The sequence below is a fragment of the Mixophyes fleayi genome, chromosome 1 (assembly GCF_038048845.1).
Source record: "Mixophyes fleayi isolate aMixFle1 chromosome 1, aMixFle1.hap1, whole genome shotgun sequence".
In the NCBI taxonomy this organism is placed as follows: Eukaryota; Metazoa; Chordata; class Amphibia; order Anura; family Limnodynastidae; genus Mixophyes; species Mixophyes fleayi.
This window is the reverse complement of record NC_134402.1, coordinates 198,783,008-198,855,096: the sequence shown is the minus strand read 5'-3', so window position 1 is coordinate 198,855,096 and position 72,089 is coordinate 198,783,008. Positions and strand designations below refer to the sequence as shown.

At 43.3% G+C, this 72,089-nt stretch overlaps 1 long non-coding RNA gene and 1 pseudogene across 1 annotated transcript; one reads left to right on the top strand and one right to left on the bottom strand.

The window, feature by feature from the left end:
• Nucleotides 1-41,512: 41,512 nt before the first annotated feature.
• Nucleotides 41,513-42,204, bottom strand: LOC142105372 (inactive Rho GTPase-activating protein 11B pseudogene; annotated as a pseudogene).
• An 8,377-nt stretch (nucleotides 42,205-50,581) lies between these two features.
• Nucleotides 50,582-53,132, top strand: LOC142106971 (uncharacterized). Its single transcript, XR_012679829.1, has 3 exons — nucleotides 50,582-51,887; nucleotides 52,465-52,561; nucleotides 52,923-53,132. It is a non-coding gene; the product is annotated as an uncharacterized LOC142106971 (long non-coding RNA).
• Nucleotides 53,133-72,089: the final 18,957 nt, after the last annotated feature.

Here is a 72,089-nt window from a genome sequence, read left to right as displayed (position 1 = left end):
CAGGACCTTATGTCCCACACACACACACCAAACTATAAGTGTATTGTTGCTCACCACAGCAGAGTGTCTCAGGAGGCAACTCACCTCCTAAATAGGTCTGAGACATTGGTTGCATATCCCAACTGCCTTATCACAGGCAACTCACAGCATCTCTTGATCAGTCTGTTTCAAAGTACACAATTCAGGAAGCCTGGGACACATACCTCTCCCATTTAGCCTTCTTCCAGTGACTCTGTCACATACCCCATCCCTTTGTTTCAACCTATGGGTGGAACACTTGTAACCCTAAATGCTCCTCTAATTTTTCCCACAAACGTTTTAGCTTTATGCTGCAAACTGAGTGCAAGGGTATTGGTTACAGATCTTTTCCAACCCAAAGGAACAACGGTTAGTGGGGAAACTGGGGTAGTTGCCAGCGGACTTTTACATTTAGGCATGGAAACATGGCATTGACACTCAGGGCAGGATGACCACCAATCAAAGACATCTTTTCGAACCCCTGGCCAGAAGAACTGCAGTCAAATTTTATGTAAGGTTTTTCCTACCCCCTGATGCTTGGCAGTTGTGGAACCATGAGCCCAGTCCAGCACTGCTCTTCTATTTAGTTTAGGAACTACAAACCGCTCCAAAATGTATTTTTCTCTTTTAAATAACTGACACAATAACTCCTGGGTTATTGCCATGTAGGGGTACGACAATCTATTAGCAGGTTCTACAGGCTTCCCATTAACAATTCTCACACTTTCTTTGGTCCTTACCAGGGTGGGATCTGTTAACTGCTTTAAGGCAAGAACATTTTTCCTTACTTTAACCCCAGGGACACAGTCAACAGGTTCAACCATATTTCCCCCTTCAAAAGGAGGTACACAATCCTGTACTCTACTGCTGCCTTGTCATTCCTGACTCACCAACCATATTGGATAGAGGAAACACATTTGACTTTGGGAACCCTCCTGCTACCACTGTATCAGTAATATTATCACGCAGGGCTGGTCTATTTATTTGTTAAACCAACTGGGTCTCCCATAGCTTCCAGAAGTGGGAAAAGTCTCCCCCCAATATTGCGTCAAATTTCAAACCAGGAACTAGACCCACAGTGACTACCCCAAAACCATACTGTGTTTTTGTGTTTACATCCGTGGTAACAGAATGCTGTGTATCCCCGTGTATGCAGGTTACCACAACATTTCTTTTTTGACATTTTAAGGGGCTCACTAACTCTGCTTTCACAAGGGAAATCGCGTACTGTCAGAATCTAGCAGAGCCTTTACCTTTTTACCTTCTCTGGTGACTTCACACATCAATTTGTCAGCTTGTTTGTCCGCGTTACAGGCTAGCTGGATATATAAAGACCTTCTATGAGGTACATAAGCATTATTACATTGCATAGATTCAAAGGAACGTGAACAGTTAGCAGCAATATGGCCTAAGCCACCACATCTAAAACAGGTAAACATATTTCTGTCATATCTTTTATGAAGCCGGAACCTTCTTGGCACAACTGGCCAATCTTCAGGTTCTGAGCCTTAAGTCTCTGTACATTTCAGTTCATTCCATCGCCCAGCACCCTTTTCCCCTGGAACAGTCTTACCAGAATCCACTGGAGATCGCTGTTTCCGAACTAGAGGCTGGCGGGGTGTATATTTCACTTCTTTTGTTGCTACATACTTTGTCTTCACCACTTTCAGTGGAGCCATAGACGAGGACAGGAACTCAGCTTCCTGGCGTGGCTGACTTTTCAGCCCACTTAACTGATGCAAATGCAAGTCAGTAATATTTGCGGTCTGCGGCACCTTTCGAAGCATGTTATTAATTTTCTGAGTTCTTGTGAGTTGAGACTCCGGTAAAATCTTGGACAATCCTGGATCACTTAGCTGTTTTATTTTTCCTGAAACCCGAGTGGAAGGTGTCTCAAAGCCATAGGCAACCTCTCCCAGTTATCCTTAACAGTTTTTATTCTGCTGACATTGTCTTGAATAGTTTTAGTAGCGTACTGTAGTTCTTTTTGAACTGTGGACAACTTTGCTAGAATTTTTGGGGTTTGCTCCCGTTGACCTTTATCTTCATTTCCTTTTCCACTTATTGACTCTTGTTGGTCTGCCAGGGCAGATATCTCTGTTTCAGCCTTGTCATGGGAATCTCTTAACTCTTGTACTTCTGTTTGAAAAGGTCGCTCTTCTAATGGTGCTGTCTGAGTTAGGAGGGTTTCGGCAACCAGCTTATCATGCTGAATCTTTAATTCTTCATATTGAGTTTTATATTGCTTTCCAACATTTCCAACCTGGGATATGATCTTAATTTTCTCTTGTATATCTGTGACTTTGGCATCAAGTTCTTTCTCCAGATTTTCCTTCTCATTCCTCAGTTTTACTGATTCTCATTTTGTACTCTGACATTGACCTTTATTTGTATGGGCTGCATTTACCCTTGCAATATCATTTTTTAACTTTCTATTCTCTTCAGTGAGCTGCTTTATTTGGGCCCTCATATTTTTTACACCTTCCTCAAGAAACTTCTTTTCCTCCAGCAACGTTTCTCTTTTCTTGCCGAGTTTGGAGTTAGATTCTTGCAACAGTAACATATTTGCTTCAAGCTTCTGTATCTTAGCTTGAAGATGCTGTATTTCACCATTCATTTTTTCACTCCCCAGTTGCTTCCTGATCACAGCTAGCTCAGCTTTAGCTTTCTCCAACTCTGTGGTTAGTGCTGCAGAAGCGGTATGTGGTTTTCCCGCAGCCTGGCATTTTCTGATAGGAAAGAGCTGTTTGCCTCCTCTTCACATTTCTGTGACACATCTGTCAACTGCTTCTCCCGTTGTATGATCCTTAAATGCATATCCTTCATATCTTTTCATGCCCCTGGTGAGAAGTCCCTCCTTTAGTGTCTTTTCCTGCACCAGTAATTGATGAAATAGCCTGTGGTTAATTCACTCTTATACTGTTAAGCTAAGTATAATCCTGATCTTATATAAGTGGATCCAAGTTAGAGGATTCCCTCATTGGAAGATGCTTAATAGAGAGTTACTTCTGAGCCACATCACAGAGCAGCCTGATTATGTAAAGGATATAATGTATCCAAACACTGCAGCTGTCTTTACTCTGTATATTTCTTTAATAAATGAGATGGTCCGTAGTTCGCCCACTGTAAGTACTGAGGGACTAGATATTGTCCCAATCTAATCTTATCAGATCAAAGTATATAGAGGGTTCCCTCACTGATAGATATGTTATATAGCGTTACTGTTAGGCAAAATCGTGAAAATAGTTTGTTAAACTAGTCCGTAATTCCTCGTTTAGATAAGTAAATATATAAGGGATTGTTTCACTAGATTTAGTGGAGCCAGCTCATACACGACTGCCTGTTCTAAAGAGTCCATTTTAAATCTAACCAGCGCCCATAATAAATGTCTAATAATAGCAAAGAAGAGTCAGCGCGTGTAACGCCAATGCGCATTTCGCTAGACTTAGCTTTTTCAAGGCAACCAGACCCTATGTTCCAATAGGGTATTTATAGTATAAGAGCCGCCTACTTGCTCACGTCATGTTATTTGGTCACTATGGTAACACAGGACATCCCTTAGTATCGGCATGTTCTAAATCTCTTTATCATAAGAAAAGGGTTGTGTAATTTAATTATCCTGTAATTAGAATACCATTGTTCTTTGCGGTAAGTATGGACCAAGGTATCATTAACATAGACAAGTAATTGTAATGATCTGCTTACAGCTTGCTGCTTTGCCTGGCAGCTCCTGCCTCCTGGACTTTTGGACTTTATTATTTGTTCTTTTTGTGTGTTGCAGCAGTACCTTCATTCACCAGAGGTGCTGCTATTGTGCCCTACTTGTTTGTATCAGGGGTTAACCTGCCCTGTAATTATTCCTTGCACCTGGGTGTGTCCCTTCTTAAACCTGTCACTCCCAGCATACATGGCTGGTTATTGTTGTCCCATCCTGTGATGGCATATCCTTGTTGCAACCTGTGGATTCTTCCTCCTGCCTTGCTCCTCTGGTTCATGCCTGCTTGGAACCTGTTCATACTTCCTGCTTCCCTGCATTAGCTGCTTACCTGCTGGTTTCTGAACATTCGTATCATTTCCTGCATCAGCTTGCACCTGGTATTTACTACTGCTCTCAATTACCTGCTATTTATACTTTTCTGCAAATAAACAGAGTGTTTTCACCATATTCGTGACTCCTAGCTGTACTCCTGTTTGTGACCGTGACAGTATAACCAGCCCACAAAACAGCTTTGGAGTCAGGTGAAAGTTTTGTTTTATTCTGGGACCTTTTTCCTGCAATCAAGTTTTCCTTTGTTTTTTGCAACATGTCTGTTTCACCAATCATGGAATTACCACTGCTACAAACTTTACAGATGGACATTATATTGCTACGTTCTCAGCTTGCTAGATTTTCCTCTTTACTTGTGGACCCGCTCAGGAGACTGTCAGATTCTGCCTCTCTTAATTCAGAAGCTGCCGAGCTGTCTCAATCCACCTTCTCTGCTGATGAACCTGTGCAAACAGCACCTCTTAAAAGTAGTTATACAAATTTGCTGTTTTCTATGAACTATGGGGTAACAAATTCCCAGTACACAGGTGGTCCACGCCCCCATCTGACCGAAGAGGAACGGCGGTGCCGGATAACATACAAGTTGTGTCTCTACTGTGCCAGCAATGCACATTTCGTGCAGGACTGTCCTGTCCGTAGACCACGTCAGCTTACTGAACCATCTCCTGTTATTTCCTCTCCGCATTCCAAAATTATTTATGCTCCACCATTTCTGTTCTCTGGGAAGAGACCCAATCTGCCAGCTCCAGCCGCCTGTCCTGAGGCTTCAACCTCTGTCTCCTGTGCCGAGGTGCCAGCCTCTGTCTCCTGTGCCGAGGTGCCAGCCTCTGTCTCCTGTGCCGAGGTGCCAGCCTCTGTCTCCTGTGCCGAGGTGCCAGCCTCTGTCTCCTGTGCCGAGGTGCCAGCCTCTGTCTCCTGTGCCGAGGTGCCAGCCTCTGTCTCCTGTGCCGAGGTGCCAGCCTCTGTCTCCTTTGCCGAGGTCACATCATCTGCCTCCAGCTCTGAGGTCACATCATCTGCCTCCAGCTCTGAGGTCACATCATCTGCCTCCAGCTCTGAGGTCACATCATCTGCCTCCAGCTCAAAAGGTCACATCATCTGCCTCCAGGTCTGAGGACACATCACCTGCCTCCAGCTCTGAGGTCACATCATCTGCCTCCAGCTCTGAGGTCACATCATCTGCCTCCAGCTCTGAGGTCACATCATCTGCCTCCAGCTCTGAGGTCACATCATCTGCCTCCAGCTTGGAGCCTGCTGCCACTGTGTCCGGTCCTGAGCCTGCTGACACTGTGTCTGGTCCTGAGCCTGCTGCCACTGTGTCCGGTCCTGAGTCTCCTGCTACTGTGTCCGGTCCTGAGTCTCCTGCCACTGTGTCTGGTCCTGAGCCTGCTGACACTGTGTCTGGTCCTGAGCCTGCTGCCACTGTGTCCGGTCCTGAGTCTCCTGCCACTGTGTCCGGTCCTGAGTCTCCTGCCACTGTGTCTGGTCCTGAGCCTGCTGCCACTGTGTCCGGTCCTGAGTCTCCTGCTACTGTGTCCGGTCCTGAGTCTCCTGTCACTGTGTCCGGTCCTGAGTCTCCTGCCACTGTGTCTGGTCCTGAGTCTCCTGCCACTGTGTCCGGTCCTGAGTCTCCTGCCACTGTGTCCGGTCCCGAGTCTCCTGCCACTGTGTCCGGTCCCGAGTCTCCTGCCACTGTGTCCGGTCCCGAGTCTCCTGCCACTATGTCCGGTCCCGAGTCTCCTTCCACTGTGTCCGGTCCCGAGTCTTCAGCCGCTGTCTCTGTTCCTGAGCTTCAGCCTGCTCCAGAGGGGGCGCTGCCCTTAAAGACTCTTCCAGAGGGGGCGCTGCCCTTAAAGACTCTTCCAGAGGGGGCGCTGCCCTTAAAGACTCCTCCAGAGAGGGCGCTGCCATTAAAGTCTTCTCCAGAGGGGGCGCTGCCCTTACAGTCTTCTCCAGAGGGGGCGCTGCCCTTCCAGTCTGCTCCAGAGGGGGCGCTGCCCTTCCAGTCTGCTCCAGAGGGGACGCTGCCCTTCCAGTCTGCTCCAGAGGGGGCGCTGCCCTTCCAGTCTGCTCCAGAGGGGGCGCTGCCCTTAAAGACTTCTTCAGAGGGGGCGCTGCCCTTACAGTTTCCTGCCTCTGTCTCCGGTTCCGAGTCTTCAGCCTCTGTCTCCAGTTCAGAGTCTTCAGCCTCTGTCTACAGTTCCGAGACAGCTCCAGCTCTGAGGTCACATCATCTGCCTCCAGCTTGGAGCCTGCTGCCACTGTGTCCGGTCCTGAGCCTGCTGCCACTGTGTCCGGTCCTGAGCCTGCTGCCACTGTGTCCGGTCCCGAGTCTCCTGCCACTGTGTCCGGTCCCGAGTCTCCTGCCACTGTGTCCGGTCCCGAGTCTCCTGCCACTGTGTCCAGTCCCGAGTCTCCTGCCACTGTGTCCGGTCCCGAGTTTCCTGCCTCTGTCTCCGGTTCCGAGTCTTCAGCCGCTGTCTCTGTTCCTGAGCTTCAGCCTGCTCCAGAGGGGGCGCTGCCCTTAAAGACTCTTCCAGAGGGGGCGCTGCCCTTAAAGACTCCTTCAGAGAGGGCGCTGCCATTAAAGTCTTCTCCAGAGGGGGCGCTGCCCTTACAGTCTTCTCCAGAGGGGGCACTGCCCTTCCAGTCTGCTCCAGAGGGGGCGCTGCCCTTCCAGTCTGCTCCAGAGGGGGCGCTGCCCTTCCAGTCTGCTCCAGAGGGGGCGCTGCCCTTCCAGTCTGCTCCAGAGGGGCGCTGCCCTTAAAGACTTCTTCAGAGGGGGTGCTGCCCTTACAGTCCGCTCCAGAGGGGGGCGCTGCCCTTACAGCCCGCTTCAGAGGGGGTCCTGTCCCTCCAGGCCACTCCAGAGTTGCCAGTCCATGCGGTCCAGCCCAAGTTGCCAGTCCATGCGGTCCATCCCGAGTTGCCAGTCCATGCGGTCCAGCCCGAGTTGCCAGTCCATGTGGTCCAGCCCGAGTTGCCAGTCCATGCGGTTCAGCCCGAGTTGCCAGTCCATGCGGTCCAGCCCGAGTTGCCAGTCCATGCGGTTCAGCCCGAGTTCCCACTTGGTGCTGTCTGCTCCGAGGCTTCTCAAAGTGCTGTCTGCCCTCAGGCTTCTCAAAGTGCTGTCTGCCCTCAGGCTTCTCAAAGTGCTGTCTGCCCTCAGACTTCTCAAAGGGCTGTCCCCTCCGAGGTTTCTCACAGCGCTGTCCCTTCCGAGGCTTCTTACAGCGCTGTCCCCTCCAAGTGTGCCGCCCAGTCCGGGCCTGCTGCCAAGCCTTCTGCCCAGTCCGGGCCTGCTGCCAAGCCTGCTGCCCAGTCCGGGCCTGCTGCCAAGCCTGCCGCCCATTCCGGGTCTCCTGTCAAGCCTGCTGCCAAGCCTGCCGCCCATTCCAGGTCTAATGTCAAGCCTGCCGCCCAGTCCGGGCCTGCCGCCAAGTCTGCCACCCAGTCCGGTTCTGCTGCCAAGTCTGCCGCCCAGTCCGGGCCTGGTGCCAAGTCTGAACTACCACCTACCTTCAATCGGGATATACAGCAATTTAATGCTCTGATTAAATTTTTTATATCCTATTTACCATCAGTACCTGACCTCCTAGATAACCAACAGAAGCAAGTATATTACCTGTTATTCAACTTTACAGGAAAAGCTTTGGAATGGGCCAGCCCCTTTATTGAGATCAGAGATCCCCTCCTTTCTGATTTACAGCTTTTTTGTGAGGCAGTGTTCGAAGAATTTTCTCCAACACTTGTCAGCCGTACGCCCTGCATGTCTTCTGTGCCAACTTCGTTGTCTCCAATTGCCCAACCCTTGAGGCTACCTGCATGTGCTATTCAGTTTGAGCAATCCTGTGTCCCTAAAAAGAAAGCAAAGAAAAAGAAAGGTAAAAAGAAGAGAGGTGAGACTTTGGGATTCCTGCATGCCTTGGACATGGTTCCCGTACCTTCGTTGTCCATGGATGAGGATTTCTCCACTACATGCCCGATAGTGGACTATGACTCTGACACTTTCAAACACTTTTGGTAATGTGGGCGTCTGGAATCCGCCCTTAAGGGAGGGGGTACTGTAACAATCTGCTTACAGCTTACTGCTTTGCCTGGCAGCTCCTGCCTCCTGGACTTTTGGACTTTATTATTTGTTCTTTTTGTGTGTTGCAGCAGTACCTTCATTCTCCAGAGGTGCTGCTATTGTGCCCTACTTGTTTGTATCAGGGGTTAACCTGCCCTGTAATTATTCCTTGCACCTGGGTGTGTCCCTTCTTAAACCTGTCACTCCCAGCATACATGGCTGGTTATTGTTGTCCCATCCTGTGATGGCATATCCTTGTTGCAACCTGTGGATTCCTTCTCCTGCCTTGCTCCTCTGGTTCATGCCTGCTTGGAACCTGTTCATACTTCCTGCTTCCCTGCATTAGCTGCTTACCTGCTGGTTTCTGAACATTCGTATCATTTCCTGCATCAGCTTGCACCTGGTATTTACTACTGCTCTCAATTACCTGCTATTTATACTTCTCTGCAAATAAACAGAGTGTTTTCACCATATTCGTGACTCCTAGCTGTACTCCTGTTTGTGACCGTGACAGTAATTAGCTTAATAATGATAGTATAAACACATACAGTATCAAGACACATTAGCCACATAAAGAATGAAGTAATTACGTTATCATAAGAGAAGAGTGGCATAATTAAATTATCTTGTAGTAACAACATGTCATTGTCCTTAGTAGTGAATATAATGCAAAGTATCATTAACATAACAATGTAGTTTGTTTATGGCAATAGTCTTGCAGGACTAGTCAGTATCAAGACACATAAAATAAAATAAAAATAAGGCAAAATAATAATATCACTGAAGTCATAAAGAATGCAATGGCATATAGATCACATAAGAAATTACATTACATGTAGAAACAGGTCCCTAAATACTGTACACACAAATATAAATAGAAATGGATACAGTTTGAAATAATCAGAGGATGAAAAGTATGTCATCTATAAAGTAGAAATAAAGACATATAGGGGGGTATTCAATTGTTCGGCTTGACGGCCGAAAAACTCGCTTTCTAAAACTATTACCGTTAATACGGTAAAATTGCGTTTAAAAACCGTTCATACGGTGATTTACTCGCTGAAATTCAACGAGTAATTACCGTATTAACGGTAATAGTTTTAGAGCGCGAGTTTTTCGGCCGTGAAGCCGAACAATTGAATACCCCCCATAGAACAACATCCTTAAAGTGAAAAAATGAATCAGATGTTATTAGAAGACTCATAAATAAAGGTATAAGATGCCTAGAGGGGACATTTTATCGGAAAATATCCATTGTAAATTAAGAGCTATAAAGCGATAAGGTAAGTGTTATTGAATGTGTGAAGTGAAAAAAGAAAAAAAAAAAAAAGTTAAAACTAAACTTATTAGAGTGAACAATACTTAAAGAGATTGAAATTAAAATAACAGCCTCAACAGAATATCTCTCATTTGGGAGATATAGATAAAATTCAAAAGGGGAGCATCATCCATGCTCCAAATGATACACATGGTGTGTAGTAGAAATATGATGATGTTGTGATTTAGATCATCCCCAAAAGCATATAAAAATAATAAATTATAAAAATACTGAAAAGTTGTTATGGTCGTTAAGCCCTTTAGGAGCCAGGCTGTCCATCAAAAAAATCTTTCTGGTTTCCTTTTTTAATAGTTCTAAGTTGAGGTCACCCCCTCTTAGACCCATATAGATTTGTTCCATAGTAAATGCCTGAAGTCCAAGTGGTTTTCCATTGTGACATTTTGTAAAATGTCTCACTACTGTTGTCATTTGTTTTAGATTTTGTGTGTCCCTCTCTGCCCGTCTGATGTTTCCTACATGTTCAAGCACCCTTCTTTTCAGAGGTCTGCTGGTCATGCCAATATAACGTAAATTGCATGGGCAAATAAGGCAATAAATCACGTTTGGAGAGTCACAATTAAGGAATTCATTGATCTTCCAAGTTTTAGAGTAGCGATCTTTATATTCCTTAGTTTGGACCATATATTGGCATGCCAGGCATTTATCACATTTATGGAATCCTATGGGTCTATTAGAAATTTTGGGTAGTGGTGGTAAGGCACTATGTACAAAACTATCCCTCAGATTTCTTGAGTGGCGCCATGTAATAGATACTCTATCTCCCAAAATTTTATCAAGATCGTCGTCCGATTTGAGTACTGCTCAATGTTTTTGGAAAATCTCTCCAATTTGTCTCCATTCAGTACAAAATGAACCTATGAGACGAATCATTGGATTCTGAGTCCTGTTCTTGGAGGATGGATAGATAAGATCCTTTCTATTTCTTTTATTGACCGCTATTTCAGCCTTGTGTATAACACGTTTGCTATATCCTCTAGCAACTAAAAAATAAAAACAGACTATAGAGCTTCTGCTTCGTATAATAACCACTTTGATCCTTTGATTGGCCAACTTTCCCAGTATTGTTACTATGTACTGAACACATAGTTCTGCTATTTATAAACTTGATCTTAATAGAGTCTTTTTTCTATTTTATTATACAGTAAACCAGTGTCTAACTTTATTCTGATCGACTCAACCAACTAGGAACACTAACCCTTCCATTATATAATAATTGTAAGCTGTTTTGGTTGATCAATAATAATCAAGCACCCATTAATAATTTATAGCTTATTTTTGGAGGGTCAGCGCGTTCTGGCAGTATTTCTGCTAGTTTTACCAGTTATTGTATATTTTTGGTCATCCATTCCATTCCATGTTTTTAATATTTCACTACTCTTATCATTATATCACTATGTATCATTATTTTAATGCATATTAATAAACTTTGGATATATTTTATATTATTTCAAATCATCCTTCGAGTGCCCCTTAAACACATTCTTGTTCTTTGCTTATGTCTGCTAATTTTTGGCTTAGTTGAGGAATGGTCTCCTCGCAGGCTCTCTTGGTTTTTCCCGAGACTTTTCTTTCGCTTTATTAGAGCTCATGTTTTTACAGAGGGTTTCAACGTCTTGTTTGTGGGACTCCTATAGTTGCCTGCCAGACTCCTCAAAGACTAACTGTTGTTGCCTGAGGGCTGATTGCTGGGCCATAGCAGTTTGTAGTAAGTTTTTAAGCATGTCCTCCTTTTCAGGGCATCACAGCCTTTTCCCAGAGTTCAAACAAATGTGCATCTACCCCTTTATTAGACATAACTGCAGCATCTTGTAATAGCGGATGCCTAATGGCTGTCTGCTGGGCCGTAACAGTTTGTAGTAAGTTTTTATCAGAAACACCCTCCTCTTTTAACCTAGCACAATGATGAGGGTCATAAACTACCACCACACAAACATGCTACAAATTCTGATTTTTATCTCTCTCCATATTGACACTTTGACACACCTGTATGCACTCTTTTTGGGTTCAGACAGCAGGCTTCTGCTTTTTCTTGCCCATTGTAGCTTGAGAAGCAGCCAATTTTATCTTTATACGGACAAAGCACTTTATTTATAGAAGGAGCACCTCACTTGACTTAAGATGTGTGAAACTACAACACCCAGCATATGTCTCAAACTTTTCCTTTGCAGTGCAAAAAATTTTTTTTGTTTTTTTCCCTTTTACTTCTGCTCAATAATTTTGCAGACACATTTGCATGCTTCTTGATGCTTCAACACAGAAATATCCACTTTACACTGACAAAGATTCTCAATAAACTTTTCTCTTTAAAGTCTCTTGCTCTTTGCTTATGCACAGAACCAGGCCACACCCAACTTGTGCTTTGCAGAAACACACATTCCTTAGTGTTAAATATGATTTTTTGTTAAGGCCCCATAAAGCCTTTGTTCAGCCATTTATTGTAACTTGCATAGAAATATTATTTGCTGAAAGAGATTATTCATTTTTCTGCTGATATGCAGTTTTACAAGATGTAAGCCCATGGCCTTGAGGTTAAGCTGACATAGAGAACTCCTGAAGAAGGTATCAAGATATGAGAACAATAAGTAGCTTCATGTTCAACTCGTAGTGTGGGAGCTGTGCCCTTGATTTTGGACATGGCCCAGGAGATAATCCTCCAGCTCCCCTTGAGATACGAATAATAGACTCATCTGTCCTTAGAAGGGGGAGAAAGTTAACACCTCAAGAATACCTGAGATAGTTAATTAGCAGCGGTTCCCATAGACTTTGTATGCTTATGACATAGGATTCATTTATTCAGTAGGCTATAAAAATTTGTATCTTTGTATCTGAGAATATTCCTTGTATACAGAAGTTTGTCTGAGTCAATCCTGTCCAGCTGATTGAAGCGCTGATTGAAGCGCTTCCAGATATACTTGACACCACAGGCAAACTTCGATCAGAATTTTAGATCTCACAACTTGGAGGTCGCCACAGAGATTCGCTGTCCAGCAGGCTATAAGACAGACAACGGAGGTTTCCCAGGACATTGAACCCCAACATCCGCAGTCAGTAGATTTCTACTCGTTGATCTTCCTATTCTGAGTCACCTCATGTCTGTCTGAGGCAGCTGACACTTGAATTTGTGAGTCTCAAGTATCATCTGATTAATATAATACAGTACTAATCCAATTTGTTTACTGTAATTGTATTGTTGATTAGATTTTTGAAAGATGAGTGAATTTTGAGTGCATGTGTTTGTGCCTATTGTATGATGTATAAAGGATAAAAATGGAATAGAGGGAATTAGAGAGTTACTGTTCTGAACATTGAGTGAACATTTTAGACACCATCCCCAGAGATATATCAAAGAAGGGAGATTCTGTAATCTGCCCAAAGTGTAGAAGAATTCCAAAAGACCTTCATCCCAGATACTGTCAAAGAAGCTATACAAGAATACAAGCGATTTGCAGTAGTAACTGCAATTTTATTTTCACTTCCCTCACTTTGTATCTATTTTAATATTTTCGCTAGTTGTATCCAGATACTTCAATTTTAATGAATACTAATAAAATATGTAATTTTTAACACTCCATACCCCGGAGCAGTGGCGGATCCATGGGGGGGGGGGCGATCGGGTGCACCCTCTATCTAAAATAGATTAATTTAGGAACTAATTAATGTTCAGTTATACAGGGGTTATTGATCATAGATATCATTGACAAACTTAGTGCGGTGATCTTTGTAACACATAAAGAAGCTATTTTGCAAGGACATCCAATACAAGGAGTCCACAGAACGGGACGTCCACTGCAAGGACAACCCACAGAAACTAGATAAGAGTCCCGATTTGGACTCAACAGAATACTGTCAATATGGGAAATATAGATAGTAAACAGATATATGACAGCAGCTCCCTCATAGATATGATGCACAAAGATTTTAGAGAAATGGGGGAGTAGAAGGTCTGCAGGGAATTTTTCAAGAAAGCAGGGATAGCCAAAGAAGGAATTGATATGTGTTGATGGAGAAACAAAGGTGTTGCAAGTGGTAATGTGACAAGAACAAAGGGGTATTGAGATCAAACCCCAAGAGATTGTTTGAGGTGGCACAGAAAAGTTAAGAGATCTGGAAAGTCGCAATATATGTGGATATGCTAAATGTATCACAAGCTAAATGATATAATGACTAAAATAATGAAGCAAGTAGGCTGTATATTATAAATATATGTTTGATGCTGCACAGCTGAAAGAGTGAAATGTGCCCTCCCTTATTCTGTGTAAAAGATTTCAGCGTGTTGAGATAAGAAGCATTCTGTTTTTTGTTATCTGACAATGTATGTAAAATTGATAAAATATGTTGAGTGCTGAGTCATAATAACATGCTGAAGCTAACTTGTATTTAGTATAATGCTGGGACTTGTAGTTCCACAGCAGTAGGCTGGAAGATATCAGCTAATTTTTCTCTCTCTCTGTATGCTCCGTCTTACTGCGTGTGAGGGAGATCCATGATAAGTTCACGCTGTTTGTTCTCTGTCTTAGTGCTCTGTAAGGGAGATGTGTTATTTAGTTTAAATCACAATGTTTGTCTGTCTTGTCCGTTTTTAAAAGATACATGTTTCAAGGTTGAAAAAGTTGTACATTTGTAAATAATGTAGATAATTGTAAGATTTTGAAGAGATGCAAAAGAAGTTTTAAAATCTTTGGTCCGTCACTGCACAAATCAGTGGACGGACAAGATTGTAAATAATCTAGATCGTGTCAGAAGAAAACTGGCTGAGGTCCAACAAGCCGTTTCTGTATTTGAACAAAATAATTTTGTTTCTGAAGTTGAGAAAAATAACTTTCTCTTTAATGAAGTTGAGAATTGTGGGAGTGAGCTTTTACATGCAGATATTACAAGCTGTTTTTATCTGTGTGAAAATGGTGCTGATGAATGTTCTCAGAAATAAGGAGGGTTTGCTATGCCTTTAAAGAAATGTTCCGAGATAAAATGTTGCCTGTGAGCGAGACTTAAGTGAATATATTTGTACTTTCAACTTGGAAATCACAGAATCTGTAAATATGTGTGAATATTTGGTGATGGGAGATTTTGTTGAGAAAATGTTGAGTGATTTGCAGACACAATGTGAGGTGTCTAACGAGAGTACTCTGATTTATTAGAGGAACAGTGTTGTTTTTAAAATGGCTGAATGCTTAAAAAGTTTTCCAGGAGCTGTTGGTGATGAATGATTGTATCTTCCTGGATTTCAATTGAGTCATTCAAGGGGGCTGTACTAGGTGATGATGAGAAAGGAGTGGCTTTGACATACTCTGTTTGTGATATAGGGGACTGCCCCTTTGAGAAAATCATTTTTTCATGGCATGGAACGCATAGCATCTTATTAGCAGCTGTTAACTGCAAAAAAAATGTTTACTGGTTACCTGATAACAGTGTACAAGCATGTTACAGTTATAGTAATTCCTAGTGAATAAATGTTAATCTCTATGCAAAGTTTTTGTTTTTTCTTCACAGAAGGTCTCCAGCTACGAAGACTCTTTCAATCCTGATTGAATTTATCCAACTTCTAATGAATATGCAATGTAATGTCAAATTATGGCAGATAGCAAAAAGTTTTTATTTTTATCCTCATTACAGTTTTGAGTCAATCAGTGTTGTAAAGACATTCACTGCCCTTATTTACTATGTTATTATCGTCATATACTGTAAATAATTCTTTGTATCGTGGGTATGGTAATGCATTGATGGAAATTTAATATTTGCACAGAAATAAAAAAGATTTAAGACTTTAAGAGCTATTATCTGTGCTCCTGCATTAGCACTTTTGAATGATAGCAAGCCATTTACACTCTCCTCTGAGCAGAACCAAATGTTTGACCAATTTTAAGATGAAGTAATTTCAGCGCCAGCACTGGCTTTGCCAGATTATGACATTATTTCCCATTATTTTGTAATGAAGTCAGTGCACATGTACAAGGGGTACTGACACAAGTACATGGTCGCTAGCTAACGTCACTTGCATACTACTCTGCACAATTAGATCCAGTACTACCAGCAGCACCCAACTGCGTAAAAGCAATAAGCTGCAGCTGCTTTAGTGCTTGAAGAGAGTATAGATATTGTGTTAGGACACCCGGTTACCGGCCAGATCTACTAAATATGAAGATATATAGCACAATGGACATTCCCTTCTATTGTGAAATAAGTGACATATAACACTTGCCGAGCGACTGCGTATTTTCTTCCTCCCTTTCCTTTTTTCCTTCCCTAAGAAATCCATAGTCAGTAGACAAAAAAGGAAGCACAAGAGGCCCCAGAGCCTCTCATGTTCACAGATATATGTTAAGATCTTCAGACAAGGGGAGTCTGAGTAAAATGCATTTTACAAGTTATTTAAAGGCCCCAGAACCTCTCATGTTCATTGATATTAGCAGGAGGAATATAGATTACACGTTATGTTCCTTTGGTGTAGGCTGTAGATGTGTACTAGTCTAGAAAGGAAAGCCAGGTCTGGAAGAACCAGACTCATGCCAATAGTAATGTAGAGATCATTATACATAATTAGAAAAATTCTAATATGAAAGTTTAACCCAACCAAATAAAGAAAAGAGCAACCCATGACTGTAGGGGTTTACACCCAACACAGAAATGTATTTGTGAGTATTGTGGCCCAACATATTATTACATTTACACAAGACAATAGGTTAATATTGGACTACCTGACAGCTTAGTCTAGAGGGTACTGCCTGACCCTAAATATTCAAATTGAAGCCCAGGGTTGCACCTTTTTAACTAATGACACAAACAGGGCCGTCGAGAGGGGGAGGGGTGGGTACTAATTACCCGGGCCCGGGCATGTTAAAGGGCCCGGCCGGGGCCCTTGCGCCAACAATTTTTTTTATTTATTTTTTTCAAAACTAATTTTTTTTCCTTTTTCTTTTTTTTTTTGCTGCGGGGGGGCTCGGTCATTGGTGGGGGAGCAGGGTATTTTAAAAAAAAAACCATACTCACGTGATCGCGGCGCCGGCGTCCCTCCTCTCTGCTGCTCTGTGCTCTATTCAGACTGTCTGAATGCCGGGTGGGATGTCATCATGTCACGCCCAGCATTCAGTCAGTCTGGAGCAATGGAGCACAGAGTAGCAGGGAAGACCAAGAAAGAAGAGAGAAGAAAAGGTAAGTGAAGGGAGGAAAACGGGGGGAAAGGAGGGGGGGCAGAGGGGTTAAAAAAATTAGGGGGGGGCGCAGAGGAGTTAAAAAATGGGGGGGAGGGGCAGCATAGCACAGAGGGTTTAAAAAATGAGGGGGGCACGGAGGGGTTAAAAAACGGGGGGGGGGCAGCATGACACAGAGGGTTAAAAAATGAGGGGGGGCACAGAGAGGTTTAAACGAGGGGGGGACACAGAGAAGTTAAAAAATGAGAGGGGGCATAGAGGGGTTAAAAAACGAGAGGGGGCACAGAGGGGTTAAGAAACGAGGGGGGGCATGGCACAGAGGGATTAAATCACGAGGGGGGGCATGGCACAGAGGGGTTAAAAAACAGGGGGGCAGCATGGTACAGTGGGGTTAAAAAACAGGGGTCAGCATGGCATAGAGGGGTTAAAAAATGAGAGGGCATCATGGTACAGAGGGGTTAAAAAACAGGAGGGCAGCATGGCACAGTGGGGTTAAAAAACAGGGGTCAGCATGGCACAGTGGGGTTAAAAAACAGGGGTCAGCATGGCACAGTGGGGTTAAAAAGGGGGGGAGGCATGGCACAGTGGGATTGAAAAAGGGGGGGAGCAGCCTAGTATAGTGTGATGAAGGGGAGCCAGGTGAAGGGGGCAAAAGCAGCATGGAGGGCGCAGTGTGATCATAAGGCATGGCAATGATGAGGGGGCACATTATTGTAATATTAGAGCTGGAGGAAAGCCTAATTATTAATTGTGGGTGGTATTGATTTAACGCCAGGGTTGTTTGGAATTATCTAAATGTAGCCATTTTTTTCCAAATAGGGCCCCCAGCATTCCAGGATCCAGACAACCCGCAACTAAAGAAACATGCAGCCACAGGTGGTGAAAGTGAGAAGAACAGGTAGGAGAGAGCAGGACAGTATGTGAGATGTTGTGATTCTAGTAGGGACAATGGCAATTTTTGGTGATTGTTGTGCCAAATGTAAGGTGCAGGCCAAGACTGAACTCTTTGTGTACACTGCATTCTCTCTATACTACTCTGTGGTGCTATATGTCCTGAAAGTCAGGAGTGCTCGGACATATGTGACGCTCTGGCGAATTGAGAGCCTAGTGATTTTGATGTGTGAGCCACGCCCCAATGGCGCATTTGCCATGCCCCCAAATGCATGATCACACCTCCGTTTTTTTTTATTTTTAGCATACTCGACTATATGTAGGGCCCCAGGAATTTGTTGTATCAGTGCCCTGAATTCCTCTTGGCAGCCCTGGACACAGATGATCCAGAGAAAATAATTGATGAACACAAAAAAATAAGACATGAAATATAACTTATAGGATAGTTTTCATGGTTGTACCTGGTCGATTGGGTCAAGGGTTTAGGAGGATCGGTATCAGGTCTTATACATGTTGTACTTCAAGGACTGTTACTAATCGCAGGAGCACACGCAGGGGGGGTTTCTGGATCTCCAGAAACCGCTCCCCTCCGCTATAGTAGTGCCCCTACATAGCGGCACTGTACTATATAGCAGCCGCGGCGCTGGCAAAGAAGCGTTTGCGGCGGTGGATAACACAAGCTCCTTAGGGAAGCCTATCCTTATGAAATAGCACTGCTAACTCCCAGTAACATTACACTTAAGCAGTGCACAATGTTGAATCCTGCTGCCTTATTTCAGCAAGTTTCAAAAGATGGGAGAAGTACCTGTATATATCAGGGTTCCCCTAGGGATTTGGGGGACTCCCACCTCAGCTTGAACAGGAAGAAAAAAAAAATGCAAACACAAATTTTTTCTGAATATTTTCTGAACATGATTGTATAGAACTAATGAAACAAGAATCTCTGGTTTTATCTGACATTAAAGATAAACCATAACCAGATGCAGACATTACTCTTTTTGTAGATGGTTCATGCTATTACATAGATCCTGTCCCTTATACAGGGTGTGCTGTAACCACACACACAGAAATGGTGATTCAACAGACTCTACTGAGACACATGTCAGCAAAAGAAGCTGAACTAAAGGCCCTGACACTTGCATGCATATATGCAGAAGGACAGTCAGAAAGAGTAAATATTTACACTGATTCAAGTTATGCGTTTGTAATTGCGCATGATTATGGCCCTATATAGAAAAGTAGGGACCTTATGGGTTCAGCAAGCAAACCAGTCAATATGCTGAACATACCAGGGCACTGTGCACCACATTCCAGCTGTCCTCCAAACTGATTGAAGGTGAAGGCACACACACAGAGACACTACCCCCGAAGCTAAGGGAAATAGACTGGTAGACCAGGCCACACGAGAAGCCGCCATTGCCCCAGTACCCCAAGGGGAGTCTATTTACATGGTGACCCCTGACCCCAAGTTTGACCGAACCACACTCCAAATTATGCAGAGACAAGCAACAGAGAATGAGAAAAAGACTTGGGCAAAACATGGAGCACTCAAGGAGAGTGGTGTAAAGGTCAGCGTTTGTTTCTTTACCCCATTATGGCCAATATAGCACACGGGATAGTGCATCTGGGGAAAGATGCTATGGTTGTACTCACTAACAGATTATGGATAGCACCAGGGTTTGCCCAAGCAGCACAGTCGTTAGTGGCAGGATGCCTAATCTGTACACAAAATAACCCGGGTAAGTCTGTCCCAACTCCATGGAAAACCACACCCCAGACACAGTATTCCTATAAGAGGATACAGATAGACTTTATACAACTTCCCAAATGCTCGGGCTTTGAGAATGTGCTAGTCTGTGTCGACTTCTTTAGGCACTGGCTGGAGGCATGGCTGTATAGGAAAGCAAATGCTAAAGCATTAGCGAAGAAAATTACGAGTGAGGTAATCTGCTGATATGGGGTACCAGAAGTCATTGTAAGTGACAGAGGGATACACTTTACGAGGCAAGGATTCCAGGAACTCAGTAAAAGACATGGGAATCATATCTGCCCTTACAGACCCCAAATTTCGGAATGTGTGGAGTGCCTTAATGGTACTCTGAAATTGAAAATGCAGAAAATAATGAATGAAACAGGTCTGCCATGGATCTCATGTTTACCTGCACTCAGTAAAAAACACTCCTAGGAAAGACACAGGTTTAACACCAACTGGTAAATGTATCAAGCTGAGAGTTTTCCTGCGGGTTTGAAAAGCCAATCAGATTCTAGCTATCATTTATTTAGTACATTCTACAAAATAACAGCTAGAATCTGATTGGTTGCTATAGGCAACATCTCCACTTTTCAAACCCACTGGAAAACTCTCAGCTTGATACATTTACCCCCACATGAGATACTGTTTGGCACAGCAAACAGAACAGGCTGTTATTTTCCATAGCGACTACAGCATGTACATAGTGATTTGTTGAACTATGTTGCTTTATTATAGAAACAACTAACTGAAATACATGGTCAAATGTTCTCATCCATTCCAGACCCTAAATTTTGATACAGGTACCAATAAACTGCAACCTGGGGACTGGGTGGTCGTGAGAAAGCACTTCAGAAGAAGTCTTGAACCCAGATACAAGGGTCCTTATCAAGTCCTGTTGACGGCTCCCATGGCAGTGAAAGTACAGGAAAATGACACCTGGATTTACGCATCACACTGCAAAGTTTTCAAATCAGGGAAGTCTTGTTCTGATAAATAGAAATGACTGTCTTATGGTATTGATATGTCTTGCCAGAATAATTGTGACTGAAGTAGGGATCAAGGCCTCCCTAACCCAGTGTAAAACAGACAGATAAGTGACAAATTGCCTATGCCACTGTGAGAAACATATGGGAAGGAGTGCTCAACAATTTGCACTCATAGGAGAGTAAACTCTGAAAATGCCTTTGTGCAGATGCATAACTTCATTGGTAAAGTTGTCAGGAATGATTCATGTTGGATATTGGGAATATTGGCATTAGTAGCAAACGGTTTTGCAATCCTGTTGATCGTATATGTGATAATGAAACTAAATATATGGCTGATTAAGAAGTTACTGACACTTGACTGTTGTCTCTCCAAAAAGGGAAAAACTGAAAATCCCGAACCTCTGATGATCACAGAAATTGCTGCTGAAACCAGACCTGACTATAAGCATCATGAATTAGGAAAGCCAAAGAACTGCACAGTTTGCAACAAGAAACTACTAAAGACTGAACGAAGAACATCCAAGGCCTGCAGAACTACTATAGACTCCTTAACTACCTACTAAGAAACCATCTTTTCTAGACATGGACATTTGCCAAATTGCATCTCCTCATAAATCAAGTTAGGACAGGGAGGCTCACAGGCTTATTACTAGTGGGGGATAAGTTGACAGCTCTCTAAGAGGAACAACTCTGTGTATGTGGCCTTCTACATGTGTATACGCACTTGCTTAATCGACAGTAAGAATGTGGTTCTACAGATAGGCTAGATAGGTAGGAGGAGAAAAGGCTGAAAATTTAATAAAAGATGGGAAATGTTAAATATGATTTTTTGCTAAGGCCTCATAAAGCCTTTGTTCAGCCATTTATTGTAACTTGCATAGAAATATTATTTGCTAAAAGAGATTATTCATTTTTCTGCTGATATGCAGTTTTACAAGATGTAAGCCCATGGCCTTGAGGTTAAGCTGACTTAGAGAACTCCTGAAGAAGGTATCAAGATATGAGAACAATAAGTAGCTTCATGTTCAGCTCGTAGTGTGGGAGCTGTGCCCTTGATGTTGGACATGGCACAGGAGATAAACCTCCAGCTCCCCTTGAGATAAGAATAATAGACTCATCTGTCCTTAGAAGGGGGAGAAAGTAAACACCTCAAGAATACTTGAGTTAATTAGCAGCGGTTCCTGTAGACTTTGTATGCTTATGACGTAGGATTCATTTATTCAGTAGGCTATAAAAACTTGTATCTTTGTATCAATAAATCAGATAATATTCCTTGTATACAGAACTTGGTCTGAGTCAATTCTCTCCAGCTGATTGAAGCGCTTTCAGATATACTTGACACCACAGGCAAACTTGGATCAGAATTTTAGATCTCACACTAGCATATACTTGGGTTTTCTTCCCAGTCTTAATGAACACACCTGCTTTCCTTCAATTAACAAAACTCAGTCTTTGCATTGCAGAAAAAATATCCTTTTTAATCTGTGCCAATAATCTGCTCATTTTCCTGAGACATCTTGTTGCTCTTTGTGGAAGCCCCTTGTACATTCAGATAAACCACATCAACTGTAATGCAATGGTTGCACCAATACATCTTTGTAAACACGGAGAATGGCTTCACAAACAACTTTGTTTTGACTCTGCTTTAGAGCAATTAACAGACTCAGTCCATGAAACACTTAATTTCTTTGCCTTTAATCTGTCTCTTACTGGTCTTTGCATGCACTTCTGCTTTTCCAACACAAATAGCCAATTTCCCAAATCATCATATATGCAGAAAATCTGTTTAAACACTATTTCACAGTAGGATTTATTACTCACATCTATTTGGTTCTCTGTTTCCCACTGTTGCTGTGCATAAACATTCCAATTTTTAGCTGCTTTTCTCCACATGACAAGACATGCGCGTATTTATCCACAGTGTCTGTCCCTGTTTAAACTTTCCAAGCGCACACACAGAGCTGGTTCCTGCAAGTATCTCCAAAACTGCTGCTATTCTTGATATGTGCAGATCTTTTGCAAGCCAATTCTCCACCATATGTAGTATAATCAGAGGAATAGGTACTATCTTCTTGGTGAACAGCAGCAGTAACCACACAAGTCCAGAGGTTTCAGGATAACAGCCACAGCCAGTTTATTCACCAGCTTGTAAACAAAATAAAATATAAACAAAATCCTAGATGTCTGGCTACTAGCGAATACATTTATTGAGGCCCTCTCTCCTGTGCAGGACCATATGTCCCACACACATAATCATCATCAACATAATTTATTTATATAGCGCCAACATGTTCCGTAGCGCAAAACCATACGTATATTGTTGCTCATCACAGCAGAGTTTCTCAGGAGGCAACTCATCTCCTCCCCAGGTCTGAGACACTGGTTGCATATTCCGGCTGCCTTATCACAGGCACCTCACAGGTGCATCTCTTGATCAGTCTATTTCAAAGTACACAATGCAGGAAGCCTGGGACACATACCTCTCCCATTTAGCCTCCTTCCAGTGACTCTGTCAGAATATATATATATATATATATATATATATATATATATATATATATATATATATTGTAACAAAGGGAGGCATTTATCTGACAAGATGCAGAGAAAGCATACCAGCAGAATAAAACATTGGCGCAGTTATGCACCTAGATTGAGGTTAAACCAGGTAAAGACGTATGTATAGTTAAAAGTTTGGTTAACTTACATGATTTGAAAGCTCCTTCCTCTCAGCAAACAGACAGGGTGTGTCTGTTAGTGCAAACAGAGCCAGTGATGGGCTTTTCCTCTTAAAGAGAAGGTGGGTGTGTCACCTGCCCATCAAGCTAAGGCTGGGGGAGGAGTATCATGTATAAAAGCTTGATTGTGTCATTTGTTCACTGAGACCAATGCTGGGGAAGCTGGCTGGTCTTGAGAGAGCTGGTCTATGTCTAGCTAGCGTTTAGGGTCTCCATAATACTGTGAAATTCATACGGTGTCAAATATATTTCAACCATCCTGACAATAAAGCTGCATAAAAAGAAGTTGTTCACGTGTGCTACAGCAGTAGCAGGCTCTTGCCACAATATATATATATATATATATATATGTTTACTCGTGCATGATACTCATGCATTCTAGTCAAATCAAGCTACTTAAGGTGTTAAAAAGGTTCTTGTCATCTTCATCGCCACACACACACGCCGCTAGGCTTTTATATATTAGATAATGCTAAGAATTTAGTAGGTCAGTGTAGTATATAACTCCGCCCAGCAGGTGGCGCTGCAGCTTGAGCACTCTGTCACCCGGTAGTTTTTTCCACACACACACACACACACACACACACACTAACACAGCATGTGTGTTCATGAGGTAAAATTACCTCACGAAAATGAATTTGAGCCCTCAACTCGTAAATTTAGCCTTTACTACCCCTCCCACGGGGGGAAGGGGGGATGATGGAAGTTAACTGACTTCACTATTATAATTTTTTTGTCAAATAATGTCAGTATACCAAATTTCAGGTCAATTGGATGAGCCCTTTCTGAGAAAATAGTTTTTTCCACACACACACACACTAACACACGCCGCTAGGCTTTTATATATTAGATAATGCTAAGAATTTAGTAGGTCAGTGTAGTATATAACTCTGCCCAGCAGGTGGCGCTGCAGCTTGAGCACTCTGTCACCCGGTAGTTTTTTCCACACACACACACACACACACTAACACAGCATGTGTGTTCATGAGGTAAAATTACCTCACGAAAATGAATTTGAGCCCTCAACTCGTAAATTTAGCCTTTACTACCCCTCCCACGGGGGGAAGGGGGGATGATGGAAGTTAACTGACTTCACTATTATAATTTTTTTGTCAAATAATGTCAGTATACCAAATTTCAGGTCAATTGGATGAGCCCTTTCTGAGAAAATAGTTTTTTCCACACACACACACACTAACACACGCCGCTAGGCTTTTATATATTAGATAATGCTAAGAATTTAGTAGGTCAGTGTAGTATATAACTCCGCCCAGCAGGTGGCGCTGCAGCTTGAGCACTCTGTCACCCGGTAGTTTTTTACCCACACACACTAACACACGCCGCTAGGCTTTTATATATTAGATATATATATATACACACACACATGTACTGTACACATATATACACATACATATAAATTAGGACACATATAGATACATACAATAGACACTGTATTTATACATAGATTAAAATTGTATTTATTATTTCTCCTAAGGTTTCATGTAATGCACCCTGTACTTCATTGTTCATTGTTGCAAAACCTAAAAATAAAGATTTTTCAGGTAGGTTTCTGTTAAAGCACTTTATAAATAAAACATTTTTTTTTATTTGTAACCACCCATGGTTTGTATTTTTGTCTTCAATGGTCAATAAAATAACATTTACCTTTCAACTGTCACAGTTGAAAGGTCCTGATTTTAGGGGTCCATCCTGATCAGCCAAGAGGTTTTCTTGGCAGGAGGGTCAGCTGGGACGTATTTACACACTTCACTTTACATACATACATACATGCTGTGTGAACCACATACATACATGAGTGGTGCACTCTTTATATATGGGAGAATGGGAGGGAGATGTAGGTGGTTGGAGGGAAGAGCAAGCAATGCACTACTTGGTGCTGACCACGTCCACATACAACTTACCACACCAAGACATCACTGGCCACACCTCCTGTGGGATGGCACTTCTCAAATAGGTCCTTTATAATTTTCAGCCCCAGGCCCATGTGGCCCTTAATCTGGTACTGGTCCCTGAGCCTATAGGAAAGTTACAAGTGTAACTGTGACTGAAATTCTTGTTATACAATTAACTCCCCTGCATCCTCTTATACATAAATAACTTCACAATGCCCTTTGGACAGCAGAGCATTCATTATTGAAATTCAGTGCTGCTATTGGCTGCGTGTGCACTTTATCCTAAGGCTTTTGGCGGTATTTTTTGATGTTTTTCTGTACTTGATTTCGGAACACAGCTCTATTTTTAATAAATTGCTTTTATGCTTTGGAACCACAGCCTGATCAGACATCCACTTATTTACCTTTAATATCAGGAAAAGTAGTTTCTTTGGATTTCCTAAATAAACTGCATCAATATGCAGTATATGTAATAAGGAGACTTTATCACCAGAATAGTCACAGACTCAAATGTTATCCCTTTATTTTATTCTCTGCATGCAGGGCCGTCGCCACCATTAGGCAGCCTTAGGCAGCTGCCTAGGGCGCCGGCCTCTGAGGGGCAGCATTGTGGCTGATTAGATAATGATTATTAAAAAAAATTAATAATTAGGTAAGTTTATGCAGGCGGCACGATTGCCCAGAGCAGATCGCCCACCCACAATATAGAGTTTCTGCAGACCTAAGCGGTGCTGCACTGTAGCAGCACCACATTTTCAGATCTGCCCAGCGCTTGTGAGAAGTGAAGACAGTGGAAAGAAGCAAGAAACAAGAGGTGGGCAAATTTATTAAAAATAAAAAACTAAGAAATCAGATATACATAAGTATTCACAGCCTTTGCTCAGTACTTTGTTGATGCACCTTTGGCAGCAATTACAGCCTCAAGTCTTTTTGAATATGATGCCACAAGCTTGGCACACCTATCTTTGTACAGTATCGCCCATTCCTCTTTGAAGCACCTCTCAAGCTCCATCCAATTGGATGGGAAGCGTCGGTGCACAGCCATTTTCAGATCTCTCCAGAGATGTTCAATTGGATTCAAGTCTGGGTTTTGGCTGGGCCACTCATGGACATTCACAGAGTTGTCCTGAAGTCACTCCTTTGATATGTTGGCTGTGTGCTTAGGGTCGTTGTCTTGCTGAAAGATGAACCATCGCCCCAGTCTGAGGTCAAGAGCGCTGTGGAGCAGGTTTTCATCCAGGTTGTCTCTGTACATTGCTGCATTCATATTCCCCTCTATCCTGACTAGTCTTCCAGTTCCTGCCACTGAAAAACATCCCCATAGCATGATGCTGCCACCACCATGCTTCAATGTAGGGATGGTATTGGTCTGGTGATAATAGGTGCCTGGTTTCCTCCAAACATGACTCCTGGCATTCACACCAAAGAGTTCAATCTTTGTCTCATCAGACCAGAGAATTTTGTTTCTCATGGTCTGAGAGTCATTCAGGTGCATTTTGGCAAACTTCAGGCAGCCTGCCATGTGCTTTTTACTAAGGAATGGCTTCCATCTGGCCACTCTAATATACAGGCCTGATTGCTGCAGAGATGGTTGTCCTTCTGGAAGGTTCTCCTCTCTCCACAGAGGAATGCTGTAGCTCTGACAGAGTGATCATCGGGTTCTTGGTCACCTCCCTAACTAAGGTCCCTTCTCCTCCGTTTGCTCAGTTTAGATGGCTGGCCAGTTCTAGGAAGAGTCCTGGTGGATCCGAACTTCTTTCATTTACAGATGATGGAGGCCACTGTGCTCATTGGGACCTTCAAAGAAGCAGATATTTTTCTGTACCCATCCTCAGTTTTGTGCCTTAAGACAATCCTGTCTCAGAGGTCTACAGACAATTCCTTTGACTTCATGCTTGGTTTGTGTTCTGACATGCACTGACAAGTGTGGGACCTTATATAGACAGGTGTGTACCTTTGCAAATCATGTCCAATCAACTGAATTTACCACAGGTGAACTCCAATTAAGCTGTAGGAACATCTCAAGGATGATCAGTGGAAACAGAATGCACCTGAGCTCAATATTGAGCGTCATTAGTTTTTTATTTTTAATAAATTTGCAAAAATCTCAAAAAAACTTTTTTCATGTTGTAATTATGGCGTATTGTGTGTAGAATTTTGAGGGAAAAAGGAATTTATTCCGTTTTGGAATGTGGAAAAAGTGAAGCGCTGTGAATACTTTCTGGATGCACTGTATGTATGTATGTATGTATGTATGTATGTATGTATGTATGTATGTATGTATGTATGTATGTTCTGACAGACAGTGGTGGTGTGCAGCATATATGTACCACCCCAAATGGCACTTACCTATAGTGGAAATGACAGCATTGGCAAAGTAACAGGAGCAGGAAAATTTCCTCTGGACCCGGGCTGATGAGGCTCAGACTGCATGATGACAAGCTCCATCTGACTGTAGTCCTCATAAGTGATGTTATACTTCGTTTCGAGACAGATCTTCTCTGCTTTAAACTTCTCTTCCTCTCTCATCTCATAATCCAACTCTGGGGCATCAAAGACAGTGGTCCCGACCAGAGAATAGGTGCTTCATGGCTGCCAGCAATCGGCTATGGAGGGGATCATGTCCCCCTTACTGTCTTTAACTTAGTTGTTGCTTGTCTGAATCCTGAAATTTTTAGTGACCTATTTGTAAAAAAAAAAAATATCTACATGAAATTTAGAAAACTCCAACCAGTCTTGGCGTTAAATTAATAGCACCTACGTTTAATAATTAAGTCTTCCTCCAGCCCCAACATTAAAATAATAGTACTCACATTTGATAAATAAACCTATTTCCCTCTCTCCAAACAGCCCCAGCAATAAATTAATGACAATTGCGGCCCCTTAGTCGAACGCACTTAAATGGAAAAAGTGTTTGCAACTGAACTTACACTTACCTTTTAGGGTTAACTTCAGTTGATAGATGTTGTGGGAGGGTCCTGGTTTCATATATGAGGCAGTACTTCCTGGTTGCTTCCCTCTTCATCACGAGATCCAGTGGGAGAGCCTGCAGAAGAGAGCTGGGATTAGTATCATCTGATATACTGTTCTTTCTCCTGCTATACCCTACTTTTATCTTCTCAGTCTTGTTTCCACTTGTGTATAACTTCCAGCGTTAATATATTCACTTATTTTTCTGATAGTCTGAATTTCCCTTCCCCTTTGTTTGCCTCCCTGTATTAACTTCCCGCTCCCTCCTTCCTCCATTCCTCCCCTTGCCCTGTTCCACTGTAGCGCCTTTTGCCCTGCCCCATTCCAGTCCATTTTACCCCCCTTAATTTTCTTGGCCCTGTTTCAGCCTTTTTGATTATGCCCCAGCCTAAGAGATTCTCCATCCGCCCAGCCCGCCTTAGGTCCCCCCCCTTCCAGCGCCAGCGGCCATCTTTCCTCTGATCCCCCTGACGATTCTGGTCCTCGTGCCATGGCTGTGCCTGTCAGCTCGGCCTCTTCCCTCAGTGTCCCTCCTACCCCTTTGTCCTCTCTCCCTGTCCGGTCCCCATCTCATGGGTGCGCAGATCTCGGGCACCGGTGCAGGGAACTGTGCTCCCCTGCTCCGGGGTGCCCACGGTCTCTGGTGGTAATCTGCGATCAGGGAGGGACAGGAGTCCCTCTTCATCTCTCACCTCCCTCCCGGCCTCCTTTCATGCTGGCTGCATTAAATCCCCTGTGGTTAGCACTATGAATAGCTGCGGTTATGGGCGTGATTGGCCACCAGGGGGAGCTCCAAGCACCAGCACACACATTAATGTTATTCAGTACCCTATCACTCCCCCTCTTACATCCCTTGGTTTGGGGACACATGTTTCTAACCTGCCAGCCCCTCACCAGCTCTTCTTTCCCCCTAGCCCATTTTTATCACAGAACACTAGAGGTTCATCATGGGGGGCGCAGTTTTATAGGGACCCCCCCGCTGGCTAGGCGTTCCCTTTACTAGACTATTCCTCGACCGTGTATGGACATCACCCCGCAGATCCCCCTCGCAGGTCGCGAGCGTCAATACCTGGACTCTGTGGCCATAAACACTTACGAATTTCACAGTTTTCCGGCGGTGGATGAAACGTGAGGCTTCCCCTTAACTGCCAAACCTTATCTCCACTAGCAATCCGCTCATATAGGTCGCAGGCAGTCCATTCCCCTTACCGCACAACGGAAAGCGGCCCATATGTAAGACAACGTAGCACCCAGGCTAATATCATTATTGACTACCACCATGCTAGCGCCGTCGTAATGGCTTTTTCCACCGTTAGACTTTGTTTCCCCAGCGGGACACGGTGAGGCCCTTCCACGGATGCGGTGCGTTACCCCTCCCCTGCAGCATCGAGACGAGCTGTATTTTCATTTCCGTCCAGGACAGCGCTATTTACTTAGGACAACACCAGTTCGTGTACACGCGATGCGCAGCGAAGGTTTGATTATCATCCAAGTACGCAACTCACTGTTCCCTATTGTTTTTCAGAGTAGGCATCAGGATATTCGAACGTGGTGGTGGTAAGAGGTCGCTGCACAGGGTCGTTTTCAGAAGGGCTGACCACTGCAGAGGAATCCGGGGAGCTGACGCCCGTCAGATTTGGGATGCAGATCGCCTCAGCTATGGTCGCGGCAACTTCATCTCTGGAGATAACCAAAGAACAGGTTTCCGGTTCAGGGAATCCAGTGCCTGTGGGTGAGTCCTCTGGTTTATTTATACACAAGTTGCAGCACCTAGGTTCACCTGTTTCAACCACCAGCGGTGAGTCTTCAGACTTTGGCAATAGGCCTAGGAAGCTGATTAAAATTCTAGAGGCAGAGTTGTTAGAAATAACCAACACACTTACAGCATCATGGTGGCATTTCGTCAACCTGCCAAAGATCGCTATGAGCTGAAGTGGGAAGAAGACCTTGGCGGTGAACTGGAGATAGAGGAATGGGCTAAGATCAGGTCACGAGTCGCCAAGAGCTCTATCTGTGTCCGTACCAAGGAGAACTCTTATAAACTCTTATATAGATGGTATTTGGTCCCAACCAGCCTGAAAGCCAAATATCCTGACTCCTATAGTCAATGTTGGAGACTTTGTGGACAAGAATGCTCATTTCAACACATTTGGTGGTCCTGTCCGAGACTTGTGGAATTCTGGCGGAAAATTCACAATTTAATTAACACCTCAGTAAAACTCCCCCCTGCCCCTCATACTCACTATTACATAGGCCTATACCGGACGTTAACAAATATACAATGGCGCTTATAGGCCATATACTCAATGCAGCTAAATGCGCAATAGCAGCAAATTGGAAACATCTAGAATCCCCATCGCTGCCTGAAATTGTCAACAGAATATGGCAGACATATAGCTGTGAACACATTACAAGCATTCTCAATGACCGTCCCAATAAATTTTGCGCGATTTGGGATCCTTGGCTCGCCTCCTATGGTACAGAGCAACCAAGGCCTGTTTAGAATGGAGACTAATGCATATAGCGTCTGAAGATGTTCAACATATGGTATATACTGGTAATACATCTGGATGCCAAGTTGGGTGCTCCTCTTCCTTCCCCCTCTAACCATACTAACATCTTTTCCTTTCCTTCCCCCCCTTTCCTCCCCCCCATCCCCCGCTTTCTCTCTTTTCTTTCCCTCTCTATGATTTTACTGTTATTGAGAAAAGCTTACATTGTTCTTCTCATTTGTAAGGTGTTTGTTGTTTGATCAATGTAACTTAATCTTTATTCTGTTTTGAAAACTGAAAAATCCTTCTAATAAAATATGTTTAAAAAATAAATAAATAACCAACACAGCTGGAGGGCCTGGAGCCGACCATGAGGTTTAGGGATTTAGGTCGGGTGGAGAGCATAGCGTTAACGTACAGTATTAGGCCAAGTGTGCCTGATAAGATCAAGCAAGGAAAGTACTTTGATATGTCTGCGCTTACTGGTGATGATAGAAAGGCCATGGCAGCGGCACGTGAGAGGACCGGCAAGGGTGGAGGACAAATATCGCTCCTTTCCTAGATGGGTGAACTGTTTATGCGTTTTTGCTGCGGTTTACATAGAATCTCGGCCCAGTAAGCACACAGAGGTTTGGAGATATTTGCATCTGATTAGTAATATGTTTGTGAAAGACGGGCCATTCATATGGAGAGCTTATAACGAGCTCCTTAGGAAGCGAATGAGCGGTCTGGAAACATTACCCTCAGGGTCGAAGGACATAGATACTTGGTTGGAATTGATGAGGCCAAGTAGTCAGTTAGCAGATGTGGGTTCGGGCAAGATGTTTCCTGGGCCGGGGAGGGCACAAGCTGCCTCCCTTCCAAAGGAAAGAGGTATGACTTAAATTCCGGCTTGTGTCAACAAGGTTCAGCATGTAGATACAAACACGTCTGTGCGTCGTGTGGCGGCCAATACCCCGGCACTGAATGTGTTCGAGCATGGGGTGATGTTGGTAGGGGGGCATCAACAGCAATTCCTCGTCAACGGCCCATTGCCAATTAATCTGGCGGAACTGGCCAAATGGCTGAGGCTTTACCAAAATCGGGACAGTGCAGCCTTGCTTCACGACGGCTTTCATTTTGGTTTTAAATTACCGATGCAGGGCCCTTTAGTAACGTTAACCCTAGCAAGTCAGCACTCGCCCTCCCTGAAATTTTAGACCAGAAGATAGGGTAGGAAATTAGTTTAAGCCGCATGATTGGGCCATTTCAACAGCCTCCTATTCCCAACCTCGTGTTGTCCCCGTTCGGTGTAGTTCCCAAGAAGGCTGATAGAAAATTTAGACTGATGCAACTCCTTTCCTACCCCGCTGGCGGATCCGTGAATGATGCCATTGACACCTCCCTTAGCTCAGTTACTTACCAGTCATTTGAGTCCGCCCTGGCCCTCGTGCAAGAATGCGGGAAGGGGTCCCTTTTGGCTAAGATCGATATCGAGTCTGCTTTCCGCTTGTTGCCCATTCACCCGGAGTCGTATCGGTACATGGGTTTTAGAGACCGCGGCGGGTACTACATTGACCGCTGTTCACCAATGGGTTGCTCAATATTATGCGCCCTTTTTGAAAAGTTTGAATGCAATGCACTAGTGCAAGAATCCGCTAAACTTTTCAGGCGGGAACGGGTTGCAAGCGGATCTCGATGATTTCTTGGTTATCGGTCTGCCCAACTCTCCCGGATGTCCCGGACGTTGTTTTCCATTCAAGCTTTCTTTGCAGTACTAGGTGTCCCCATAGCCGCGGATAGAACCGAAGGTCCCACGGTTCGTTTGTCATTCTTGGGCATAGAGATAGATTCGGTGGCTGGGTTCTGTAGACTTCCCGCCGACAAAGACATTAAACTTTCAGATGCAATAGCGGTTGTGGTGGGTTCCAATTCATGTTAATTGCGGCGGGTGCAGTCGTTATTGGGTTTGTTAAATTTTGCCTGCCGGGTGATTCCCATGGGGACAGCCTTTTGTAGAAATTTGCAGAGAGTTCTGTAAACTTCCCGCAGACACGGCTGGTAGAAATAGGCCTCACGCAGCCATTCGCTTACCCCGAGAGATCAGGGAAGATTTACAGATTTGGCTCCTCTTCCTACGGGACTTTAATGGCAGCAGAATTTGGCCTACCCCTCCCATCGAGAATTTTAAAATCAACTTGTTTACTGACGCTTCGGGCGTGTTCGGTTTTGAGGTGTATCTTGACGGCATCAGACAGGTATTACTAAGACCCTGCTGGTCCTTGAGCTTTTCCCAATTGTTGTGGCAATGGAGCTGTGGGCGTCCGCATTGCAGGGCAAGCACATAGTGTTTTGGTGCGACAATCTGGGAGTGGTTCAATCCATTAATAAACAGAGCGCCTCGTCATGTCACGCTATTTCCCTGCTGTGACATCTTATTTTACGCTGCCTACAACACAACATATTGTTTAAAGTACGACATGTTTAGGGGTACAGAACAGCTTAGCCGACGCATTGTCCCATTTCCAATGGCGTAAGTTTCGTATTTTGGCCCCTCAAGCCGATAGTTTTATCATTCTGTGTCCCTCTTGTGTTTGCCAAATCATCAAGCTGGCATAAGGGGATTTGTGGAACAGGCTTTAGCACCCTCTACCCTGCAAGTCTATCGGGCAGCCTGGAAGCAGTGACCTCACTTCCTCAGCCACAAGGAGCAGTCGGACTCAGGTCAGAGAGAGGCCATTATAGCTTTTATGTGGGATAAGTACTCTCGAGGGGCTTCAAAAGCCAGTATGGCTGCCACATTAGCGGGCATATCATTCATGTCACAATTACACGGCTCATTTGACGTCACAAAGGGCTTTTTGATCGCCAAGGCACTAAAAGGGTGGGCAAAAGTGCGGCCTACGCCAGTGGACTCCCATCCTTCATAAGCTGCTGCAGAGCCTTGTTCAGGTCACCTCAGACGAATATGAGATGCTACTGTTTAGCACAGCCTTCTCCCTGGCGTTTTTTGGAGCTTTTCGAGTGTCACAGATGGTAGCTTGATCTAGGGTGCATTGTGATTCCGGTTTACGTGCTAAACATGTTATCTTGCGGGACGGTGTTCTATCTGGTAAATTGGTAGGTCTAAAACGGATCAGTGTGGAAAGGGGTCATGGGTACACATACCTTCACATCATAATAGGGGGATTTGTCTGGTTAGCTTAACCGCCCAATTTAGATTGATAAGACTGGAGGCCTCTCAATTTCTTATTCACCAAGACAGTATGCCATTGACTAGGTACCAGTTTGCGGCCATATTAAAACAGGCTCTACACTTCCTTGATCTTGACAGTTCACTTTACGGCACCCATTCTTTCAGGATTGGGTGCCGCAGCCTATGTACCGCAGCCATGGCTGGTGCATTCACGGACTCCATTAAGGCACTGGTCTGCTGGAAGTTTTCCGCATAAAAATCTTACGTTAGGCCTAGTGGTGCTTCATGATTATTGTGGTGTTGATTAAGGTTTATATTTTTTATTCTGATGTATTTTCTATTCACTTTTCAATTTCTAGTCTCCTCCTGCAACCCCTTCCCCCCTTGGTTTTCCTACCCCACAGCCCTCTTGTTTTCATCTTTATCCGGGCTACCCAGTTCTCCTCTGCTCGACGCTTTTATGCGAGGGTGCAAAGGGATTTTCTCCCGTTGTTTCCCTTGTGTAAGTCCTGATTAGTGGTGTGCTTCCAACATTTTCCTCTGGTTTTTACCTTCGCCTGCGTGGCATGCCCTCTCATGTTTGCCCTTACCTAACTCCCACCTGCCTGAATTTTAATATCTTTCATGGTATTTTCACTTTTCGTCAATACTGAGCTGTCTGGATGCATGTGGGTATCTGTTTTTTTCTGACATTTGTTTTCTTTACCTGCAGGTGATGGTGCTATGGCTAAGCGTGTTTGGATAATGGGGCACTCTTACGTTTTCTGGGCCGCCGGCCACTCCAGGGCCAAAACAGTTTTTCCATCTTGTGCTAGCGCTGATATTTTATGGTTTGGTGGCTGGGCCCTGTGTTGGCCTGACATTATGCCTTGGTTAGTGCAGCTTATTGGTCGGCACGGCACGCCTGACATTCTGATATTCCATGTGGGGGGTAATGATCTGGGGAAAGGTAAATCTCTCGAGCTGATAATTCAGATTAGAGTGGACTTACATCAGATTCACACGAACTGGCCTACCATTACTATCGGTGATTCCCTGTTTAGTATGGAGAACAGCTATCCTCTTAAGACCATGTCGGTAAGGGAGAGGAAGCTGAATAGCGCAATTAGAAATATTGTAAGGTCATTTGGGGGGGTGGTGATTGATCATCCTGGGATAGGGACAGGGTCACTGCATTTATTCAGAAGGGATGGGATTCACTTGACGGAGAAGGCCATAGGTCTCTTCGTGGATAGGATTATCGAGGAGGTAGGGGCCGTGCTTGGTTAGGTGGTTACGGGCTGCGGTGCCTGTGAGGCGCAGCGTGGTAGGAAGGCACTGCGTTCAGCAGCTGATTAGTAAGGCGCTAGTGTTGTTTGATTGCAGGTCACTGTCCCCTTCGAGGCAGCAGTAACTCTTTGGTCCTTCGGTGAGGAGAGTCCCTTGTCCAGCTCGGTGAGAGGAGGCATCGTGAGTTTAGAGGGGGTACAGTCACTCTGACACCAATTTAGCGCATGCCAGTATTTAGGGATGTACGGCGGTTTCGCCATTTCCCACATTTTTTGGGTTGTATCAGTTTGGTAGCTGTCCCGCAGGACCCTTTCTCCGCCACCAAGGGTTATTTAAATTAATAAACCGTGATCTCCATTTTTGCCAAACTTATACATGTCTCTGTGTGTTTATTTTAGTTAAGTTGATAAGCTATATAGGTTTGTGAGGGTAGGGGGACATACACAGTGAGCCATTTATAGCATTTACATTTCATAAATATAACCATTTCCCACAAATCACCCCTGTCAAAAAGTAATTCATATTCACATAAAATAAAATAGCCTTCCTCCCCAAACTCAGTCCCACATTTAATTAATAGCCCCAAACCACCCCAGCATTAAATTAAAGGTTCCGTCACCTTACCTTAAATGAATACACCACACTGTTAAATTAAATAGCCCCACCATTACCCCACAAATAAAATAGCATCCATTGAATAATTAGCCCCATGTCACGGTTAGGTGGGATACAGACCCCTGACCTGCCAATACTAACACCAGAGGCGCAGAGTCTAACGCAGCGGCTGGCCTTCATCAGGAACCCCCGCAAGGTGTATGGACTTTGCGGCAACCACCACGCAGGTCGTGGTCCTCTGGGAGTGGGGCAGGATCCACAGAGTTCAGTGAGTTAGGGATCTGGAATGACCGTGGCAATAGTGGAGCAGCGTGAAGCTGTGATGGTCTGCGAGTTTGCAGGGATGACCACTGGGATAGCGGAGAGCTGTGAAGCCTGGAGTAGTCTGTGGGTTGCGGGAATGACCGCTGGGATAGCGGAATGGTATGAAGTCTGGACTGGTCTGCGGATTGCAGGATGACCGCTGGGATAGCGGAGAGCTGGGAAGCCTGGAATGGTCTGCGAACTACAGGATGACCGCTGGGATAGCAGAGAGCTGGGAAGCCTGGAATGGTCTGTGGACTGCAGGATGACCGCTGGAATAGCGGAGAGCTGGAAAGCCTGGAATGGTCTGTGGACTGCAGGAAAGCTTCAGACTGGAGGACACATCCACTAGGAGAATCCAAACTGAACCTAAGAACAGGCTCAGAGGAGAGGAAGAGGCAGGTTTAAATAGTGGAGGGAATTCCCTCAACCAATAGGAGGCTAAGAAGGGCTTTAATACAAAAATCGGGTCTGCGCAAGCACAGACCCATCCAAGATGGCGGCCGCCTGCGGAGATCGATCAGAGCGCCGGAGAGGTAAGTGAGCAGGGTCTCGGATAGTGGGTCCCCGGTTTCTGACAGTATCCCCCCCTTTTAGGGTGGACACCGGACACTTGGGGCCAGGTTTACCAGGAAACTTAGAATAGAATTTCCTCAGAAGACACGGAGCGTTAATATCGGCCGCGCGGATCCAGGAGCGCTCTTCGGGTCCAAATCCTTTCCAATGGACCAGATACCAAATGCCACCTTTGGAAATTTTTGAGTCCAAAATGGGAGTTATCTCGAAGTCCTCATCCTGTGGAGTTGAACAGTTGAAGACGTAGAAGAGGGAGTGGAGAAACGGTTGATAAGAGGTTTCAACAGGGAGGCATGAAAGGAGTTGGAGATACGAAGATTCTGGGGTAACTAATTAAAAGCACACTGGATTTAGGATTCGCAGGATCTTATAAGGACCTTTATAACGGGGTGGGAACTTCATGCATGGAATCTTGAGGCGTATGTTCTTCGTAGAAAGCCAGACTCAATCCCCAACCTTGAAAGCGAAAAACTTGTATCTGGAAGACGTTCTCCTGAGGGCGGACCGAACTTGAGTCTAGATGGAAGAGAATCTTTGATGTATGGAATCCACAGCGGGAACCTGGGTGGGAGGGAGGAAAGTTCAGGAAGGAGTGGATGAATTCTAAATACGGTGGAAAAAGGAGTAGAGGACGTGGACTCATGGTATGCATTGTTATGCGCGAATTCTGCCCAAGGTAGGAGGTCTACTCAGTCATCCTGGTTAGCTGAAGAAAAGATCCTCAAAAGGTTCTTGAGATCTTGGTTGACCCTCTCGGTCTGTCCATTAGATTGTGGATGGTAAGAAGATGACAGACATAAGCGGATACCCAAGACTTTACAGAGAGCCCGCCAGAATTTGGAAACAAACTGTACTCCTCTGTCTGACACAATCTCGGAAGGACATCCATGAAGTCGGAAAATCTCCCTGATAAAATGGTTGGCTAGAACAGGAGAGGAAGGAAGACCCACCAGAGGAACAAAATGAGCCATCTTGGAAAACCTATCTACGATGACCCAGATAGTGTTAAATCTCTTGCTGGGAGGGAGGTCCGTATAAAAGTCCATGCTGATGTGGTACCAAGGTCGAGAAGGAATAGGTAGTGGCTGGAGAGTGTTTGGATTGGGCGCATGTACCGCAGGTGTCTACAAAGTCTTTTACATTGTTTCGAACAGTAGGCCACCAGTAGATTCTGGATATGATCTCCTTCCGGGCTCCAACATGTCCAAAAAAACGAGAAGCGTGATACCAGGAGAGGATCCTTTTTCGGAGAGGGGAAGCAACAAAAGTCTTACCCACAGTTGGAGTACAGGGAGTAGAAGCAGACAACTGCACACATTTAGGGTCCAAGAGAGGGCGTTTAATGGGCTCTTCTGAGTCAGAGGTAGGAATGAAGGCCCGAGATAAGGCGTCAACTTTCTTGTTTTTAGTGGCAGGTTTAAAGGTGATAATGAGCTTGAAGCGGGAGAAAAACAGCGACCAATGGGCCTGCCGGGAGTTCATACATTGAGCAGAATGTAGATACGACAAATTCTTATGGTCGGAGAAGATAGTAACTGGATACAGGGCTCCCTCCAGAAGGTATCCCCACTCCTCCAAAGACACCTTAATAGCCAATAGCTCCTTATCTCCGATGGTATAATTCCTCTTGGCTGGCAGGAGGCTCCTAGAATAGAAGGCGCAGGGATGGAGTTTGTTTTGCACGGATTTCTGCGACAGGATGACCCCTATACCGATGTTGGAAGCATCGACTTCAAGAAAGAAAGGGCGAGACGTGTCAGGCTGCTGAAACACCGGAGCAGAGGAGAAAGCGTTCTTTAGAAACTGGAATGCCCATAAGGCTCTGGGAGGCCAGGATTTGGTATTGGCCCCTTTTGCGGGTGAGGGCAGTTATGGAGGCAACAGTGGTGGAGAACCCTTGGATGAAGCACCGATAATAATTGGCAAAGCCCAAAAAGTGCTGGATAACTTTAAGGCTCGTGGGGAGAGGCCATTGTAAGACAGCTCGTACTTTCTCAGGGTCCATTTCGAGATCGGATCCAGAGACCAGGTAGCCCAAGAAGGGAATTTGTGGAAGTTCAAAGGAGCATTTCTCCAATTTACAGAATAGTTGATTCTGTTTGAGTCTGAGAAGAACTTCGGCCACATGTCTCCGATGAGAAAGGAGGTCTTGAGAAAATATCAAAATGTCGTCCAGATAGACGACTACGCAAACATAGAGGAGATCCTGGAAGATCTCGTTCACAAAACTCTGGAAGACAGCCGGGGCGTTACACAATCCAAACGGCATAACGAGGTATTCATAGTGACCATCCCGGATGTTAAACGCCGTCTTCCATTCAACTCCGGCCTTGATCCTGATGAGGTTGTAGGCCCGCGGAGGTCTAACTTGGTAAAAATCTGTGCACCCCTTATGCGATCAAAGAGTTCCGTGATAAGAGGTATAGGATAGCGGTTTTTAACTGCAATGGCGTTAAGGCCTTGATAGTCGATGTACAGTCGTAAGGTACCTTCCTTCTTCTTGACGAAGAAGAAGCTTGATCTGGCCGGAGAGGTAGAGGGCCTGATGAATTCACGGTGGAGGTTCTCTTTGATGTAGTCTGACATTGCCTGGGTCTCAGGCAGAGAAAGTGGGTATACCCGACCCTTAGGTGGTACCTTACCGGGTTGTAGAACCACTGGACAATCCCAAGGTCGATGAGGAGGAAGGTGTACAGAGCGAGCCATCAGCGTAGGAAGCATACTGAGAAGGGAGACCTTGTGGAAGAGAGGTGTGACCACTTTAACAGGAAGAATACGAGAAAGACATCTCTGATGGCATGCGGAACCCCAAGCGAGAACTTGTGGCGAGCACCAATCTATTTGCGGGGAGTGAAGTTGAAGCAAAGGTAAGCCCAGGATGAGCGGACTGGTAGCAACAGGTAGGACCAAGAAGGAGATTTGTTCCAGATGTAGAACTCCTACTTGAAGGCTAAGTAGGGGGAGTGCGTTCAGTAATAATCCCCCTAGGTATTCGTGAACCATCAATGGCCGTAACGACAATGGCCCTCTCCAGAGGAATAACGGGTAAGGCGCACCAAGTAACCAGGGACTGAGATGTAAAGTTGCCTGCTGCCCCGGAATCCAATAATGCAGTAGTAGCAAACGAATTCCCGGAGACCAGGATGGACACGGTAGAGGAACAGGTTTTAGAGCCAGAAGAAATAGGAGAGGATTAGGAAGACCCTAGCCTGACCTCCCCGGAGCAGGTTAGGGTTTTGCGTTTCCCGGTCTCTTGGGGCACGAATTCAGCAGATGGCTCGGATCAGCACAATAGATGCAAAGCTTGTTTTTCAGTCTGCGCTCTCGTTCCTCCAGAGTTAGGCGAGAACGTCCCAGTTCCATGGGCATCCAAGGTGGGGGGCAGCTCTTGAGAAGCGAGAACGTCCTTGACTTTGTCAGAAAGGCATTGCCAGAAGGCGGCTACCAGGGCATCATTATTCCACTGGAGTTCTGAGGGTAAGGTGCGGAATTGGATTACATACTGAGCTACCGAATTAGTCCCCTGACGGAGCCGGAGGATACTGGAGGCCGCTGAGGAAACCCGACCGGGTTCATTGAATATTCTTGGAAGAGCCGCAATGAACGCGGCGCTATCGCTCAGAAGTGGGTCGTCTCTCTCCCACAAGGGGGAGGCCCAAGCCAAGGCCTGTCCCGAGAGCAAGGATATAATATAAGCCACCTTGGAGCGATGAGTGTGAAAATTCTGAGGTTGAAGCTCGTAATGGATGGAACATTGATTGAGGAAGCCCCGACAGGATTTCGGATCTCCCTCAAATTTAGTAGGAGTAATCAAACAGAGGGTAGACGGAGCAGATGCAGAAAGGCGCTCAGTGGTTTGAGCGGCAACAGGGGGATCCACAACGTCAGGAGGAGCAGTGACTTGCAGAGAATCCACACGGGGGATCAAGGAAGCACTGTCATAACTGACTTTGTATAGCATCCTGCTGTTCTACCCGGGAGACCAGGTGCTGGAGTAGGTCCTTTGCTGAGGGTTCCGTGGAGGGATCCATCATGGCCTGTTCTTACTGTCACGGTTAGCTGGGATACAGACCCCTGACCTGCCAATACTAACACTCACCAGAGGCGCGGAGTCTAACGTAGCGGCTGGCCTTCACCTGGAACCCCCCGCAAGGTGGTATGTACTTCGCGGCAACCGCCACGCAGGCTGCGGTCCTCTGGGAGTGGGGCAGGATCCAGTGAGTTAGGGATATGTGGGCTCCATGGATAACCATGGAAATAGTGGAGCAGCGTGGAGCTGTGATGGTCTGCGGGTTTGCAGGGATGACCGCTGGGATAGCGGAGAGCTGTAAAGCCTGGAGTAGTCTGTGGGTTGCGCGAATGACCGCTGGGATAGCGGAATGGTATGAAGCCTGGAGTGGTCTGTGGATTGCAGGATGACCGCTGGGATAGCGGTGAGCTGTGAAGCCTGGAATGGTCTGCGGACTGCAGGATGACCGTTGGGATAGCGGAGAGCTGGGAAGCCTGGAATGGTCTGCGAACGGCAGGATGACCGCTGGGATAGCGGAGAGCTGGGAAGCCTGGAATGATCTGCGGACTGCAGGATGACCGCTGGAATAGCAGAGAGCTGGGAAGCCTGGAATGGTCTGCGGACTGCAGGAAGCTTCAGACTGGAGGAGACATCCACTAGGAGAATCCAAACTGGACCTAAGAACAGGCTCAGAGGAGAGGAAGAGGCAGGTTTAAATAGTGGAGGGAATTCCCTCAACCAATAGAAGGCTGAAAAGGGCTTTAATACAAAAAGCGAGCACCGGAGAGGTAAGGGAGCCGGTTCTCAGCTAGCGGGTTCCCGGCGTCTGACACCCCACCTACATTCCACCACTAAAATAATAGGCTACCTCCCACCCAAATTATCTTAACATACCCCCCCTTACACGTTATAACTAAATACTCCCCCTCACACGTTATAGCAACATACTTACCCTCCCTCACACGTTAAAATAATATACCTACTCTCCCTCACACTTACCTTGTTCCAGCTGTTGCTGTATCTTGCAGATCTGATTACATGGGATGGCACCTGTCACGTATTGCGCGGCCTATGTGATATTTGGCTTTTACGGAGACCGGAGACAATCACACAGAGGAAGGAAGGGAGGGATGGACGGATCTTTAGATCCGCAGCCACAGGAAGGAAGTGGCTGGTCTCTGAGAAGGGATCAGCCACCAACTACCACTGTCCTGATTGTAGAAGGTAAGGAGCAAATATCACGGACAGGTTACTGCTGTGCATTTTGTTTGCATCAGATCTCTTAGACACAGCATGCAGAAAGTTGAAAACGTATCGCAGGATGAGAACTGTGTGGTGAGTTATTAGGCAGGAGATGAGCATGGCGACAGAAGTCCTGTCCTCTTCATTGCTCAAGTTTTGGGCCTTGTACAGAGCATCCTGGAGATCTGCAGGTACTATGGGCTCTGGTAACTCTCTGAAAAACTGCTTGAGAATGCCAGCAACATCACAAAGAGAAGCATTTAGGAGGACTTATCTACTCTATCGAGCTTAGACTTTAGCAGTTTCTGTCGCACAACAGATCCAGACTTCCTGAAAAGTTCTTCAGTGTGGGCATGGTTCTCCAACTACCTACATACTTCAACCAGGATCGTTGGAATATTTCCATACTCTGGAATACATAATTGGGGCAGGGAATAAATAGGTACTTCAAAGACTTTGCCACTCTGCAGGACTCCTTTCCTGGACTTAGACCACTGCTTGTTGTTCCAGTTTTTAATTTTGATCCCATATGAATGTAGATGTTGAATAATAGTGAGTTTGGCCAGATTGTGATAGTCAGGAGTGTGCTTCATGCTTCTGCTGATGTTGTAGCATGGGCTACACTGACTGTATCGATAGTCGAATATCATACCAGACAATGAGAGAGAAAACAGCTCAGAGACTCTTCCCTCTTTCCATCTGACATGGATCACTTGGCATGTCACATTTTTTTATATTTTTTTTCTCACTTCAATGTTTTCATTTTAAAAAATAGCAAAAACATTGAAACTGGTCTGGCCACCAACACAAAGTAGCTATGGCAAGTATAAATGTCTGAACATAATCTAATACATATATGACATTGCTCACTTCAAATATGTGTTTCTTTAAGATATTTCAATTCTGTCAATGTAGTTGTTAAAGAAATTTAGAGATTATTATTATTTTGCCTGAAACAATACTGTCACTTATCACCTATCAAGGCATATTTAACATTGTCAAAGTGTTTGCTTTTAGGATTCCACAGAACCAAAAATACAAAAGAAATGGTGCCTCTAATCAGCTTAATAAATATATAGAAAAAAGTTCCATTGGTCTAATAGAATAAAACAGAAATAAGGCTGTAATTGGGAAGCGGGGTAGGGTAAGGAATTTTAACCTATGCATAGCAAAGATTATGTGTGTTAATATGCCAACTCATGCAGCAAGCTGGTAGTTTGCTGAGCCAACATCATTTTATGAAATTTTGTTCCTGTGGGACACGCTTCCAGTCATAGCTTCGTGCTACAGTTGGATTTATATAAAATTAGTCGCAAAGTGCATATGTATGACAAAGTCACAGCAGCATTTTGTTTGCATGTGTGCAAAAGCTATCATCATCATTTATTTATATATAGTGCCAGCAAATTCCGTAGTGCTTTTCAAAAAACACAGTAATAAACCAACTGGGTAAAACAAACAAAGAGGTGAGAAGACCCTGCTCTATATAAAAATGCTCCTAACATATAGCTCCAAAATTGCCAAAGACTGGTGAAAAATAAAATGTTTTTAAAAGATTGCAGTACTCTTCATAAATATGTATATGTGACGAAACGAGTGTGATACGCTAACCATTCTGTGTCTCGTTTCTCACATAATGTGGATTATAGTACTTTTTATAGCCCTTGCTTTTGTTCCCCAGCTCACCAGACTACAACAGCATTGTCCAAGTACATGTGGTTAAGGGGACATTTTAGTTCAATGTAAATATGTATATTGTGTATTATATATTGATGACTTGCAGTAATGTTATTCATTGTCCTTAAACTGAAGCCAGGAGGGTTATGGGTAAAGATCAGGTGTCCACAATACAAGTGAGAGGGCTGGAGCTGCATTCATTCTCCCCCCTCCTTCCTCTACAGGAAGCATGGAACAGCTGGGGACCTTGTGACATCACAAAGTAGTGTAAGGGGTTAATTTTAGGAGGGGCTCAATGCTACCTTATCCTTGGAAGTAGGGGAAGCCAATTAGCATCAATTGTTCTCCTTAGGACTAGTCCAGACGTTCTGTCTGCATCCCAGCAGGGGGCTTCTGTGAAAGGACAGCTCATCTTCACTGCCCTGTCCAAACCCCCTAGTTCTGCACTAACCAATGGTTAAGAAGAATAGACCCAGGGGTTTGCCCAGGGAGGGGAAAGACTGTGGAAATTAGACCTGAGATATAAGGAATGACTCCAGGGGGAAGGGTGTTTATTCTGGGATTTCAATCATGAAGACTGCAAAATCTAGTTTTTGAGTTGTCGTTCTCTACTAGTCTATATATGCTGCTGAGAGAGATTCATGGGTCGGAAAGTCTGGACAGCCAGGTGACTATAACTCCTTAAACTAATGGGGTAAGGGAGAGATGATGTGGTAAACCTGCCTGGCATTTATTTACTCCGTGTACATAATATTCTAGTGTTGTTTGTATGACAATAAATATACTGTTGTATTTTTATAACTGCATTTGCCTGAGTGACTATACGAATCCTAGAAGGTACTGGGTAGGCTTCCCTAGCATAGGAAGGCACCCATGGGTGGCCAGCCAGCGTGAAGTGGGTAGCATTGGGCCAGATAAACTCGGTATCTTCACAGTATAGTATCAATGAATTTCAGGAGAATATCCAGAGGCCTTTTGTCTCCTTTATTTACTGTTCACTACAGGTTCCAGGTCATAACGCTCAATTTCAAACATCAGAGATCGGAATGGACCTTCTCACTCAAGGAGTATGGTCAAAATATTGCAAGAAAATAAAAATGCACTCTGAGTATTTGTGATGGAAAGACCAAGAGTTGTGATAATAGTAAAGATGTGAGCTTAACTTGGTATTTTTAGCACCATAATTGTGCAATTATTACAGTTTTTGGCTCTCCAAATCACTGTCCCTTATTATGTATAATCATTTATGGCTGAAAATGCTTGTGGTGTCCAGCTGGAAATGAGCTAGCATTAAGGGGTCTATTTATGACCCTTCATTTTTTCAGTTGATACTTTTCAATCCATATCTCCTTGATAAGGATTGAAAAGTAACGGCAATGTATTAAAAAACTTCTCAGGGACAGCAGTGCAGATAACCTGCTGTCTCTGAGAAGTGACACCTGTTCATCGCAGTCTTTTCTCAGTTTTGAAGGCTGCGGTGATCTTCTCTTTTTTTTTTTGTTAGTGCGCATGCGCCGACCGAAAACTTGGTGCATGCGCACTAACATCCTGGAAGGCAAAAGGTACGATAAGTGGCAGGGAGGGATCACATGATCCCTCCACACATGCGCCATCCAGCTCTTTTCCTTAGAGCAGAGCTGACAGCTGCGAAGATTTTCAGATATGTTAATGTATCCCAGCTTCAGATGGCGTACATTAACATGTAGAAAAAGAGAACATTTTCTCTAGTTAGACTTTAATACATAGCGTTACTGAGCACTTCCCATACACTGTTGTGGGGAGTGCTCAGTAAAACAATGAGAAATGCAAAGCAGCAGATATCTGAGATATCTGCTGCGATGCTAGAATAATACATAGTAATTTAGCGGTTAATCTAGAGGTAAATCCCCGAAAACAACAGTTTGATATGATATCTGCTGCGATGCAGTGTTGATAGATTAGAAATATACTTAAATATGCGTACATTCCTTGAAAACAGCTGTTTTCAGTGCATTTTCAAGTAAATTAACTATAATAAATAGGCCCCTCTGACCAGTAAATGGGGTTCAAACAGACAAAGTAAGCTTTGTTCTATGTATTCTTCACCATGTTGCTACATGCATTTTTCAAACTGAGATAGTGCAGGAGCTGTTTTCTTCAGAGATTAACGTGATCTCTGATCAAGTGTTAAAAACAGAATGGTGTATTCCAATGTGCACATATCCCTAGAATGAAAAACATCTCTAAATTGCCATTTTTGGCAAAAAGAAAAATTGCTTATATTCCTAAGATCTTTATACATCTAACCTTTTCTCAAAAATGTATTCTCAATATAAGAATACTTATTTAAATTTTTTACAAAAGTATCATTTCTGGGGACATTGGTTTCAAAGGACAAAGACAATTGAATAACATGAATATAGTTGCACATTTTTGTGTTTAAACTAGATAGCTTAGGCCCGATTCATCAAGGTACGCAAACGCATCCGTATGCAGATAATTTAGTAGTTGTCTCTGCGCATGAGCGAAAATGGGAGTTAAGGAGCGTAAAACACCAGATACACTGCTCAAACAGAGCATATCCGACACTCAAAGGCAACTCTAACGCAAAAACTCAAACTCCATCGCAAATACATTTGTGACGGTGGCTGACCACTTGAGAAGAAAGGGGTGGGAATGGGAGGAGAGTGGGCGTGGAGTGGGCGGAGATGAGAGATCACTTGAGAAGAGTAGGCGTCATGGATTTTAACTTAAGATCAGTAGGCGTTACCTCTGTGCGTTTACGGGAAACTGACGTCACTCATGTCTCAAATCCTTGCTAAAAATTAAAGAAGCTCAGGGTCATGTTTAAGTCCAAAACAGTTAGCTAAAACAACTATTAAACTGCTCTAAATGCATCCTGCGCTTTTAAAAATTACAACTTAATATGCACAACATACCAGGGGCGGACCCAGACATTTGCCCTACCCGGGGCGATTTTAGGGGGGGCGATTTAGGCCCCGCCCCCTTTCTGTGTTCTAAGGCTGCCGGCAGCTCCACAGTATGTGCAGGTCCGTTCAGCAGTGACAGTGTGCTGTCCCGCCGCTCTGATTGTGTTTAAAACTGTGCAGCTGTCGACAGCAAGCCCCTGGTAGGGGGGGGGAGCCAAAATGGATGGCAAGTACGTGCAAAAACATTAACGTATCCTGAATAAGGCCTTTTTCACTTTTACATGGAGTCCTAGCAAATTGTAAATGTATGGGCAAATTTGGCCTAAACCACAATATCTTAGGTTTATTCTCAATGTAAAATGGGTCTTGTATCTACACATTTTTCCTATTGTATGTTAACCAAATTGCTAAAAAACGCTAGTCAGATTTATACTGCTACATTGTCACTTTTAACGGCAGAAGTATTTGAAAATAGAGCTAGCTAACTTTTACAATAGAGACACTTTGGAACTCAATGGGGAGGAATTGAACTCAGGTTTTGAGTTTGCAAAGCTGCATTCTCTAACCGCTACACCAATTAGCAAGTAATCTCAAAATGATGTCAATTGCATAGAATGAAATACAGACCAGCAACCTTAGCTAGTAACAAGTGTTGGGATTTATAGGTAGGGATAATGCCAATCATTTTACGAGAAACGATTACAGGTGTCACTCCTTGTTATATGCACTCTGTAACGTATAAAAATTTAAATCACACCTGTATTTTAAATGTTGGTAAAACATTTCCTTTACCATTTAGGACATTTTTGGCCCAAAGGGGTTTAGGGGTCATTTTGGGAATTACACCACTTTCATTTGTGGATGAATCCTAAAAGTGTTTGCAATCAACTTATTAGGTTCAGCTGCTTTTCTGTGTTGTACCTGTATACATGAGGGTTAACGTGCAATCAAGTACTACGCCTAGACACACACACAAAAATGACTGATTTTCAAAACCTGTAGAGCTGTAAATACTAAAATAGAAACAATGAATGATCGCAAATGCGATTCATGAGCATACGCGTACCTTACTTTACTGTTATTATTTGTGTGGAAACTTACAGCAGGGTCTTATTAGCACTTTGTACCGAAGGTTGACTTGTGGCCACCACACTATCGTCTACACCAAATGGCAAGTATGTCCTCTTGCATACCTTTCAAATGTACACTCATTAAACCATGATCTTTGAACAACACAAACAGCTAAGCTCATTTGTCAAATATGTGATTAATCATTACAAAATACACTTACTATACTTGGAATACACTTTGGAAACATGCCAGATAGCTTTTCAAACTAAACACACTCAGCCACTCTGAAAGCATCTGTGTGCTCGTAATGCCGCCCGGCGTACTCACCGGCATATAATTATCTAATCACAGTGGTATTTTTAAACGTCTTTGTAGAACTTCTGTGCTGTTGGGACTTTCGGTTGTCTTGGGTGAGTATACTGCAGATGGACAAATGCTGCCTCAAGACATTTACTGCTGTACCTTTGTCAACCTTCAGTATGTTTACTTACTTATCAAAGCATTGCTATGTGTTTGAGAGCTAGAAAGGCCATTTTCTATATGGCCAGGGCCGCAGAGAGGGGGGGGAAGCGGGTACTAATTTCCCCGGCCCGGGCATGTCAGGGGGCCCGGCCCGGGCCCTTGCGCTGCTGCTTTTTTTTTTTTTTTTTTTTTCTTTCTTTCTTTTTTTTTTTCTTTGCAGGGGGGGGGCTTGGTCGTTGGTGGGGGGAGCAGGCTAGTTTAAATAAATAACCAAAACATACTCACCTGATTGCGGAGCCAGCATCGCTCCTCTCTGCTGCTCTGTGCTTCATTCAGACTGTCTGAATGTCGGGTGTGATGTCATCATGTCATGCCCAGCATTCAGTCAGTATGGAGCACAGAGTAGCAGAGAAGACCAAGAAAGGAGAAAAGGTAGGAAAACAAGGGGGGGCACGGAGGAGTTAAAAAATGGGGAGGCCGCATGACAGGGGTTAAAAAAGAGGGGGGGCATAGAGGGGTTAAAAACGGGGGGGGGGGCAGCATGACAGAGAAGTTAAAAAATGAGGGAGGGGGCAGCATGACAGGGGTTAAAAAATGAGGGGGGCATAGAGGGGTTAAAAACGGGGGAGGGGGCAGCATGACAGAGAAGTTAAAAAATGAGCGAGGGGGCAGCATGACAGGGGTTAAAAAATGAGGGGGGCATAGAGGGGTTAAAAACGGGGGGGGGGCAGCATGACAGAGAAGTTAAAAAATGAGCGAGGGGGCAGCATGACAGGGGTTAAAAAATGAGGGGGGCATGGAGGGGTTAAAAATGGGGGTGGGCAGCATGACAGAGAAGTTAAGAAATGAGGGAGGGGGCAGCATGACAGGGGTTAAAAAATGAGGGGGGGCATAGAGGGTTTAAAAACGGGGAGAGGGACAGCATGACAGGGGTTAAAAAACGAGGGGGGGCACAGAGGGGTTAAAAAACGGGGCAGCATGGCACAGTGGGGTAAAAAAACAGGGGTCAGCATGGCACAATGGGATTAAAAAATGGTGGGCCGCATGGCACAGTGGGGTTAAAAAGGGGGGAGGCATGGCACAGTGGGATTGAAAAAGGGGGGGAGCAGCATAGTATAGTGTGATGAAGGGGAGCCAGATGAGGGGGCAAAAGCAGCATGGAGGGCGCAGTGTGATCATAAGGCATGGCGATGATGAAGGGGCACATTATTGTAATATTGGAGCTGGAGGAAGGCCTAATTATTAATCGTGGATGGTATTGATTTAACGCCAGGGTTGTTTGGAATTATCTAAATGTAGCTATTTTTTTCCAAATAGGGCCCCCAGGATCCAGACAAGCCGCAACTTAAGAAACATGCAGCAACAGGTGGTGAAAGTGAGAAGAACAGGTAGGAGAGAGCAGGACAGTATGTGAAATGTTGTGATTCTAGTAGGGACAATGTCAATTTTTGGTGAGTATTGTGCCCAATGTAAGGCGTAGGCCAAGACTGAACTCTTTGTGTACACACTGCATTTTTTCTATACTACACTTTGGTGGTAGATGTCCTGAAAGCCAGGAGTGCTTGGACATATGTGACACTCGTGCGAATTGAGAGCCGAGTGATTTTGATGTGTTAGCAACGCCCCAATGGCGAATTTGCCACGCCCCCAAATGCACGACCACAACCCCAAAAAATTTTGCAGCACCGTAAGGCGGCGCAATTTTTTTTACCATGCTCAGCTATGAGGGGGTGAATTTGTTGTACCGGGGCCCTGAATTCCTCTTGGCAGCCCTGTATATGGCTATATGTTTTATGCAACCTCACTTGGTGCTGAAAGGGGTTAACAAACTTTTTTAGAGATTGACTTTTGGATGTTAGATGAAAAGTGTTTGTTTACATTTGAAGTTAGATACATTCTTGCACTGTGTATACTTTGATGAGGGACTGCATACAGACCTCTATAATGTAGTGATGAGACTAATTTTTCTCCCTCTTCCTGCCTTTATTTGTTTACTGCTCACCCTCCCCCACAGATTTTGGTTGTCAGAGGTCTGATTTGCGCGGGGAAAAACAAAAACTTTGCGTCTGTGTGTGTGGTAAGTATTGAGTGGCACCATTTTTTTGCATAATAAATTGTATTGGGTTTGGCACTATTAAGGAGCATGTGGTATTTTACGTGGTGTTTTAGTGTGTTTTCAATGGTGTTTTGTATTACTGTTTTACTATTTGCTTAACTCTCTGTATTTTGTGTTTCTCAATCCATAAATGATTACACCTTACCTTATGTAACTAATGTGATTTGCTCAAGGTGATTTGCCTCTGGTGAATATCACGTTTGCATGCACTTCGGTGGTGTTTCTATATGGTGAGGTGGTGTTTGCTCATTCAATAGGGCTGGAGTTGTTGAATAATTTTATTATTTTTGTTTTTCTTTTTATGTAGAATTCAATAAATATGGACTGTACTTTGCCACACAAAGCAGGAAGATGAATTTGCACTATATTGTAAGTATTAGTTGCATCATTTGTGGCAAAGTTGACATAAGCAAGGTGGAAATGTGTCATCTACTTTTTGGTTTGTTAACTCTGGCTTTTGCAACACATACAGGGGCTCCTGGAGTTGGACTACAACCTGTTTCACGGGGAGCCTGCTCCTCCGCCACATCCAAACCAGCAACTAGGACAACATCGCCACCCGAGGGAGCGTTTCTTCAGGCCACATGACAGCCTCTTTGGGATGTCGGATGCAGAGGTTGTCCATCGCTATCGGCTTCCTCCACATGTGATCTTGGACACCCTGCACATTGTGCAGAGTGACCTGGTGCCAATGCGCAACATCCCGACAGCAGTAGCGCCTTTGACCAAACTTTTGGCGGTACTGCACTTCTGTGCGTCTGGGTCATTCCAGACCACAGTGTGGGTCGCGGCAGGTATGTCCCAGGCCACCTTCAGCCGTGTGCTGAAGGTTGTGCTAAGGGCGTTCCTGTTGCGGCTTGCCCAGTTTATCCCTCTGCCACTCGATGAAGAGTCTCTTGTGCGGATTAAGCAGCAGTTTTCCACCATAGCTGGCTTTCCGCACGTCATAGGGGCATTAGATGGGACGCATGTGGCTCTGGTTCCGGTGAGTGGGAATGCTTCGGTTTTGATGAACCGCAAGCATTTCCACTCAATCAATGTCCAGGCCATATGTGACACGTCTCTCCAGATTCGGAACCTGGTTGCAAAATGGGGGGGGGAGTACCCATGACTCCTATGCCTTTCGTAATTCAGAGTTGTGGCCTAGATTGCAACAGAGGCAAGGGGGTGTCAGGCCACATGGAGATGCGTGCCTTCATGGTAATTATAAGAATCTATTGAATCTGTAAAGGTGAATTTGTTAGTAATAATGTATATCAAAAATAGTTTATATATAATATTTTACATGAGATGTTACTGTTACACAATGTGTTATATAGTGCATATGCCTTGTGTTTATAGTTGGACCACCTATACAGTACTAAAATACATTTCCCCACATTTAGAAGAATTAATGGTAATGTAGGGCAATTACACAAACAGACCTAACAGTTAAGGTTATGTGTTCTGAGAAAAGTTTAAACCGGCAGGTGAGTAAGTATTATTTTTGGGTCAAGTGTAATAAGAAAATCTGGAATGCACTTTGGTTTGAGGCATTTCTTTGACATTGTTAGTTTACAACGGATGGTAATTATACAGTATTATGACTCATGTACCTAACTATTTAGCATAAAGATAAGCTATGAGCCATATTATAGTCTGTTTGGATATTGACGCTGGTCTAATCTTACTCTTAAATTGTATTAAAGTTTGTTTCTTATGTCTTTCCTCTCATCCTACATAGGTGACAATGCGTATGCCTCCTGCCCTTGGCTCCTCACTCCGATCTTGAACCCACACACAGAGAAGGAAGAGGCATATAACTCGGCTCATGTGGCTACCAGATCGGTCATAGAAAGGGCATTTGGGGTTTTAAAGGCGCGTTTTCGCTGCCTGGACCGGTCTGGTGGTGCCCTCATGTATGAGCAGAGGAAAGCTTATAAGATCATCGCTCTTTGTGTGGTCTTCCATAATATAGCCATCCGGAGTGGGGCTCCAGGGGTCGTGGATGAGGTTGCTGGGGTGGACGAGGAGGAGGAGGAAGATCGTGAAGACCCCCCTCGTGAAGCAGTGCGTGGGTCCAACTTCAGGCAGTATGTAGTGGAGAGATATTTTTGAGGTAAAAGAGTTATTGGTACTGTTTTATTTTAAACAACAATGCTCTCTGCTGTAATAATGACCAAGCTTACTTAAAATATGAATCACTAATGTATGGACAGACCAAATGTGGATAGAAATATACATGGGCTGGTGTGCTACTGAAATGTGTTACATGTGTCCTAATAGTTAAATCAATGACAACCTGTAAGTTATTTTTGAATTGTGTGTTGGATGTCTCGTTAAATGCCTCAAAGTTTAACGTCAGTGTTTTATGTAAAATGCACCTTAATGTATTTGATTTCAATTACTGGCTAATGTGCCTACATCAACGTCCTTGTGTTGAAATGTAGAGTCCAGTTTGAACAGTCCAAACATTGCACATTTGCTGCTTGTATTAGCTATTTAACTAAAGGGCAGAATGGTCTAGTATGTAAATGTTCCCTATTGTCAAAGTGTTAATGTCAAATATTTGTATTGAAATTGTAGCCTAACACTGGTCAGTGAGGCATGTGAGGTTTATATGTTATTGTGCAACACATACAGTGTTGAGAAGTGCACATTTGAGACACTTTTTTTTGTGTTTTTTATATATACAGGCTGTTTCATCCATCAGGCATATTGTGCTGGCCTCAGTGCCATAGCACTTTCCATTGGAACTGGTGGATGTGGCCATGGTAAAGGCTGTTGACAAATGTAAGTATCTATAGTGTTTTCATCACTAAAATGTAACTGTCAAGTGTGTGTGCTGCATGCAATATTGACGTTTATAAGCATTAAATGTGTGGGTCTGCTAAGTCAACGTATGGCCATGTGCTATGTATGTTACTTATGGGTTTGGGGTTACTTTCCTGTCAAATAGAACACTCTGAAACCAAGATATAGCTCAAACACACAAGCCAGTATTAGAGAATATTGTGTAGAACCTGACCAGACCTTTTGAACATTACAATTCAGCGGCCACCTTCTAGTGCACCAAGGCATCAACTAGGTACATAAATGCAAGTTAGTTGTGACCTAATATTGCCTTAGTAAATGTTTGTTTCACATTCATCAGGGCACGTTGGCCTGGATTTTGGAGTTGTGCATTTCGTGTTTCCCTACATGTTGAAGTATTTCTCCAATGCTCTAAGCCTGCTTATGTATTTCTTCACTTTGGCCAGATTGTCAACTCTTCATTCAAGGAACTTTGACACACAAACCACTGACTTCTTTGCTATGTTTTTTGAAGCAAGTTTGGAATCATCTATGTAATAAATAAATCTTAACCTGCAATAGTGTCACCAATCTGTCCCAAGGAATTATTTGCTGATTACTATACTGCAGTGCTTCCTCTTGGCATACACAACAATCCATACATAGTGCTTTGGGTCCCATTTCGGAACATGCCTACTTGTACAGTATATTGAATGCATGTGTGGTTATTTTGTTCTTTGCCACAGACACACCGTAGCCTACAAACCCACTCTCTGGAGTGGTTTGAGACTAATAGCCATTATGGTTTGTTAGGAGGTTTGTATGTGTGGTTGCTTGTTTACTAGGGATTATTTAGTCTTTTCTCTGCTTGAGGTCAACATGGTATGTGTACACAAACCTCTTAATTAAGAAATATACTCAGTGTCCCTTAAATGTTAGAAGAGTTGCCTGTAAACCAACTTTGGAACACCAGATAAACCACTATCCACCCTTTTTAGTGTGTTATTTCATTGTAAGCTATTTGTGATATGTAATACATTACCTTTATTGTTCATTGGTCCAGCCATGCAATGTTCCATTCCAAGCCCACACATACTCCTTTTTTGCGCAACTAAAATGTGTATTAATATGCACATTGTTAGCCAGCACATACTGGACATGTTTTGTGCCCTTCACAATGTGTGCTCCAAATAGTTAGTGTCCAAATTTGAGATTGGATCGTGGTGTAAAAATGTGTCATTGCTTGGCAATACCATTTACATTGGTAATGGCCTCTGAAAGGGCCAGGCCTCCAAATTAAGCCACATTCAGGATTATCTTCAAGTCAGATCTGTCAGAGTGTGTGTGTGTGTGTGTGTGTAAAGAATCTTTAGTGATACTTTGCGGCATAGTAACAACAATACCTGTTAAACATGATTGCAATTGTAAAGAAATCACCAGTACTTTCAAAGTGTTACACATCACACTACTCTAACATAAGTTAAATACTGACTCTTTTTGCATGAGGCACACAAATACTTGATACCTTATTTGTACACTGAAATGAAACGTTGCTATTTGTGTGCTACATGATAAAACAGTCAGTATGTAACTTAAAGGAATCGCAGGCGCAGCAATAGTGCCGAAGAGGAATAAGGGAGGATGGTCGCTAGGCGACCAAGTGCAAGTGACATGAAGAAAGGGGGTGCAAAAAATGAAGTCTGTCCTATTTTGTTACAGCTGAGCAGTGCAGGTAGCCACTCAGGGAAAAGAGGGGGCAGGGGGTGAGACAGGAGGCAGTACAAGGTGAGAGTAGTTAAAGGAGAGGGGGAAGGAAGCTTATTATACATAGTTTTCAGTCTTGCAAGGACTCTGAGCAACCCTCTGAACCTCCAAGGATTTTAAATTAACTGTCAGAGTTACACCCCAATAGTGTAACTTATCAGCTCTGGTACCTGTGCAATAAATGGGTTATCGATCGATAGGAAAGAGACACACTCAGTCATTTGCAGGGCTGAATGAGAATCAATTCTGACTGCCCTATAGTCAGACCGCTTTATTTATACATGAAAAGTGTGCTCGCAGGCACATTTGTTATCTAGAAATTATTGCATGTTCACAGTGAAATTGGACATAGTATCAGCAGCAAAGAGTCTATACATCTTTTTGTTTAGTCACTGCTCAAGATGTTAAGGCCTGTAACTGCTTATCTCCAAGGATAGTTCATTGTCTTCATTTTCACCACGGGCTCTGGGCGTATTGTAAAACAGATATTCCTTTCTGATATCTGGATTGTTTGACATATAGCTCAGCATATTCACATGAGAAAGAAACAGAGAAAAGCTTGTGTCAGTATTATATTCAGAAAAGCAAAGAAAAGCAACTTTCATTTTATAAGTTGGATCAATATATACTTTTTACCATATTAACTTTCACAGATCCTCCTTTTTATCATACTTTTAAAATGCTACCTGTCTCTTTATGTCTGTGGATTACACCTGCACTTTGCCTACTTTAATGAATGGAATCCCTTCTGGACCCTAGACACTGGTAAAGATACATTCAGTCAAAGTCTTATAATCCACATACATTCATCTTATTAAGGTATGACGAAAGGAGGCATCCGGGGGGGGGGGGGGGGCTTGTAATATAAATCAGGGGTAGATTAGGTATAAAAATATGCAGTGCGCCCAGCAAGTTTCTTAGTTACTTATTTCACAAAAAGGGGATCACCTTTTGTGCTACATAGTTTGAATAGGAAGGTAAGGATAAGGTATCAATATAGCTGAAAAGGTCTGGGGGCGCAAAACATTTTATAAACAATAAAACAGTTCCATAAACTAAGCAGTGTAATAATTATGCATAGTATCAGTACTGGGTGTATCAGCATATTTAACATAGCAGATACTGTGGGGGATGCCCCTGTGAATACATCCCACCAATGCTTTTCCAAATCCTCCTTCAATTTGGTAGCCATGCCTCTTAGCTCATTTCCTTCAATAATAGTTACCATTTTAGCATGATTATTGGTATAATTTACCTGTTTAAGATGATCATTTAGTAACTTGGTTTCATTAATTACCCTCACTATCATCCCTATATCTAAGGTCAGTTGAGGTAATGTTAAATTATACATGAACATTTTGTCCACCTGTGTCATTTTATCTTTATAGAACATTAGCAACTTCCCTTGCCATTGTAAGTGTGTTATATTTATTAAGCACCCTGAGAACGGGTAAGCTAGTCCATAAGTTTGTGTTATTGCTTCATCATATGTGATGAGGCAAACCATCTGAGGAGCCACCTCTATTAATGTCTCATATTCTTTTTCTTTTGGATGCAATGTCCATATACAAATGCTGGTATTATGCTGTAGTAAACATGGTTCAAAGATAACAGTCTGTTGTATATCTGCAAAAACTCTTTATCCCACTGTATATTTTTAGTCAAAGGGTTAAAGACTGTGGGCATCCAATCAGCTTGCATATGAACTATTTTACTGAGATCTGCTCCTGTTTTGCTAAGTTTCGTGTGTATGACCTCAGTGTCTATTGTATTCATTATGCCTAATCCTGTCCCTGTAGCTCCTAACAAGGTGTCGTACCACTCCCGCTTGCACTTTTTATGACTATCTGTCGGAAAAGTAATGTTCCACCTTATTATTGTTCTTTGTTTTCTTATTCTTGGTGTATGTAACCTTTACCTGTGCAAACTGTCACATTTTTTTGCAATAGCCCTGGAGCAGCAGACAGTATTATAGTCATGTGATGGAAAAACAAAACACATGTGTAGGCTTTGTGTTGCATTTTGCACATATCAGGTGTCATTCCTGTATATTACCCCAATTAGTGGTCAGGATTGGGATCCGGTGTGGTAGCCTTCTTACAGTGGCTTGCGTGTATCCAGGAATCCCTTCCTTCCAATTTCACTGAGGTAGGTGTAGTTAGAAGCACTTGATATGGACCCTCAAATCTGGGTTCCAAGGCCCTTCTGACGTGCCTTTTTACAAAGACGTAATCTCCTGGCTTCAAACAATGGGTACCAGACAAGTTATCTGGATCTGGAATGGAAGAGAACACTAGACCATGCACTTTAGTTAATTGTCTTCTTTGTAACTCTCCCATATAAGTCACCATATTGCCATAGTTATGTTCCATCTGTTGTGGAAAATAGCACCCTGTTTTGGGTGGCCCACCAAACAATATTTCATAAGGACTCAACTTAGTTTTTTTATTTGGGGTTATTCTTACAGAATAGAGAGCTAAGGGCAGACATTCTACCCATGATTTACCAGTTTCTCTCATAGCTTTCTGTATTTTTAATTTTAGTGTCCCATTCATTCTGTGCTGTTGCTCCCCTTTTTTTTCCACTCTTCCTTTTCCATGGGCATTGCTTGTTTCTGTAATTGTTTCAACATATATGGCTACTGATTTTAAAGCTGCATCCTTGGCTGCTTTATCTGCTAATCTATTACCTTTTACTTCAAACGTTTGCTCCTTAGTGTGTGCTTTTACCTTTAAAATAGCCACTTCTGTAGGGGCTGCTTAGGCCTCAAATAATGCTTTTATGAGGCTTGCATACTTTATTGGCTTACCATTTGCCCCCAGGAAGTTCCGGCTATGCCATATGAGGCCAAAATCATGTGCTACCCCAAAAGCATACCTGGAGTCTGTGTATATATTAACTCTCTGCCCTTCAGCCATAATACAGGCATCTATCAAGGCCTGAAGTTCTGCTTCTTGTGCTGATTGCCCTGGGTCTAAGGCCTCTTGGACGAGTATTTGCTGTTCAGTAGTTACAGCATACCCTGTTTTGGGCTGCCCCTCGTGGTAGTATCTGGAACCATCTACAAATAAGATCATATAAGGATTTGTTAGTAGCTCTTCAAACACATTGGGGAGCCCTTGATGCTCAGAATCCATCAAAGCTAAACAGTCATGAGAAAAATTTGTAGTGTGATTTGAGCCCTGCGCATTAAACTCCTCACTGAAGTCATCATGCTCATCATTATGGCTACTTTCCAGACTACTACTCCCCTCTTTTAAATCCTCTTCCTCATCCTGTGGTAACAGGGTGGCTGGATTTAAAACTGTACATCTTTTAATGGTTAGGTTGCTCGGACTTAATAATGCAACCTCATATTTTGTCAGTCTGGCAGTTGACAAATGTTTGGTTTTAGCTTGATTTAAAATTTTCTGTTACTGCATGCGGTAGTTGTAATGTGAGGGAGTGATCTAACACTATATCCCCCACTTTGTCTTTTAGTAGAGCAGCTGCCGCTACTGCTCTTATACATGAAGCTGATCCTCTGATCACAGGATCTAATTTTCTGAGTAATACCCCAAAGGTCGTTGTTTGCCACCGTGTTCTTGAGTTAATACACCATGTGCAAAGCCCTTCTGCTCATGACAGAATAATACAAAGGGTTTATCATAATTTGGTAACCCCAGGGCTGGTGCTTGTAAAATGATTGCCTTTATTTGGAGAAAAACTTCAACCTGTTTATCTGTAAGTTGCAATGGGCCCTTGTTATTACCCTTGGTGGTTTCATACAGAGGGTCTAATAATGCAGAGATGTTGGCTATCCATTCTCTGCAATAACCTACCAAGCCTAAAAAGGCTCTTCATTTTCGCACTGTAGTGGGCACAGGAACATCTTTTATAGTATTTATTTTGTCTGCTGTAAGGTGTTTTGTTTCTTTTCCTATACAGTGCCCAAAAAAGATTACTTGGGATTGTGCCACATGCAATTTATCCTTGCTTACTTTGCATCCTACCTTATGTAAAAACATAAGTAGTTTTATTGTTTCTGTTTTACATTGTTGTTCATTTGTTGCACACAATAACAAATCATCCACATATTGTAACAACCTTGTCTCTGGGTACTGTGGCTGTCATTGCTGCATTACTGTCTTTCAAACCATCTGATATAAAATTTGGTTAAAAATAAACTTAAACACTATTTCATATTCAACTTCAATGTTAGTCCATTTCTCCTTTTCCCTTAAAAAACACCTTCTCACCTTCTTCGACATACAGAAAAAACCACCTAGTTCATGCATTTGCTATGCGAATAGCCCATAAACTCTAATATCTCTTTCCAAAACAAGGTAATCATTACTCATTACTCAGCAGAATCTACGTTCTTTAAATCCTTCATTAGTTTATACTTATGTTTGTTGTGGCTGTTGACCAAAATATATTGCAAACTTCTATTCATTGGAAGATGGATCAATGCAATCTGCATTGCCTAAATGGTCTTTTTTGCTGGAGATCTGTGAAGAAAAACTTTTGCATAGAGATTAACATTTATTCACTAGGAATAACAGTAACTATTATAAATTCACATTGAACAGCTGCTAATACAACACTTGTTTAAAAGTTTCTCTTTGTAGCTTAACTGTTACGCTATGCGTTCCATGCAATGAAAAACAGATTTCCTCAAAGGGGCAGTCCCCAATATCACAAACAGGGAATGTCAAAGTGACGAGACCTGGGCATTCAAAGCCACTCCTTTCTCATCATCTCTTCAAAAGCATTACATTTGCAACTGTACAGCTTTTTCAACCTTGAAACATGTCTCTTAAAACGGTCAAGACAGACAAACACGGATCTCCCTCACACGCAGTAAGACGGAGATAAAACTCACATACAGAGAAAGAAAACTTAACTGCTATCTTCCAGCCTACTGCTGTGGAACTACAAGTCCCAGCATTAGACTAAATACACATTAGCTTCAACATGTTACTATCAATCAGCACTCCAGACATATTTTTCCCTCTTGAAATATTGAAGCAATGTTACATACATTTTCAGATAACAAAAACAGCGTGCTTCTTATCTCAACACTGAAATATTTTACACAGAATAAGGGAGGGGCACATCTCACTCTTTAATCTGCGCAACATCAAACATACATTTTTAGTACACAACCTACTTGATTCATTGTTTTAGTCATTATATCATTTAGCTTGTGATGTCCTTTAATTAATTTTTATCTATTTGTCTGCTTTTAATGTCCCTTGCTTAGGAAATCCTGCCGCCTTAAAAACTTTTTCCATGCCTGTAGTGAGGGAGCTACCCCCATGCTTAGAAGCATATTCCCAGGGGGTATACCCCCAATAATTTTCTGAATCCTTATCGGTCCTAGACTCTATATTACCCACGTCTGGGTACACCTTATATCTTTACTCTTAGCGGACCGTCAGATAATTATATCTTTATCTTTATTGTTTATATAAAGGCAGGATTACCAGGGGGACAACAAATCTGTAGGGTTTAATCCCCTTCTTATGTTGCAGACTATCTTTATGCAAAGTACAAAGAATAATATTGCTATTATCCAAGCCCTCTGGAAATATCCACTTTACACATTGTTCTAAATAACCTTTTGCCTTTAGTTGTTTGTGGTGTTTTAACAACTTTTGCCACCTGTCTAACCTTAGCGTGCCTGTTTCTGGAAAACCTGCTGCTTTAAAAACTTTATGCCCCTTATGAGGGGTGAACCCCCTCTCTTTTTGGCATATTCCAGGGGAGTGTAACCCCAGTAAGACTCTACCTTATGCCCGGTTCTATCCCCTTTATTGCCCATAATGAGCGACTGGATGGTCTCTTTACAGAACCGTCTGCTTTTAAGTCTTACAACTGTATGTTTTTAAACTGCTTTATCTACCAAGGAGATAACAGGTCAGTGACACTAAAAACCTGCTGCTTTAAAAACTTTATGCCCCTTATGAGGGGTGAACCCCCTCTCTTTTTTGCATATTCCAGGGGAGTGTAACCCCAGTAAGACTCTACCTTATGCCCGGTTCTAGACCCTTTATGCCCACAATGAGCGACTGGATGGTCTTTTTACAGAACCGTCTGCTTTTGAGTCTTACAACTGTATGTTTTTAAACTGCTTTATCTACCAAGGAGATAACAGGTCAGTGGCACTACGTCCTCTCTTAATATTTAGACCTATTCTAATCAACAGGGCAATGCATAATATTGCAAGTATACAACAGAGTACTATTATCCCTTCTGTACATTCAATTTTCATTTGACATGACTCTTACATTTCTTATCAAGTAACTCTTACATTTCTTATCAAGTACTTTAAACATGCAATTTCAACACAACAACACAATTTCTACTTTATATAACCTCTAAAGGGGTTATTCTGGTCCAGAGCTTGGGACCTTCGTCAATCCAGACGAGTTACCCCCGGACTTGTTACCTACCCCACTTCCACAAGGACAGAACTCTTAAGAGTAAAAATAAAGCTTTTTACTCACCATATGGATTTTGTCCTCTGTCCTTGGGGATGAGGTGGTCCCGTGTGCCGGAGGGTCTGGATATATTGAAGTTCGCGGACGAGCCCCCACTGAAACTGTCAGAGTTACACCCCAATAGTGTAACTTATCAGCTCTGGTACCTGTGCAATAAATGGGTTATCGATCGATAGGAAAGAGACACACTCAGTCATTTGCAGGGCTGAATGAGAATCAATTCTGACTGCCCTATAGTCAGACCGCTTTATTTATACATGAAAAGTGTGCTCGCAGGCACATTTGTTATCTAGAAATTATTGCATGTTCACAGTGAAATTGGACATAGTATCAGCAGCAAAGAGTCTATACATCTTTTTGTTTAGTCACTGCTCAAGATGTTAAGGCCTGTAACTGCTTATCTCCAAGGATAGTTCATTGTCTTCATTTTCACCACGGGCTCTGGGCGTATTGTAAAACAGATATTCCTTTCTGATATCTGGATTGTTTGACATATAGCTCAGCATATTCACATGAGAAAGAAACAGAGAAAAGCTTGTGTCAGTATTATATTCAGAAAAGCAAAGAAAAGCAACTTTCATTTTATAAGTTTGATCAATATATACTTTTTACCATATTAACTTTCACATTAACAGAGGAATAACTGGACGCTCTAGGGCAGCCCTGGGGCTGGTAAATATGAATTCATAAATTCAAATGAAAGATAAATACATTTTAAATGATGAACTTTAAATGGAACAAAAAACTAAAATCATTAATTTTATTTTGATTAATTTAGCATTGTGTGTCTTTTTAATACTACAAAGTAAATACATTAAAATAAGGAAGCTATGTAGTGTGAACTAAAGTATAAATGTTAGAGGAATTGTATTGAACTCAGATAGCAATTGTTAAGCGGAAGATGTCTGGGTTAGGAGACTTGCAATTTAATGTATGTAACAAAATAATACTATCTAAGGTGGGACAAGGCAGATGCACAATTGCTTAGTTCAGGGACATAATTTGGACTCTGTTTTTGTTTTTTTCTGGGGTTTTTTTGTTGATATACTTCATGCATAGACCAACATGCTGATGGTGCTAACAATTAGCCTCCCCCTTTCTCAGACATTCTTTTGTTTGAGGTGATTAGTTAGGAGACAGGAAGTGAAATTGTATGTTGATCGGGCTGATTACCAGGAGGGGACAATGTTATATCCAGGCTGTGGTTACCAGAGCCGTAAGGAGGGCAGTGCGGGTGGTGCGACTGCCCAGGGCGCAAGGCCTAGTGGGGGCGCAACACCCGCCCACCCTTTACATATCACCAGTTAAATGGCAAAGTAGTCCTGCGGTTCCAGCATTGCAGGACTATTTTGCCCATTGAAGATAGCTAGTGCGCGAGTGCCGGCTTCCTGCAGCGTCCTGACGTACAAATAATGACGTCAGGATGCTGTCAATACACAGGCGACGAGGAGCCGGCGCAGAAGGAAGAAAAAGACAGAAGACACGCTCAGGTGAGTAAAATACTGCAGGGCTGGAGAGGACAGTTTTGGGGGCTGGAGAGGACAGTATCGGGGGCTGGAGAGGACAGGAGCCGGGGCTGGAGAGGACAGGAGCCGGGGCTGGGGAGGACAGGAGCCGGGGCTGGGGAGGACAGGAGCCGGGGCCAGGTGTGGAGAGGACAGGGGCCAGGTGTGGTGAGGACAGGAGCGAGGGCTGGAGAGGACAGGCGTGAGGGCTGGAGAGGAAGGTGTGTGGAGTGAATGGGGGCGTCTGGAAAGAAGGAGTGAGGGGTCTAATGAAAAGGGTGTCTGGAATGAATGAGGGGGTCTGGTGAGGAGGGTGTCTGGTAAGAAGGAGTGAGGGGTCTGGTAAGAATGAGTGAGTGGTCTGGTGGGGGGGTGGTCTAGAGAGAAGGAGTGAGGGGTCTGGTGAGGGGGTCTGGAGAAAAGGAGTGAGGAGGGTGTCTGGGGAGAAGGAGTAAGGAGGGGTGTCTGGGGAGAAGGAGTGAGGAGGGTGTCTGGGGTGAATGGGGGGGATCTAGATAGAAGGATTGAGGGATCTAATGAAAAGTGTCTGGAGTGAATAGGGGAGGTCTGGTGAGGAGGGTGTCTAAAGTGAATAAGGGGGGGGTCTGGAGAGAAGAGAATATATTATATAATAATAATTACTATTCAATATGGGGAAATTTGAAGCCATAATTTGTTGGGCTGATGGGGAAATAGGATTTGTGTTAAATGGAAATGTTAATAATTTTATGTCGGGGATGGTGAGTCTGTTTGTTACATATGTAGACTTTTAATTTAATGTTGGGTATGGTGAGGAATAATTTGGTTTATTAAATGGGAATGCTATTAATTTAATGGTGGGAGCTGGTGAGGGGTGAATGCTACTAATTTAATGTATGGGCTGATGCATGGGGTATGTCTGTTTATTAAATGGGAATGTTATTAATTTAATGTCAGAACTGTTTGGGGGAGGCTTATTTATTAAATGTGAGTGCTATTAATTTGATGTTGGGGCTATATGGGGGGAAATAGACATTTACTGTAAATGCTATTAATTAGATTCTGGAACTGATTGGGTGGAAGAAGGCTTGTTTTTAAACAGAAAAAGCTACTGATTTAAAGTCTGTCTGGTTGTGGAAAGGGAGACCTAGATTCTCCACTCACTGCTCAACTTTCCTGGAGGTCAGTAATAACAATCTCTTTTCCAAACAGGCCCCCATTATTCCAGGATCCACTTAAGCAGCAACAGACCATAAGACACCAGCAGACAGAAGACACCGGTGATGCTTAACCACTGAGAGGCAGCATCTACTCCCATAAAGGTACAAGGGGGGGGGCACCAAATTCTGTTTCGCCCAGGGCACTAAAATGTCTAGTTACGGCCCTGGTGGTTACAATTACAATAATGAGTCATCATATATGTTATCATATACATCTATTTCTTAATAGTAAGATTTGTAGTCACTCAGAATATATACATGCTGTGGGTTCTTTTCCTGTATCTATTCTTTCTACTTCCCAGTCACATGTCTGTCCTGTGCTGATATAGTCTTATAGATACTCTACCTTAAATTACTACTATCACTACGGTGATATATTTATTTATATATATAGATATCAGAGCAATGAGGCATGTTAACTGCGTTATAACGCTACTAAGGTATTTAACCATTACAGGGGAGGGTGCACAAAAAAGCTGACGCCACGTTCAGCGCAGCCAGCGGTGCATTTTCTACGGCTGCCACCATTTCCAGCGCGGCCAAAAGGTCATTCATTAGATTACAGGGGAGGGTGCACAAAAGAACTGACACCATGTCCAGCGCAGCCAAAAGGTCATTCATTGCATTACAGGTGAAGGTACACCGGAGAGCTGATGCCACATACGGGATACATATTTGGCTAAGATTACAGTGGTTCATCAGTGGAAAGGAATGGGGCAGCAATAAGGTTTGGAGGCCAGTAAAGGTGAGCAGGATGCTAGAGTGGCTGGCTAGGTATCCAATAAGGGAAGAAGCTGAGTTGTGGCATTGTCACGGACTTAGCTTCTCCGTCGCTGGTCCGGATGCCGCACTTCCGGATTCGGCGGTCACATGACCGCAACCTGGGGGCGGGGAATTCACTCGGTGAGTGTCAGAGCAACATCTATTGTTCCTGGCTCCTGTTCCCTGTGGAATTCTGACTCCTAGACTTCTGCTGACTCCTGTGTATTGACTCCTGCCTGTTTGACTATTCTTCATCTCCAGTCCTTGTGTACTGATCCAGCTTGCTGACTACGCTTCTGTTCTGGTGACCCGTGTACCGACCCGGCCTGATTGACTCCGAGCTTGCCTTCTGATATGTCTGCATTGCCTTCCTGTGTACTGACCCGGCCCGTTGACCACACTACTCCTGCTCCACTACGCTGCACTACATCTAAGGGTGAACCTGAGGACCGTGACCTGCGACTCCTGGCAGCAAAGCCCACCCCGCCTTGCGGCGGTTCTTGGTGAACATCGGGGAGATCGTTAGACTCCGCACCTCAGGTAAGCCAGCTATATTAGATTGTAGTACATCAAGAAATCCGTTACAGGCATATGTTGCAGGCAGGTTTTTTTATGGAAGGTTTAAGGATTTCTGTAACAAGGGGGTGTGGGGGTTTCACAGGAATTTGAAGTCAATTAACATGCAATCTGCAATAGTCAGGGATAAGATTGTCAAGGAGCTAATGTTGAACCGAATGGCTGGTCCATTCCAAGAGCCTGCCAGTTAGAATTTAGTAATTTTTGCATCTGGGGCTGGATCCTAAGAAGGCAGCAGAAAATTTTAGGCTGATCCAGCACTTATTTTACCCGGCAGGGGCATCGGTTAGTGATGCGCTGGACAGGAGAAGTGTTCGGTCCAATATCAATCCTTTGTCAGGGCTGTAAAAATGGTCAAAAACATGGAAAAGGGGCCCTCATGGCAAAATTAGACATAGAGTCTGCCTTTCAAATGTTGCCGCTGCACCTTGACAGCTTTAGGTTGATGGGTTTTTCAATCTGATGGATATTATTTCATAGACAAGGGTTTGCCTATGGCCTGTCCAGTATCATGTGCATTTTTTTCGAAGCCTTTATCTTATTATAGCAGTGGTGTTTTTGAATCAAGCACAGGATGCAAATAAGTGGTGCAATATTTTTTGGTGGCAGGGCCAACAGAGTCAGATCAGTGTAAGAATTGGCTGTGTGAGTTGGAGACTGTGCTTAAGTATTTTCAGTATTGGAGCTCTAGGTTCAGACATGCCAGGGGCAGGCATTAATAGGGTTGAGAAATAAAGTGAAACCTGTTTATTACCTCCTGTGGCAGCAGCAGAAGCAAAAATCGTGGTTCAATTGTGCAGGTTTTTTAGAGTGACAGGGTGCTCCTTTAAGTTGTTGCACTTGATATGTTTAACAATATGCAGTAGGCACTTTGGAGGTTGTTGTTACAGGAGGTCGTAGCGGTGGGGAGCTTCGGTCCCCATGGACAGGGTCATGAAGACCTTGCTTGGCGGGAAAGCGGCGAGCAAGGCATAGGAAGTGGGGAGCCAGCAGGGCCGGGCAGATTCACCCAGGGAAGACGGACACACGCCTGGTTCCAGCTTCAACAGTTGGGCCAATACTGGCGGCGTGCCTGGTTTATTGGAGGGTGATTTATGCCAAGGGGGCTGGTCTCCGGAGGGCGTTGTTGCGGTGCCTACATGGAAGTAGGCAGAACACGCCCTATTTTTCCAGATGGAACTGGAAAAGGTGGTATTATTTTTCTAGAGAGAACACCAGGCAGTATCACCCTGGGCAGACGGCCATATGCCTGGTTCCAGCTTCAACGGTTGGGGCCAATACCAGCAGCGTGCCAGGTTTTAGCAATTGGAGGGTGATTCATTCCAAGGGGCTGGTCTCAAGTGGACGTTGTTGCGGTATCTACATGGAAGTAGGCAGAACACGCCCTATTTTTCCAGATGGAACTGGAAAAGGCGATAAATTTTATTAGCCTTGCACGCCACTTGTCTGCCAAGTTTGGAAGTGTTTAATAAAGCTGTGACCAAAATAATTTTGCCAAATACTTGTCTCAGAGTCTTTCTTTATTAGCTCACTGCGTGGGACATCGGTTAGTCGACCTATATGCCTTATGTGCAAAACCGTTAACTCATTTGCACCTCTTGCATTGTAACATGGTTTTGGACAGGAAACTTAATTTAAAAACTTCTTAATTTAAGTCCCTTTATTATTCATGCCCCATGTAAGATGTTCTTTGGGTCCCCATCTTATCCTAGAGTGTCTGCCCTAGCACACAATAGTCCTTTGAATGTTTAATGTCTGAGTGATAATGTATTAATGGTATTGTGAGGCTTCATAGGTTATAGTTTCATAGTTTAGCCTTCTGCTAAATCGGTAACTGTGTATTACCAAACATTAAAAACATACATAAATAAAAGTTTTTTGGGGTTGGCCCTAATTTCAATTACCATGACCTAGCTTAAATTAAAGCAACTACTGTAGGGGAGCTTCAGCCTACTGACCTGGGCTCTATAAAAGTGTACATGCAAGTGTTCAGAAGCAAAAATACACAATGGCCAGATTCGGTCAAAAAGCCATACAGAATGACGTATTGTATATATTTTGTCTGGTTGGGCAGGCTCAGACCATTGTGATTTATTACATCGCTACCGACTAGTTTAGTTATTGAGACAAATGAGCTCTTGGACATCCTTCACTAGTCGAAGTAGATAATGTGTTGTCTACTTACTAGGATAACAGGGTGTGGTTCTTCAGCCGAGGTAATAATTACCAATACTCCCTGTGAGGATACCACCCTTAGCTGGGATGGCAGTTACCCTCTGTGGGATTCAACTCACTCGTGTAGACCAGAATATATCCAAAACAAGACTTTATTATGACAGCACAACACCACAAGACGTTCACAACTTACAGGATAAATGGTAGCATGTATCCTTCAGCAGCCTCTTGCAGTCAGCACTCCAAAGTAATAATCTCTGTCTCTTTAAGGGTCTTATCCTCCCGCAATATTACCACTACCGATAAGCAAAACAGTTAGGGTGTCCCCCAGCCTGGGACACTGGCTCACACCGCCCCTGTCCTGGTAGGGTTTCCTCCAGCAGCACCACGATGCCTGGCCCAGAGTCCTTTTCGCTGATGTCTTGTACACCAGGATCCTCCAAACTAGACTAGCTCCCCTGGCATTCTCCTCTTCCTATATTATTTGCTGTATACACAGGAAGTAGGGTCAAATGTTTCAAACCTCCCCCTTACAGAAGGGGTCTCCCAGTCAACACTTTAGCTGCTAGACATACTGTCCCTGTTATCTTGATTATACAATAGAATGACTTGACTCAATTAGCTGTTTTGGCTGGATACACTACACATGTGGTTACAATAGTACATCAAGGAATGACACTGCACGCTTACATGAAACAATAAGACTATTGACACATTATATCAGCAGTGTTTCACAATATAAGTCTGTGATAACTTTTGATACAATAACATTTATATTGATACATATTGATACATTTCCCCATGCTATTTCAACCAATACATTACTGTAGAGGCATATTGCATATCATTTAGAAGTTCTAACCTTATTACCTCTCAGGTTACCTGTTGACCTAGCTAATTAAAATGGGCTGCCAGCTAGTTAACAAAGACATTGTTCTGATTACAAACCAAATCTCAGCTGCCCCTCATAACAATGAACATTTGAGATAAATGGTAATTACATTAGCTAACACAAGCAAAATATCTGCTGCTGTTCTGTTATTTTCACACAGTATGGCAATATCCTTTATATTTATACTACATACAATATCGCAGGTAATAGCAAGGGCAAAATGTACCTAATAACATGAAATAATAATACACATAATACACCGATGCTCTGGTGTATATACTTAGACTGGGCCAAGGATTAAAAAGTACATTAAACCGTGAGAAACGGGTGATGAATACAAAGTTCTCAGTACAGTAGCACCCCGTTTACTCACACTCCCTGTGTATTATTTTACTAAACATTATTATCCCAACACACAGCAAACAGCTCCCACAACACTACAGCCTTAGGTTGTTATCAAAAATATGTGCCTATTTCAATAAGGACAGGAATGACCATTGTTCTAAGTGGTTTGGTGAAGCACTGGCGGTGTGCCAGCCACTGTGCATTAGCACTATTATAAAAGGCTAATGGCTTTGTATATATTGTAAATGTACCCATATTCATACCGGTACATATTTGAAGTTAAGATTCATGACCTTGGTGCATACCAAGAATGGATTAAACTAGTCCAGTAGTAGCATTTGAACCTGTGATTTGTGTCAAATTATTGAGAGGTAACATATTAAAATAAGCAAATATCCTTGGCTGGAGGTATTTCCATACCTAGCAAGGAACACTGTAGGTGTTAAATGCTTTGCTAGGCACCATTTATTCACACAAAACAAGAGACACTGCAACTGGTGTAAACTATGTCTGCTTTTCAAAGCCATTACCCAGTATGAGATATGTTAAAAATGCACCTATTATGGCTGCAATTCACATGACACTAGTTTTAATTTTAGATGAATCAAAACCTGATTAGTGATATACATGTGTGCCCGGGCCGGACTGGCCATCTGGCAATTCTGGCAAATGGCAGAAGGGCCGATGGCTGAATGAGCCGGTGCAGGGATCAGCCGAAACAGGGGTAGATTGGCCATTACTTTCTTCCAGCTTCCAAGTTAGGGCACGCGTCCTCACAACAGATGTCAAACAGGAACAGGAAACTGTTTGTGCGTTTCACTGTGGAACGCATGTCAGAGCCTTGATCGTTTTCACAGCTCTTTGCAAGCGTTGGCTCTATAGAGCTACAAGAAAACCAAACAAAAAAACCCCAGAAGAAAGTGCTGTGTAAATAAAATTCCCCATTAAGGATTGCTGTATAATGGCAGGCTTCTTCACTGGGCAACAACGGTACCTTGTTCAGATGGAACCAAAATTTCCTACTATTGTTTCCCTCCAGACCGCAATTAAGGATACACCTGTCATACACAGGCGAAGCATGAGGGAAACTGCTGGAGCTGTTTGCCGGCAGCAGTCTCTGTTACTAAAGGAATATGTCTATATGTGATTTTATCCCCTCCAGAGGGTGGAAATATTATACCAGTAAGAAGAAATGTATTCCATCTCTCCTGGGACTGCTATGGGACATTCAGACTACCTAAGTACTTGTGGCTTTATTTTTTATCAGGATTTGTTCCACCCAAATGGATGCAGAGTTTTTATCCTGTATATATTAACCTTAATGTTGCTGCATCATTTTGAAGCCTTCTGTTTATGATATAAAGATTTTGTACTTCAGTGAGGTGGTGTTTATGTTTTTATTTATATTTATATTAGCTTAATTTTATGTTTTAATATTAAATACATTTAATACATTTTTATGTCATTATTTTTTTCTATGGTTACATCATTCAGCTATTTGGATGTTATCCTTAAGGGAGAATTTTATCTATAGCGCTTTCTTTTCTTTTTTGTTTGTGTTTGTTTTTCATATATAGGGCCATGCAACGGGCCCTAGAATAGCAGCAGTGTTAATATTGCCCTGGGGTATTTATCACATGCATGTTGGCTCTTATTTATAATTTTAATATATATTTTTTATTTTTGTTATATTGTGTATTATAGCTTTGTGTAGTAGTGCAGAAGTGTGTGCTTTTGGAAGTTTTTTTCTATACAGCTACAAGGACTCGTGTGGACCACAAAATAGCAAGTATCTGGTACCCAGCACTTGAATTATTTTTTGGCATCTTTAGGACACTGTTAATACAATATAAATGGACTAAGGGACTTTCTCATTTTGATTTCGGTTTAATATTGTACATACAGTCAAAATTATATGGAATTTGGAAAACTGATGTATGGTTATATAAGATTATTATTTTAGGAAAAATTGTTTATTAGCTTTTTAAAAGAATTTTCCTTTTGAGCTATATATATCCAATTCTCTTATTATTTGAGAGAAAAGGGTACTTGGTAATTATGTGTGTCTAACTACTCTGTTGTTGATATTTTGTGAGAGATTTGAAAAAAGCAGAACATTGGCTCCCTACAGTGGTGACCATATAATTGGTCGTATTGCTGCAGTGTGGGTGTGGCATGGTGATAATGTTATAATGTTTTTTGGGGGTTAGTATTGTTAATAAGTGGGAGAGGGTACTGCTGTAATATGGGTGGGTATTGATGTAGTATAAGTGTGTGTCGGGGGGGGTATTTATTGCTGTAATTTGGGTACTAATAATGTATTGACATGGTATTTATTGTTGTAATGAAGGTGCTAACAATGTAATGTTGGTGGTCATTAGGAGAAATAGTCCTATTTGTTAAATGTGAATGCTATTGGTTTAATTTTGGAGCTGGTTGGGGGAGTAGAGTGTTTCTTAGTTTCGCAGCAACAGGGCCTATTTATTTAAGGTGAGGTGATGGGATCTTCAATTTAATGCTGGTGTGGTTTAAGGATATTTAATGTCAGGGCTGGTTGGAGGTAAATAGATCTATTTATCAAATGTGAATACTATTATTTTAATGTTTGGGCTGGAGGGAGGCCTAATTATATAATGTGGGTGCTATTGACTTAATGCCGGGGCTGATTGGAGTTTTCTACATTTCATGTACCCATTTGTTTTTTCAAATAGGGCTCCCAGCATTCCAGGATACAGACAAGCAGCAACTGAGCTAAAGAAACCAGCAGTCACAGGTGGTTACAAGAACAAGTAGGAGAGAGCAAAACAGTCTGCCAACTGTCCTGAATCTGGTGGAGACTGTCCCGCTTAGTCAGGACTTGACTGCAAGGACAGTTGGGAGGTATGTCCTGCTTCACACTGTACTGCTTGTGAAGGCTGAGCTGCGCACACCTAACAGTAGTGCACACAGTATTGCCTATGTATTTATCTAAAATGTGACTAATAACTATATTACATCATAGGAGCCCCCTGTCTTGAATGCACTGAGCCTTAATCCAGCTCTGTTTAGCAGGAGGGAGTGGGTAGTTGCTCCCAGTCCCTGGATAGGACACAACCTGCAGAACAAGCCCAGGAGCTCTAAGTCTCATGAGATTTAGTAATCTCGTGAGACTAAGCGCTTCCCTTCTCACTCTACAGGAAGTTTCCACCCTGATGGGTGTCGGCAGCATCAGAAACATAAATAAGTGCGGTGGTGGTGTCATAATGTGTTTGGGGGGCAGGGGCGTTATGTGGATGGGGAGGGCGTGATAAATGTAATGTTTTATTATAATGTATGTATCAATGCCCTGTGATGACCATGCACCCAACGCAATGTAGCCACGCCGCCTTGGCGGTGCCCCGGCGGCACATGGTTTATTTCCTACTCATCAACAGAGGTGGGCCTGTATGCTTTAAATGCCAGGGCTGATTTTTAGTCCCAGTCCGGCCCTGATGTGTGCTGACATTTACAACTTTAATCTGCAGATCCAAGCCATGTTTACATACAATATTTAGCAATGTGTTGACTATGGAGAAATTAATGTCATGCATGGCTGCGTTGTCATGTATGACACCACTAAATAGTTAGTGGTCAAAGACTGAAGTTTAGAGATAGACATAGGATGACACTTTGGCTAGATTTAAAAATGCCATTTGACACATAAATGTCTTGTTAGACACGTAGCAAAAATTAAATTAAGGAATGTAGACTCAGTGTTCTGAGATAATAATGTCCTTAAAAAGTCTAGATTTTTTACATCCATAATAAAATATGCAATCACAAAATTACAGCCACATAGTTTCGCTA